The sequence below is a fragment of the Triticum aestivum genome, chromosome 2A (assembly GCF_018294505.1).
Source record: "Triticum aestivum cultivar Chinese Spring chromosome 2A, IWGSC CS RefSeq v2.1, whole genome shotgun sequence".
NCBI lineage: Eukaryota > Viridiplantae > Streptophyta > Magnoliopsida > Poales > Poaceae > Triticum > Triticum aestivum.
Window position 1 is genome coordinate 565860421 of NC_057797.1, and position 72089 is coordinate 565932509.

Consider the following 72089-nt stretch of genomic DNA (forward strand, 5'->3'; position numbering starts at 1 on the left):
ATTTTTAGACAACAAAAACCATAAAAACAAAAGATTATCTTTCAAACAATGTAAATCAAGAACCAAGAAAGATTTGGAGGCTTCTGATTTGAATACAATCAGTGAACCAAACCAAAAGGGTTAAGCTAGGATTCAAATACGATCATGTAGCCCCCGGTGGCTTTGGCGTTGCGCCGATCAAGAGGGTACCGATAGCTATGTTCTCTTTGGTTCAAATACGACCTATGTTTGAACAGGAAACCCCCAAATGACCTTGAGAGGTTTTTAATGACCCTGATTTGAATACAATCCAAGTCGGACCCAAAAGGGGTTAAGCTATGATTCGGATATGATCAAGAAGCCCCCTAGTGAGTTTGGCTTTGCGTCGATCAAGAGGGTAACGACAGCTATGTTCTCTTTGGTTCGAATACGACCTATGTTTGAAGAGGAAGCCCCCTAGTGATCATGAGGTTTAACGGCTAAATTCGAATACGATCATGAGCCGGACCAAGAGGGTTAAGCTGAATTCGAATACGACTAGCCCCCAATTGGTCGTTTTATCATTAGAATAACAAAGACATGTGATCATTAAGGATGAAAAGGACAAAGGTCCTGCTTTATTACTTTATCATAATATATACTATGTCAAAGTATGTACATTATGAGAGCCGGTGGCTCAAGTGTAGTAAGGCCGAAGATGAGCAATATTCCACGGCTGTCGGGTCTCCTCCTCCGACTTAGGTGAGTCTTTGTGCTCTCGAACATCGATAAGGTAGTATGACCCGTTATTCAAGTTCTTGCTGATCACAAAGGGTCCTTCCCAAGGTGGGGATAGCTTGTGCGCATCAGACTGATCATGGATGAGCCGGAGCACCAAATCACCTTCTTGAAAGGTTCTTGACTTAACCCGATGGCTGTGATAACGGCGCATGTCCTGTTGGTAAATCGCTGAGCGGGCTGCTGCCAAGTCACGTTCTTCATCTAATAGGTCAAGTGCATCCTGACGGGCTTGTTCGTTATCAGCTTCAACATAAGCCGCCACTCGGGGTGAGTCATGACGGATGTCACTGGGCAGGACTGCTTCTGCTCCATAAACCATGAAGAAAGGTGTATAAGCCATAGACCTGTTTAGGGGTAGTATTGATGCTCCATATCACAGAGGGCAACTCTTCCACCCAACAACCCGGCATCTATTGTAAAGGGATCATAAGCCGGGGTTTTAGACCTTTCAGGATTTCCTGATTCGCTCTTTCAGCTTGACCATTGGATTGGGGGTGAGCTACTGATGAAACATCAAGCCGGATATGTCCCCATTGACAGAATTCTTCCATAGCTCCTTGGGACAGGTTAGTGCCATTGTCAGTGATAATGTTGTGTGGAAAGCCAAAACGAAAGATCACTTTCTTCATGAATTGAACCGCCATGGCCACATCACACTTACTAACTGGCTCTGCCTCAACCCACTTTGTGAATTTGTCCACTGCCACCAAAAGGTGCGTCTTTTTATATTTGGATCTTTTGAAAGGTCCAACCATATCAAGCCCCCAGACTGCAAACGGCCAAGTAATTGGAATCATCTGCAATTCCTGAGCCGGCATGTGCGCCCGTCGTGCGAATTTTTGACACCCATCACACCTACTGACCAGATCCTCTGCATCGGCGTGAGCCGTTAGCCAGTAAAAACCATGACGGAAAGCTTTGGCCACGAGAGACTTTGAACCGGCATGATGGCCACAATCTCCTTCATGGATCTCACGAAGAATTTCTTGACCTTCTTCAGGAGAGACACAACGTTGAAATGCTCCGGTGACACTGCGATGATACAACTCACCATTGGAAATTGTCATTGACATAGACCACCGGGTTATCTGTCTAGCCAAGGTCTCATCCTCCGGCAACTCGTCCCGGGTCATATAAGCCAAGTACGACACTGTCTAATCTGGAATGACATGAAGAGCCGCCACCAATTGTGCTTCCGGGTCTGGAACAACCAACTCTTCCTCTGTAGGCAACTTGACAGAAGGGTTATGCAGAATATCTAAAAAAGTGTTAGGCGGCACCGGCTTACGCTGAGATCCCAACCGGCTTAAAGCATCAGCTGCTTCGTTCTTTCTGCGGTCAATGTGCTCCATTTGATAACCCTTGAAGTGTCCAGCAACAACGTCAACCTCACGGCGATAAGCCGCCATGAGAGGATCCTTGGAGTCCCACTTGCCTGATACTTGCTGAGCCACCAAATTTGAGTCGCCAAGGCACCTTACCCGGCTTAAACTCATTTCTTTAGCCATCCGAAGACCATGGAGTAAGGCCTCATACTCAGCTGCGTTGTTAGTACAAGGAAACATCAACCGCAACACATAACAAAATTTGTCACCTCGAGGGGAAGTTAAAACAACTCCAGCCCCCGAGCCTTCCAATTGACTGGACCCATCAAAATGAATCGTCCAATATGTGTTGTCTGGCTTCTCTTCAGGTATCTGCAACTCCGTCCAATCGTTAATCAAGTCCACCAATGCTTGAGATTTGATGCAGTACGTGGCACATACTTTAAACCATGAGACCCAAGTTCAATGGCCCACTTGGCGACTCGTCACGTGGCTTCTCTATTTTGAATAATATCTCCTAAAGGAGTAGAGCTAACCACAGTGATAGGATGACCCTGAAAGTAATGCTTAAGCTTCCGGCTCACCATGAACACCCCATAAACAAGTTTCTGCCAATGTGGATATCTTTGTTTGGACTCAATGAGCACCTCACTGACGTAGTAAACTGGCTGTTGAACCAGATATTCCTTGCCAGCCTCTTTGCACTCTACAACAATGGCCACACTAACATCACGTGTGTTAGCAGCCACATATAACAACAGTGGCTCCTTATCAACGGGAGCAGCAAGAACCGGCGGCTCAGCGAGCTGTCTTTTTAGATCTTCAAAGGCAGTGTTAGCAGCATCACTCCAAACAAAATCATCCGTCTTCTTCATCATTTGATATAACAGCATAGCCTTCTCACCTAACCGGCTTAAAGATGCAACACGACCCGCCAGCCACTGAACGTCATTGATGCACGCCGGCTTAGCCAAAGACGTAATCGCCTTGATTTTCTCCGGGTTAGCCTCAATGCCTCTGTTAGACACCAAAAAACCCAAATGCTTGCCCGCCAGTACTCCAAAAATGCACTTGGCCTGGTTAAGAATCATCTTGTAGACCTGGAGGTTATCAAATGTTTCCTTCAAATCATCTGTCAAGGTTTCCTTCTCTCTGGATTTCACCACTATATCGTCCACATAAGCATGAACATTACGCCCAATCTGATTGTGAAGACAGTTCTGAACACACCGCTGATAAGTCGCCTGGGCACTCTTAAACCCAAAAGGTATGGACACATAGCAAAAGGCTCCAAATGGAGTAATGAAAGTTGTCTTCTCCTGGTCCTTAACTGCCATGTTGATCTGATGGTAACCAGAATAAGCATCCAAAAAGCTCAAACGCTCACAACCTGCCGTAGCATCAATGATTTGATCAATACAAGGTAGAACAAAAGGATCAGCCGGACAAGATTTGTTTAAGTCCGTGTAGTCCACACACATACGCCAGGTGCCGTTCTTTTTAAGCACGAGCACTGGGTTAGCCAACCACTCTGGATGAAAGACTTCAATAATGAACACGGCTGCCAAAAGCCGGGCCACCTCTTCTCCAATAGCCTTGCGCCTTTCCTCGTTGAACCGCTGAAGAAACTGCCTGACCGACTTAAACTTTGGATCAATATTGAGAGTGTGCTCAGCGAGTTCTCTCGGTACACCCGGCATGTCAGAAGGCTTCCATGCAAAGATGTCCTAGTTCTCACAGATGAACTTGATGAGCGCGCCTTCCTATTTGGGATCCAAATTAGCACTGATAATAAATTGTTCGGATGAGTTGCTAGGCACAAAAACAATCATCTTGGTATCGTCAGCTGACTTAAACTTCAGCGCCGACTCATGTTCAGTAGTTGGCTTATTCAAAGATGTCATGTCTGTCGGGTCAACATTGTCTTTGTAGAACTTTAACTCCTCCGTCGCGCAAACAGATTCTGCGTAAGCACCATCACCTTCCTCACACTCTTAGGCTACCTTCCGACTTCCATGTACTATGATAGTACCTTTATAACCCGGCATCTTGAGCTGCAGATAAACATAACACGACCATGCCATGAATTTTGCATAAGCCGGTCATCCAAACAGGGCGTGATACGGGCTATTGATTTTGACCACCTCAAAGGTTAATTTCTCAGCCCTGCAATCATGCTCATCTCCAAAAGTTACCTCCAGCTCAATCTTACCCACTGGGTATGCCGACTTACCAGGCACCACTCCATGAAAAACAGTGTTGGACGTCTTAAGACTTTTGTCAGTCAACCCCATGCGACGGAACGTCTCATAATAGAGGATGTTGATGCTACTGCCTCCGTCCATGAGTACTTTAGTGAATTTATATCCACCAACCTGAGGCGCCACCACCAAAGCCAAATGACCCAGATTGTCAACCCGGGGAGGGTGATCCTCCCTATTCCACAGAATAGGCTGCTCAAACCATCTCAAATAATGAGGAACCGCCAGCTCAACAGCGTTGGCCGCTCTCTTATGGAGTTTCTGGTCCCTTTTGCATAAACTAGTGGTGAACACATGATACTGCCCACTACTTAGCTGCTTTGGGTTACTCTGAAACCCGGATTGCTGTTGTTGACCTCCTTGGCCAGATTGCTGATTGTAACCACCTTGATTACCTTGAGGGCCCTGTCCATGAAAACCGCCACCGCCTGAGCCGCCGCCAGGTCCATGATTACCGTCGAACATGTTAGAATTCTTGAAAGCCTTCATGATCGTACAGTCTTTCCATAGATGGGTGGCCGGCTTCTCCCGGGTGTCGTGTCTTGGACAAGGTTTATTTAGCAACTGCTCGAGGGTGGGACCTGACCCGCCTGACCGAGGAGGTGGTCTCCCCTTACGTCGTTGATTGTTGCCTTGCGCATTCACCACAAACTCCGAGCTGCTGTCAGCCTTATGTTTATTATTACCTCCTTGATTTGCCGGGTTATGCTGAAGACCCTTAGCATTGCCATTCTTCTTTCCCTTCCATGTCTTCTCTTTATCAGACGTAGGATTCTTGGTACTATCTGAATCGGCATATTTGACTAGAGCCGCAATCAGCTGGCCCATGTCATTGCAATCGCGCTTGAGCCGCCCTAGCTTCTGTTTCAGAGGTTCAAAACGGCAATTTTTCTCCAACATTAAGACTGCGGAGCCGGCATCCATTTTATCAGACAAATGTATTATTTCCTTCACCCGGCGCACCCAATGGGTCGTGGACTCACCTTCTTCTTGCTTGCAATTAGTCAAGTCCACAATCGACATGGGCTGCTTGCATGTATCTTTGAAGTTCTGAATAAACCAAGCCTTTAACTCGGCCCAGGAACCAATGGAATTAGGGGCAGTCCCTTTAACCAAGTGCGGGCCGTTCCATCCAGCATCATAGTGAAGTACTTAGCTATTGTTGCGTCACTGACCTCCAGCAATTCCATGTCCATCTCATAACTTTCAGTCCATGCCCCGGGCTGTAAGTCGGCTATGTAATTAGGCACCTTTCGAGGCCCCTTGAAATCCTTTGGCAAACGCTCATTACGCAGAGCCGACACCAAGCAAGGGACACCTCCTTTCCTTGTGGCCACACCTGCTTCAACAAAGGTCATCGGATAAACCAGAAAAGCTTGGTGAGCCGCCTGCTCAGTTGCCTGTTGAACCGCCAGCTCAGCCTCTTGGCGGATCCTATCCTGGTCAACCAAGTTAAGACCTCCATCACGCGCCGGGTCATGCCTGCGCGGCTGGTTACGGCGCTGGGCGTTGCTTGACACGGCTGCTGAATCCATATGCCTGCTATAGCTCGGGCTCCGGCTTGGGTGAGGGGTTGAATGAATCCTGTCTCGACTATAAGAGTATGCCTCCTGCTGTGCCAGAGCCGTCTGAAGAAGTTCTCTGACCCTTCGCATTTCGATCGCTGTCGGATAGTCGCCCTCCATCGGGAGAGCCGCCAAATGTGCCGATGCAGCGATCAAATTCTCCAAAGGGTTAGAAAAATGACCCGGTGGTGTCGGTGTATAATGAGGCGGAGCAGTATTCACGCGAGGGGGTTCCATAGTCCGTGGCTGAATCGGCACCCCAGCCCCGGGTGTTGCAATCCGGTTCACCTCCGGCGGGTTACTGGGACCTGCCCCGGGTGTGTGGAAGAGGTTCCTATGATCGTAAGTCAGAGGCAAACGTGACTGAGTCTTCTGATGCCTTCTCCTCATGACCTCGTTTGATGCGTTCAGGTCCATCGTGAGCGGAAAAGCCTCTGATTGAAGCTGCTGAGCTCTAGCATCCAGAGTCGCCCGCTCCGCAGCCATGCCGACGTCCTCCGCCACTAAGTTTTCCTTAGCTTGTGCTAACTCCTCACGTAATCGTGCCACCTCCGCATCGTGCTGAGCCTGATCTGCCGGATCAACCACGGCAGTCAACAGGGTCTTCATCCTGTCCATGAGATCCATCAGCACCTGAGTCGGCGGGCACGCGGGGCCTCCTATCCCGGCCGCTGCTGACCTGGTGGTTATCGCTGCCGCAACCGTAGAGTTTTGAGCAGGCTGTGTGCCAGTCATGAAGATCCCCGCTTTGTTCGGCGGCTCAAAGGGGTCCGGAAAGCCTGCCATCTTGTAGTTAATACAATGAATCCGTCTCACCTGTGGACGGCCCACTGTCAGAGTAGATGGCCGTCTCACCGCCATCCACAGATCCTTCAGAAAGCTCCCCTCCATGGATGCAACCCACGAAGGCACGCCTCACGGCGGGCTGAGTCTGGGCGGGTCTCACACGCTGAGCCGTCTCAATGAGGTCGGTGCAGATGTCCGGCTTAGGGCCCGGCTCGCCGATCCGGCTGATGAAAACGTGGATTCCGCCGAAGGGGACCCGGTACCCGTACTCAATTGAGCCGGCATCGGGGCCCCAGCCTGCATCATCGATGTAGAGCTTGTGACAACGACTCTTGGTCATCCGGCCCACATCGTATCCTTGTCATGGAATTGTCACGGCAAATGTCCTAGTGAAAGGACTTAGTCGTGGAGCCATCGCAACTAGGAAGCTTAAAGGGGTTAAATCGGGACAAAGGACACGAGAGGTTTATACTGGTTCGGCCCCTTGCGGTGAAGGTAAAGCCTAGTCCAGTTGATGTGGTATTGCTAGGTTTCGATGACCAAAGGACACGCTAGCTTGGCTCTCGATCTGTTGTTTTTTCCCTAAGCCGCCCCTGGGTCGTCCCCTTATATACACGGGTTGACGCCCTGCGGCCTACAGAGTCCCGGCCGGCTCATACAACGTGTCTGGCTCGGTAACATCTCTTACATGCCTTGCATTACAAGTCTATTCATACATGGCGGTTTATACTTACGGGCCTTAAGCCGCCTCTGGGCTTGGGCCTATTATAAGCCTTATTGTAAACCGTCACCTTGTATACTCTTCGGGCTTCATTTACGTAACCTGCCATTGTAGTTGACCCGGCCCCTCCTGGGCGGGTCATACCTGGTAGTCATATCCCCAACACCTACCTATTATGGCATTTCCATAGCCATTCCGAGATATATTGCCATGCAACTTTCCACCGTTCCATTTATTATGACACGCATCATCATTGTCATATTGCTTTGCATGATCATGTAGTTGACATCGTATTTGTGGAAAAGTCACCATGCTTAATTTTTCATACATGTCACTCTTGATTCATCGCAATCCCGGTACACCGCCGGAGGCATTCACATAGAGTCATATTTTGTTCTAAGTATCGAGTTGTAATTCTTGAGTTGTAAGTAAATAAAAGTGTGATGATCATCATTAGAGCATTGTCCCATGTGAGGAAAGGATGATGGAGACTATGATTCCCCCACAAGTCGGGATGAGACTCCGGATGAAAAAATAGGCCATAAAAAAAGAAGGCACAAACAAAAAAAAGAGAAAAAGGGAGAAGGGACAATGTTACTATCCTTTTTCCACACTTGTGCTTCAAAGTATATGAAAGTGACAATGTTACCATGATCTTCATGATAGAGAGTCTCTTATTTTGTCACTTTCATATACTAGTGGGAATTTTTCATTATAGAACTTGTCTTGTATATTCCAATGATGGGCTTCCTCAAATGCCCTAGGTCTTCGTGAGAAAGCAAGTTGGATGCACACCCACTTAGTTTCTTTGATGAGCTTTCATATATTTATAGCTCTAGTGCATCCGTTGCATGGCAATCCCTACTCCTTGCATTGACATCAATCGGTGGGCATCTCCATAGCCCATTGATTAGCCGCGTCAATGTGATACTTTCTCCCTTTTTTTCTTCTCACACAACCTCAATCATCATATTCTATTCCACCCATAGTGCTATGTCCATGGCTCGCGCTCATATATTGCGTAAAAGTTGAAAGAGTTTGAAAAGGCTAAGTATGAAACAATTGCTTGGCTTGTCATTGGGGTTGTGCATGATGGGAGCATTTTGTGTGACGAAAATGAAGCATGGCCAAACTATATGATTTTGTAGGGATAAGTTTTCTTTGGCTATTGTATTTTGATAAGACATAATTGCTTGATTAGTATACTTGGAGTATTACTATTTTTATGTCAACAATAAACTTTTATCTTGAATCTTTCGGATCTAAAAATTCATGCCACAATAGAGAAAAATACATTGAAGAACATGCTAGAAAGCATTCCACATCAAAAATTCTGTTTTTGTCATTTACCTACTCAAGGACGAGCATGAATTAAGCTTGGGGATGCTTGATACGTCTCCAACGTATCTATAATTTTTTATTGTTCCATGCTATTATATTATCTATTTTGGACGTTAATGGGTTTTATTTTACACTTTTATATTATTTTTGGGACTAACCTATTAACCCAATGCCTAGTGCAAATTGCTGTTTTTTTGCCAATTTCAGTGTTTCGCAGAAAAGGAATATCAAACGGAGTCCAAACGGAATGAAACCTTCGGGAGCGTGATTTTTGGAACAAACGTGATCTAGAGGACTTGGAGTGGACGTCAAGAAACGAACGAGGTGTCCATGAGGCAGGGGGCGCGCCGACCCCCCTAGGCGCGCCCTCCCCCCTCGTGGGCCCCTCATGGCTCAACTGACCTACTTCTTCCTCCGATATATGTTCACATACCCCGAAAACATCCAGGAGCACCACAAAACCCTATTTCCACCGCCGCAACCTTCTGTACCCAAGAGATCCCATCTTGGGGCCTTTTCCGGAGCTCCGCTGGAGGGGGCATTGATCATGGAGGGCCTCTACATCAACTCCATGGCCCCTCTGATGATGTGTGAGTAGTTTGCTTCAGACCTTCGGGTCCATAGTTATTAGCTAGATGGCTTCTTCTCTCTCTTTGGATCTCAATACAAAGTTCTCCTCGATCTTCTTGGAGATCTATTCGATGTAACTCTTTTTGCGGTGTGTTTGTCGAGATCCGATGAATTGTGGGTTTATGATCAAGTCTATCTATGAACAATATTTGATTCTTCTCTGAAATCTTTTATGCATGATTGGTTATCTTTGCAAGTCTTTTCGAATTATCAGTTTGGTTTGGCCTACTAGATTGATCTTTCTTGCAATGGGAAAAGTGCTTAGCTTTGGGTTCAATCTTGCGGTGCTCGATCCCAGTGATAGAAAGGGAAACGACACATATTGTATTGTTGCCATCGAGGATAAAAAGATGGGGTTTATATCATATTGCTTGAGTTTATCCCTCTACATCATGTCATCTTTCCTAAGGCGTTACTCTGTTCTTATGAACTTAATACTCTAGATGCATGCTGGATAGCGGTCGATGTGTGGAGTAATAGTAGTAGATGAAGGCAGGAGTCGGTCTACTTGTCATAGACGTGATGCCTATATACATGATCATGCCTAGATATTCTCATAATTATTCGCTTTTCTATCAATTGCTCGACAATAATTCGTTCACCCACCGTAATACTTATGCTATCTTGAGAGAAGCCACTAGTGAAACCTATGGCCCCCGGGTCTATTTTCCATCATATAAGTTTCCAATCTATTTTACTTTGCAATCTTTACTTTCAACCTATATCCTAAAAATACCAAAAATATTTATCTTATCATTATTATCTCTATCAGATCTCACTCTCGTAAGTGATCGTGAAGGGATTGACAACCCCTTTATCGTGTTGGTTGCGAGGTTCTTATTTGTTTGGGTAGGTACGAGGGACTTGCGTGTGGCCTCCTACTGGATTGATACCTTGGTTCTCAAAAACTGAGGGAAATACTTATGCTACTTTGCTGCATCACCCTTTCCTCTTCAAGGGGAAACCAACACAGTGCTCAAGAGGTAGCATGGCATGGGCTTCTTTTTTGGTAGCTACATTGCCTTTGTTCCGAGGTGAAACTGCCCTCAGGCCAACGTGGGCCCAGCTTCTCTTGTTGGGCAGCCCAGAGCGAATCGGCCCACCATTGACCCTTCGAGCGTCGTGGCCGTCATGGGTAAGGTTCATGTGTCCCTGATACGTCTCCGTCGTATCTACTTTTCCAAACACCTTTGCCCTTGTTTTGGACTCTAACTTGCATGATTTGAATGGAACTAACCAGGACTGATGTTGTTTTCAGCAGAATTGCCATGGTGTTATTTTTGTGCAGAAATAAAAGTTCTCGGAATGACCTAAAAATCAATGGAGCATTATTCTGGAACATATTATGAATATTGGAAGGAAGATCCACGTCAGGGGGTGTCCCACCTGTCCATGAGGGTGGGGGGCGCGCCCCCTGCCTCGTGGGCCCCCTGACGCTCCACCAACCTCAACCTAGACTCCATATATTCACTTTTGGGGAGAAAAAAACAGAGGAGAAGGATTCATAGTGTTTTACGATATGGAGCTGCCACCAAGCCCTAAACTCTCTCGGGAGGGGTGATCTGGAGTCCGTTCGAGGCTCCGAAGAGGGGAATCTGTCGCCATCGTCATCATCAACCATCCTCCATCACCAATTTCATGATGCTCACCGCCGTGCGTGAGTAATTCCATCGTAGGCTTGCTGGACGGTGATGGGTTGGATGAGATTTATCAAGTAATCGAGTTAGTTTTGTTAGGGTTTGATCCCTAGTATCCACTATGTTCTGAGATTGATGTTGCTATGACTTTGCTATGCTTAATGCTTGTCACTAGGGCCCGAGTGCCATGATTTCAGATCTGAACCTATTATGTTTTCATCAATATATGAGATTTCTTGATTCTATCTTGCAAGTCTATAGTCACCTATTATGTGTTATGATCCGTTAACCCCGAAGTGACAATAATCGGGATACTTAATGGTGATGACCGTAGTTTGAGGGGTTCATGTATTCACCATGTGTTAATGCTTTGGTCCGGTACTATATTAAAAGGAGGCCTTAATATCCCTTAGTTTCCAATAGGACCCCGCTGCCACGGGAGGGTAGGACAAAAGATGTCATGCAAGTTCTTTTCCATAAGCACGTATGACTATATTCAGAATGCATGCCTACATTACATTGATGAACTGGAGCTTGTTCTGTGTCACCCTAGGTTATGACTGTTGCATGATGAACCGCATTCGGCATAATTCTCCATCACCAATCCATTGCCTACGAGCTTTCCATATATTGTTCTTCGCTTATTTACTTTTCCGTTGCTATTGTTACCATCACTACAAAACACCAAAAAATATTACTTTTGCTACTGTTACCTTTGTTATCGTTACCACTACTATCATATTACTTTGCTACTAAACACTTTGCTGCAGATATTAAGTTTCCAGGTGTGGTTGAATTGACAACTCAGCTGCTAATACTTGAGAATATTCTTTGGCTCCCCTTGTGTTGAATCAATAAATTTGGGTTGAATACTCTACCCTCGAAAACTGTTGCGATCCCCTATACTTGTGGGTTATCAAGATTATTTTCTAGTGCCGTTGCCGGGGAGCATAGCTCTATTCTTTGAGTCACTTGGGATATATATCTACTTATCACTATGAAGAACTTGAAAGACGCTAAAACAAAAATTTATCCCTCAACTACGAGGGGAGGTAAGGAACTGCCATCTAGCTTTGCACTTGATTCACCTTCTATTTTGAGTAAGCTTGCGACACCTATACCTGCTTCTGCTATTAATTCTGATATGTCGCATGTTATTGATGATGCCACTTCTGCTATGCATGATACTTATGATGAAACTACTTCTATGCTTGATACTACTGTGCCACTTGGTGAATTTCTTGATGAACAACTTGCTAGGGCTAGAGAGAATGAAATTATTGAAATTGATAATATTGATGAAAGTGATGATGAAGACTCTCCCCCTAGATATGAATTACCTGTTGTGCCTGAGGGCTATGTTAGGAATTTAGAGCACAAGATCGAACTCATACCCTAGTTCGGCGGGAGTTCGCTACGGCGACAATGGCGGGGCAGAATCCCGTTACCGGCGATGGAAACCAGTGTCGGAGGTCGCTGGCGACGAGGAGGCGATCCGGAGACCCGAGGCGGCAGAGCAGGACACGCGCAGGCTGAGGAGGTTTGAAGAAATTTCCAAAATCTCACTCGTGGGTATATATATATATATATATATATATATATATATATATATCCTGACCCTGTCGGTGTGACCGAAAAGTTTGAATTGGTTGCACCAAGATTGAAAACCTAGATCAACTCAGTGAACTTGGTGTGACCGAAATGGATGGATCGATCAGATCGAAATGCACAGAGAGGTTTTGGAAGTTTAAGTCTATGACGAATTGGGGACTCCGAGTGCTCCTCACACAGAGTGGTTTGAATCTGACTTGATCAAACTTTGTGATGTAGCATGAATAGAGTTTGAGACAAGAAAAGCATATATAGCTAGAGGAGGTTCTTAGGCATTCTTGTCCATCCACTTGGCAAAAGAGAAAAAACCAAATAATCCAAACAACAAGTGGATGTCCTCGAATGAGTAAAATATGCAATCAACATGCTCAATAATATGGCAAATGAAATATGTGGCAAAGCATGCACAAACACTCTAGCATCTATCAAGCAATTGGCGATGACTAGGTCATCTATATATGAGTATATTGACTTAGGAGTCAAATGAGAACATTTGATAGGTCATACTCATTGTTTAAGCATAAGAGGGGTTACCACTTTTACATAAAGCATTGTTGTGTTCACACCATTATAGTTGCTTTAGCTCAATTGATTAGAGTAAAGCTCCCCCAAGATGTGATATCCCCCCCCCCCTCTAAGAGGGATGAACTAACCTTGGGTTTTCTCGATGATGACTTCATGTAGGTGTTGAAGATGTGGATGCTCAATATTGATGTAGATCATTTGGAGCAATCCATTGGAGTGAGTTGCACTTTCAATACCTACACGGGTTAGTCCCACAAGGAACAAACAAGGATATCCATAGAGATAGAGTGATGTTCACGCAAGATGATGTCCATGAAGGCAATAGGTTACCTTGTCCCTTGTCTTACCAACAAGAGGGCTTGTGACTCCTTGAACTAGTGCAAGATGTGGAAGTTGTTTGCACTTGTCCTCACCAAAATGATATGAGTGTAGTATGTTGGCGGAGTCACCCTGAAGAACTCTCTAGTTCTTTTTCTTCGGGATCCACATCATCTTGATGGGAATCCTTGGAGTTGTGGTCATACTTGATGAAGTAGAACTTGACGTAGTCTTGGGAACCCACTTGACCAAGGCCTTAGGAGCTTCTTCAAATGCATCAATCTCCTCATGAAGCTTGTCCTTGCCTTTTTTGCTTGTGGTCTTGTGGTGGAAGATCATCTTGAGCTTGTGTTCCTTGGAAAGAACTAGGATCATACTTCTCTTGTTGAGGAACAAACTTCGTCTTGGGGTATTGATCTTCTTCCCACTCAACTCCATTGGCATTGAACTTTCGTTCAAAACCAATACCTTGATTCTTCCGGTGCCTTCCTTGCTTGCATACAATTTCCTCAAATGGCTTACTCCCGGCAAGGCTCTTGTAAACACCTTTCTCTATAATTCCCTTCAATAAGATATTTTCTTGCTCAAGTGTAACTTGGCTAAGAGAATCATTAGTGGAATCAAGAGAACGACTAGAAGCAACAACATTGGATTTAACATGATTATTGTTACTACTAGAAGAAGAATCTTTCTTACTCTTATTGCTAGATTTAACTTGTGGCACGTAAGTAGACAAGAGTAAACGCTTGGCAATGTAAGAAGAACTTTTCTTGTGAAGATCATCATTGATTGCTTTTAAGAACCCATGCTCTTGCTCAAGGTTGAGCTTTTCAAAGAGTAACTTCTCATGAGTCTTTAAAAGCTCTCGATGATTTTCCAAGGTAGTTTCATCAGCTACCTTAAGAGTGTTTAGTTCTTTAGTTAGACACTCAATCTCCTTCTTATCATCATCATTCGTTTTATCTTGATTAGCATGATTAATAGCAATTTCATCATAGTTTTCATCACTAGAGTTGTCAACAAGTAAATCATAATCACCTAGCAAATCATCTTCATCACTATTGAAATCAACATACTCGGGGTGTGATACCTTTGGGCCTTTAGCCATGAAGCATCTTCCAATTCCTTTATTTGGTGAGTCAAATATGTCGTAGGAGTTGGTTGACACAAGTGCTAGACCGGCAACACCTTCATCTTGAGTATATTCGGAGTCGGAGTGATAACTTCTCTCAGAGTGATTGTCGGAGTCGGAACCGGATACCCATTCACCAACATGAGCTTGATGTCTTCATTTTGTGTAGCTCCTTGATGACACTGTCCTTCCTTTCCAAATCCTTGCTTCTCTGTGATGTTCTTTGTTCATAACGATCATCTCTACTCCTTCTCTCTCTTGGTGGTGATTATTCTCTTCTACTTCTCATCTTGGGTGAATCTTCTTTTCTTTTATAGGGGGCGTACACTCATTGGAGTAGTGTCCGGGTCTTCCACAATTGTAGCAATTTCGTTCACAACTCGAAGATCTTTTGTCATTGTAGGACCTTGATTTGGAAATTCTTTCCTTGATTCTACTCTTGTAGAACTTGTTGAAGTTCTTTACCATTAGGCTCAATTCTTCATTGAAGGCTTGTTTCTCACTTGATGATGTAGGAGCATCACATGAGGCTTTGTAAGCACCACTTGACTTGTTGTGAAGCTCTTCTTTATCCTTGAGTGACATCTCATGAGCAACAATTATTCCAATGACTTCCATTGGCTTGAGATCTTTGTAGTTGGGCATCATTTGGATCAATGTGCACACGGTAGCATATTTTCCATCCAAGGCTATTAGGATCTTCTTGATGATGAATCTATCGGTCATCACTTCACTTCCTAAGCCGGCAATCTCATTTGTGATGAGAGCAAGCCTAGAGTACATTTCTGCGACACCTTCACCATCCTTCATTTTGAACTTGTCAAGTTGACTTTGAAGCACATCCAATTTGGATTCCTTGACGGAGTCGGTACCCTCGTGCATATCAATCAAAGTATCCCAAATTTCCTTTGCATTCTCAAGATGGCTGATTTTGTTGAATTCTTCAGGGCACAATCCGCTGAAGAGGATATCGCAAGCTTGAGCATTATATTGCAGCATCTTCAACTCTTCCGCGCTAGCCTCATGGTTCGGTTCTCTGCATCAAAGAATTCACCTTGCAAGCCAATACACACAATACCCCAAACGGCGGGGTTATGTCCAAGAATATGCATTTTCATCTTATGCTTCCAACTAGCAAAATTAGTACCATCAAAGTAAGGACCTCTACGGTGGTAATTTCCCTCGCTAGATGCCATACTCTCCTAGGTTGTGAAACCAAGGCTATGATCACCAAAACTATGGAAATCAAGGCAAATGGAGACCAAAGCTCTGATACCACTTGTAGGATCGAAAGTATGTCTAGAGGGGGGGGTGATTAGACTACTTGACCAAATAAAAATCTAGCCTTTTCCCAATTTTAAGTCTTGGCAGATTTTAGCAACTTAGCACAAGTCAAGCAATCAACCTACACATGCAAGTCTAAGAGTATAGCAGCAGAATGTAAAACATTTGCATATGAAGATAAAGGGAGGAGTTTGGAGGGAGAAAATGCAATGTAGACACATAGATTTTTGGCGTGGTTCCGATAGGTGGTGCTATCGTACATCCACGTTGATGGAGACTTCAACCCACGAAGTGTAACGGTTGTGCGAGTCCACGAAGGGCTCCACCCATGAAGGGTCCACGAAGAAGCAACCTTGTCTATCCCACCATGGCCATCACCCACGAAGGAGTTGCCTCACTAGGGTAGATCTTCACGATGTAGGCGATCTCCTTGCCCGTACAAACTCCTTGGTTCAACTCCACAATCTTGTCGGAGGCTGCCAAGTGACACCTAACCAATCTAGGAGACACCACTCTCCAAAAGGTAATAGATGGTGTGTTGATGATGAACTCCTTGCTCTTGTGCTTCAAATGATAGTATCCCCAACACTCAACTCTCTCTCACAGATTTGGATTTGGTGGAAAGGTGATTTGAGTGGAAAGCAAGTTGGGGAAGGCTATAGATCAAGATTCATATGGTTGGAATATCTTGGTCTCAACACATGAGTAGGTGGTTCTCTCTTAGAGAATGAATGCTAAAGTGTAGGCACGTTCTGATGGCTCTCCTTACTAATGAAGGAAGGGTGGAGGGGTATATATAGCCTTATTAATCTCCCGTTAACAAGCTATTTCTTGCGCTGTTTTTATTTTGCTTTATTTACTTTGCATCTTTATCATAAAAATACCAAAAATATTATCTTATCAATCTATCAGATCTCACTTTCGTAAGTGACCGTGAAGGGATTGACAAGCCCTTTATTGCGTTGGTTGCGAGGATTTTTTTTGTGTAGGTGCGAGGGACTCGTGCCTGGCCTCCTACTGGATTGATACCTTGGTTCTCAAAAACGGAGGGAAATACTTACGCTACTTTGTTGCATCACCCTTTCCTCTTCAAGGGAAAACCAACGCAGTGCTCAAGAGGTAGCACATATCTAGGAAAGCTTGCCAGACTTTATATATGTCCATACGCTAATGCAACACCATTCAAATAGTACAAATATAGACTAATCCAGTGGCTAATGCAACAATAGAGTAGTTATTTTATTACAAGGTACAATACAATGGCTTTAGTGAACAGATTTCCATAAGCTCTAGCACTCGAAGATTTCTATAAGAATTAACAATACAAAATGTAAAGGTAACAAGTTTCAGCATTGGTATAGTAGCTATGCAAGAGCATTAAACCAAATAGTAAAGTCTGAAGGTAACTAGCATTATTAACTAATGACAATATAAAAAAGTGCAAACCATGTACCTTCAAGATAAATATTATTAACTAACTCGGGGTATGTAATCTATAAGCATTAACAGTGCAAAAATCTGAAGGTAGTAGCAAGATTCATCATTGGTATACTGGTTGTGCAACAACATGAGAAGGCCTTAGCTGAAAAATCTTTAATACATCCACAATCAACAGCTAACCTGAAATAATCCACTAACATTAAATGGCACTACTTAAACTTATCGGTGGCATTAGACTGAGTGCGGCATTAGTTAAATGTGGCATCACTTCAGTAGTAACATTGCTTGACTTGACCGCTGGCGTTATACTAACAGCAAAAAAGTGGCAATAATAGCATGGGAGGCCCATTCGGACAGTGGGCGCACCAGTACGATGTACCTCCACGGACACATAGAGTGGTGAGGGAGGTATGGTTGCCAAGAGCAACAAATATCCAGGCAGCATATGTGGATTACGTCCCATTTTTGTTCTCTTTAGCTACTGATTTTCCCCTTTTCAACCTAGATGCGGGTTCGATGCCTAGTCTCTTGGACAGTACAGTCTCCCTTCCTTTCCTTATTCAACCCAGACATGGATTAGTCTGCATGAAGTAGGGTTTCCTTTAATAGTGCAAGTTAAGGTTTTTGTCTGCGTGACCAGCAGAGCAGAGGATAGCAAATTGGGAAGATGGTGGAGTGGAAAAAGATCCACATGCAGTGACGTGGCAGATGGGGCAATAGAACAAGGGTATGGTTCGAAAAGAGGTAGCATACCTGAGGGTCAGCGGGAAGTGGCTTCGCTCGTGGTCATCGTCCTCCGCACACACTACGGCAGCGAGCTTGGGGAAGGAGGCCATCCCGCGCGGGTGCTAGGTCTGAGAGGACGGTCTTGTCGTCGGTGTGTGACCTCGCTCGCCGACGACGAGTGCGTCAACGCTGCACATCCTTTTCTTCCCCGGCGGATCTGTGACCACCAATGAGGAGGGAGAGAGAGGCCATCTTTTTTAGATCTGGAGAGAGGGTGATAGTGTGAGAAGCAAGTGGGCAGCCATTAGCAAGAAAGCACTGAAGCTCCAGCCTATATATCTTTTTTATACTACTAGTACTAGAGGTGGGGTAGTGGTAGAGTAGTTTATATTTTCTCTGCATACAATACCAGTTAGTCGTGCTTCAAAACTGAATGGCATGCCAATAAAAAAATAAAAGGTCGATAACTAATGCGGCACCTCGAGCCAACGTGGCCAGATCGCATTTTGCGCGAGAAATTACACACCATGTTTCGTTGACATGTGGTCCCATTCCCACATGTCAGTGAGAGGACGGCGAGTCCTTTTGTACAATTTCCGAACAGACGTCTATGTAGGCCGGGGTGCCTCTTCGTGTATCGTGGCAACCTTCCACCGACTCTTCACCTTTCCCTCTTGATTTGGAACTGTTGTCGCACGCTCTTTCTCCCTCCTCCATTTGCCTTCACCCTTCCTTCTGCCATTATTTGATCGTCTTCTCCATGGAGGGAACAGGACGGAAACGACCCCATTATTCTTGCCCTGATCTGAATGATGGCGCGGTGGAGGAACTCATTGATCAGTGCGACGTCATCACCTCGGCTAGCATGGCAGGTTCGTTCAAGACCATTATTGACTCAACTAATAACATCATTATAAGGAACCCAAGGGTCCATGAGTGGTTTGATCTCCCCTATCTTCTTCACCATGACCCTGCTCACTGGCACGGGGACGACGGAAGCCTTGCCTTGTGCAAGTTGATGTCGCTTGATAATGATATGTGTCATGTTAAGATGCCATCGCTTGAGGGCAAGGCTTGGGCAGGCACAAATGAAGATTGGGTTGTTTATATTGGGTGCAACTGCGAGTGGGAACTTGTGAATGTGTACACTCGTCACTGGGTTCCACTTCCAAAAATGTCAGACTGCCCAGAGGTTGAGCACACAGATGATCTACGTGAGTTCAAATATGATCATGGTAACTGTCGTCTACGGAAGATATTAATTTTTCAAGTTCCCAACCGCTCTTGGGATTACACGAACTATGAAGTTGTTGCTATCTTCGACAAGCTTGTTGCCTTCCTTACTTCCACGCCACGATGAATATTGCTGAAAAATCAATTTATGTACATGGATGAGTACTGTGATGCAATTCAATACGAGGGTCTTGTGTTTGCTGCCACCACTCGTGGCACTATTTTTGCATGGAATCATCATGCTATCGGTACGTTTGTCTTCCACCGTAATTATAATTGTTTCATCCACATGCATGCGGGTTAGCTAGTTTCCCTTTACTAATTAACCTTCTTGTCTTTCCAAGGTCCTGTGAACATTCCACCACCTACATTTCAAAAAAATTATAACCAAGGGGGAGATGACAATGATGATGATCACGAGCATGAGGACCCATATACTCAGTGGCGCCTGGCAACTTATTCTGATGGATCACCTCTTCTTGTGTGTATACAGGGCACTGCTGATGTTACTAAGGAAGCAGGTGTTGTCTCCCATGGTCACACTCTCCGGACCTATTCCAACATCCGGTGCAGGGTATTCGGGATGGATAATACTGTACTAGCGCCAATACCTTCTCCCTGGTTTAGTATTGATACTCTTGGAGGAAACTCGCTCTTCCTTGGACAAAACTATCCAATCATGGTGAAAAGCGATCCAATTGTGATTGACACAACGTTACTACCATTTATGAGAAGCAACTGTATCTATACCTCGGACATTGCTATGGTTCCCTATCGTGGCTATCACAATATGCGTCTTGACATAGGCCATTTCAGACTAGATGATCAGTCCTGCATTGGTCTCGAGATTGACAATAGCTGCCCCTTCCCAGAGAATCACTTCTGGTTCAAAGCAAGTGTTTCCAATGCTGAGGATTGGTTGAGCTGAAGTTCATTTCATTGCTTGTTATTTGTTGTGTGATGAAAACTTTAGTATTTACTATAATGTATCGTCATTGTCGTTGTGGGTTCATGACCCGTTGTATGTAATAAAATGATATGCCTGTGATAAACTTACTAAATTTATGAATGACTTTCGAGTCGCTTCTCTGAGTGGGTGTTGCGACGAGGCAAAAAAATATTTTCTGAATACATAATTGTACATGCATTGCAACAGGTTATCGGATGAGTCCAATCAACAATAGTACTACTACTATTTGTACTAGCTTCACATGCTTCGTGCGTCGGCGGGTGTTTTTACAGTAGCAGTGAATCCCATCATCCTTGGTCCTCGGATGAGTCCAGTAGAAATTGTGTTCTGATGTTTGGGTTCAAACTTTCAAAACTGCTGCACTATCTCTATGTCTACGTATACGTAATACAATAGTTTTTAAACTTGAGACCAGCCACCCACCCTCACAAAGAACACTTTTTAACCTAGCACAGACTCCAGGAAATTTGGCCACAGTGTGAGGTGGGCCATATGTTAATGTGTTCGTTGTACATAGCAGCACCTCGAATCCTCGATATATAGTAGGGTGGCATGGGCCAGATCAAGCATTCATGTCCAGGAGTACGGCAGACGCCACCAGCACGACTTCCATCTGACACCATATTTCTTGGAGTCCGTGCTACAACTATCTCTTTGACCTCGTCGTTTCTCTAACTCAGCCATCGCGCGGCGGGCGAGGTGGGGGCTTGCTGATACTAGTCTGTCTCCTCAACTGTGGTCCCACTTGTAAGGCCAACTCCAACGCACGACCCCTAACGGACCTCCGTTTTGCCCGGATTCTGTCCATTTGGGTAGGGCAATGGGGTCGTGTCCGGGCCATTTCTCGGATGCGGTGGCCGTGCGCCCAACGCGCGGACGCATCCCGGCCACGTACATTTTTCTTTGCAAACACATATTATTTTTCATCATTGATTTTTGGTACATGGAAATACATCACGAAAAGACTAGAAAAGCAAGACCAAAGAAAACAAGAACCACAATAATACATTTTAGAAGATATCCAACTTCCATAATGCTCCTGTAAGTTGGATTAGTGCCTTCTTGATGCATTCATTGTTGATCTGCGGAGGCCCGATCTTGCGTGCTTCTTTCTTCTTCGAGTGTAAAGAAGTAGATGTTGCTTCCTCGCATCTAGTCTCATGTCTAGCCTCTATTCTATCAACAAGTGCACTAGTCTCATCTCTAGCCTCTATGCTAGCTAAAAGTGCTACAACATCTAATAAATTGCGCTCTATCAATATATCGATGTACTCTCCTTCCCAATACCAAAACTTGCATCCATTCTACACAATAAAATTTAAGTTAGCACAACAAGTCTAATCTGAGAGCACAACCGAAGCTAAAGTAGCTCATAACCCATTGGTTGAGCACTTGATGAACACCCATCTGGGATGTTTCGGCGTTGTAGACACACGACACAATACCTTCTTTGCGCAGTCGTCGCACGTAATGAGTGGCAACGGTGCGCCGACGAGCTTTTGGGCCAGCACCGAGCCCGGCCAACCGCCATTCATGTATCTGCCGGTGGACCTCCGACGGTGTAGATCCAAGCGGCTAGAGGAGGAGTCAGTACCTGCATGCGGCCTTGCGGCCTTGCTGGGGCCTTTCGGCCTAGTGCCCGGCCATTCCATGGCGCGGCGCAGCCTCCCAGAACCAGGCGAGCTCAACCCGACTGGATCCACTCCAAATCCGGCCGCCGGGTGCACAAAACACGTAGTCGTGGTTGGGTAGCTCCGGGGCGTCGAGGGAAAGGGGGTTGAGCGAGCGCGCGTCCGAGCTGCACGCGCTGGAGTTGGCCTAGCGGCGTGGCGGACCAACCGTGTGGGGGTGCCAAGTGGCTTCGCTCTTGTGGGGGACGGAAGCCATCCCGCGCAGGTGCTAGGTCTGACAGGACGGCCTTGTCGTCAGTGTGTGACCTTTGTGGCAATCGTCCGCTCCCCGCTAGCCTCTTCGTTGACATGTGGTCCCGGTCCCACATGTTAGTGAGACGACCGCGAGTCCTTTTGTACAATTTCGGAACAGACGTCCATGTAGGCTGGGGCGTCTCTTTGTGTACCGTGGAAACCATCCACCGACTCTTCGCCTTTCCCTCTCGATTTGGAACAGATGTCACATGCTCTTCCTCCCTCCTCCATTTGCCTTCACCCTTCCTTCTGCCATTGTTCAACCGTCTTCTCCATGGAGGGAACAGACCGGAAACGACCCCATTATTCTTGCCCCGATCTGAATGATGGCGTGGGGAGGAACTCATTGACCGGTGCGATTTCATCACCTCGGCTAACATGGCAGGTTCGTTTAGGACCATTCTCGACTCAACTAATAACATCATTACAACGAACCCAAGGGTCCAGGAGCGGTTTGATCTCCCCTATCTTCTTCACCGCGACCCTGCTCACTGGAGCACGGACAACGAAGGCCTCGCCTTGTGCAAGTTGGTGCCGCTTGATAATGATACATGTGATGTTAAGATGACATCGCTTGAGGGTAAGGCTTGGGCAGGCACAAATGGATATTGGGTTGTTTATATTGGGTCCAACTGCGAGTGGGAACTTGTGAGTGTGTACACTCATCACCGGGTTCCACTTCCAAAAATCTCAGACTGCCCAGAGGTTGAGCACACAGGTTATGACCGCACTTTCAACTACGGTCATGGTGACTGTCGTCTACAGAAGATAGCAATTTGTCAAGTTCCCGACCGCTCTTGGGTTTTAATGGAATATGTAGTTGTTGCTATCTTCGACAAGCTTGTTGCCTTCCTTCATAGTTCGACTGGATGGATATTGCTCAACAATCAGTTTCTATACAAGGATGAGTACTATGATGCAATTCAATACAAGGGTCTTGTGTTTGCTACCACCACTCGTGGCACTGTTTTTGCATGGAATCCTTATGCTTTCGGTACATTTTTCTTCCACTGTAATTATAATTGTTTCATCCACATGCATGCGGGTTAGCTAGTTTCCCTTTACTAATTAACCTTCTTGTGTTTCCAAGGTCCTGTGAACATTCCACCACCTATACTTGAAAAAAATTATAACCAAGGGGTAGATGATGATGATGATGATCACGAGCATGAGGACACATATAGGAGTACTCAGTGGAACCTGGCAACTTATTCCGATGGATCACCTCTTCTTGTCTGTATACAGGGCACCGCTGATGTGACTAAGGAAGCAGGTGTTGTCTCCCATGGTCGCACTCTCCGGACCTATTCCAACATCCATTGCAGGGTATCGGGATGGATACTACTGTGCTAGCGCCAACACCTTCTCCGTGGTTTAGTATTGATACTCTTAGAGGAAACTCGTTCTTCCTTGGACAAAACTATCCAATCATGGTGAAAGGCGATCCAGCTGCTGTTGACACAACATTACTACCATTTATGAGAAGCAATTATATCTATACCTCGGACATTGCTATGCTTCCCTACCATGGCTATCACAATATGGGTCATGAAATAGGCCGCTTTCAGCCTGGATGATCAGTCTTGCGTTGGTATCAAAATTGACAGTAGCTGGCCCTTCCGAGACAAACTCTTCTGGTTCAAAGCAAGCGTTTCCAACGCCAAGGAGTGGTTGAGCTGAAGTTCATTTCATTGCTTGTTATTTGTTGTGTGATGAAAACTTTAGTATTTACTAGAATGTTTTGTTGGAACTAATCTATAGTCCAACATGTATCCTCGTTGTCGTTGTGTGTTTATGACTTGTTGTATGTAATGAATGGTACATTTGCATAAGCATGTCATAAACTCAATTTATAAATGGTTTTCGACTCACTTCTTGGAGTGTTACTGTTGTAGTAGTATAGCCAGCATCCGTAGTAGTATGAAGTTGCCACATCACATAGAGCCAACCAATAGTTAGTTCTAGTTAGATCAACTAGAGCTGGGTGTCGCACGGAGGCCGAGAAATATGGTGATAGCGTGACTGCATGAGGTGGGCTTGTACGTAGTAGTATGATGTAGGCACATGGTTTGCCGTGTTTCCTACTCCTCCGGTCTAAATGTGGAGAAGATTTGGTCAAGTTCTTGCTCCTTTTGCCGACACGTGGGACACCCAGCATCCAGGTCGTGTCATGCAAGAAAATGGAGTGGTAGTTGAAGCCACGTGATGTGCATCTTGGGTTAAACTATAAATAGAATCTTGCTACTCTTGATTAACTCCAAAAGCGGCCACCGAAGATCTTTATTGGATTTGGTTTTCATCACTAGCACGTTGAGGTGAAAGATGTGCAGGTTCAGTGGGTCCTCTTGTGTTTTCACTGACATGTGGGACCGCATGTGAGCAAACAGACGATGGGCTCCATGCGTCTGCTGGCTGAGAAGAGAGATAGAGGAGGGCTGAGCACGAACTCCAGGAAATTTGTTCTACGTAACCAGCACATCGATATAGGCTCGATATAGTGGGGTGGCATGGTCCATAACTAGCATTCACGTCTAGCAGTACGGCACGCCACCCACATGAGTCCCATCTGACACCAATTTTCTTGGAGTCCATGCTACAACCATCTCTTCTCCCTCCTGTTTTCTCAGCCATCGCGCGGTGGGAGGGGTGGGGGTTTGCCGATAGTCGGTTTGCTCAACTGCGGTCCCACTTGTAAGTGAAAATGCAACACAACATGCATTCCCCCTTGAGCGGCGTGCCGGACCAACCGTGTGGGGGTGCGACATACGCGAACACGGCAGGCTTTTCCTTTTGAACTTGTAACTTGTAAAATTTGGTTCTGCTCCATGGCGCGACCGATAGGTAGAAATAATGATTTTCCCTAGAGTAATGAGAAGTTTGGTTCTGGCGCGGTTCATGCATGGAGTACGTACGAAAATTATGAAGTGATGCGAAAGGTAAGATAATTACTAGTAGTACCGTATACTACTACATGGATTTGACGGAAAGATAAAGATACATACGGAACCATCAATGACATCCTCACGCCCTAGTGTGCCGGGTCACCAACCGACGTGTGAGGAGCAGCGGCATTGGTGGCGAGCTCAACGTGCTTCTGAACAATGTCGTCCAAGGTTGCCCTGCGGGTCAAGAAGGCCAGCGACCTATCATCCTCCTCTGGCACATAGTAGTCCTTGTGGACGATTTGCATGTAGACATGGGTGATTATGTCGACGGTGTCTTGCTGCACCAGGCGCTGCGCGGAGAGCGCGACCTTGAGGTGGACATTCTCCGGCGCGACGGCGGGCAGCCGCAGGGCCACTAGTGCGTCGAAGAGATTGTCACCATAGATGCCGTTGAGGGTGGCGGGCATCACAGAGCCTGGGCGTGTGGGCTGCAGGAGTACGTCAAGGTCGTCCGCAAGCTTCTTGACAACGGTGAACTTGTCCAGGAAGCCGACGAGGACCTTGTTGAACAAGAAGATGAAGCTGTCGTCCAAGCGGCCTCTCGCCCTGGCAGCCTCAAGCACGACCTAGAGACGTTCCTCGGTGTCGGGCCGCAGGCCGGCGTTGTGGACCATCTGGCACAGCCGGCTGATGCTCACGCTCATCGCCTCCATGGGTCTAGCTTCTAGTCAACTGATCTTGCGATTGGAGTGATCACTCTTGCCCTTGGTTAGGGTGCGTAGGTGCATAGGATTTCGTAGATTGGACTGGCAGGGAGAAGTGCAGACTGCGTTGCATTCACGTGTGTGTTGGCCATCTACTCCTTGGCCCTCTACTGCACCTGCCTTTGGCTGTATGACAGGTGGGCCAGTCACCTGTTGGGCCCACGAGTCATTCACCCAAACGCAGGTGCAGTAAGTCAGTGAAGTTGCATCCCCCTCCGTCCCAAAACACTTAGGCATGGTACATTAATTCCCTCCTCATTTCTTATTTCGTGACATATCAACGAATGAGAGATGTGGGTCGTGCATGCTTTCAATGACTTGAGACTACGAAACATGACATGCCGTGGTTAGTTCATTGCATGTAATCCTATTAATTAGCAAAAAGACATTAAGTTCTCTCGCTTCCCCCTTCGCCTTGGTCACGGTGCACAACCTAAGAGCATGGTTAATACTTAATAGTATAGCCAGCTGCTGGCTATATGATGTTGACGTGTCATAGTAGAGCCATCACTTGTAGACACTCATACAATAAGGTTAGCTATAAGGCTGGCTATAAGAGTACTACGTTTTGTCATCTTATCTCTCTCTTTCTCAATATTTATTGTATATCGTCCTAGGAACCCGCATATAGCTAGGCTCTTGCATGAGATCCCACTCCTCTTTTTCACTTGCTCTAAGATGACTTAGACTAGCCACAGTGGGAGTAACTGCAGCAGTAACATCAAGTCCAACTCAACAAATTTGGTTATGTGGCAATGAGTTAATGAGGAGAGAGGTAGTTTGAGTAACTTAGCTAGTTATTACTGTAACATCACATGTCCCAATGCAATATGAGTCTGTAACCTAATAAATGAGGCTTTGCATGTTACCATACTTATGTTACTACCACTACTCCCTCCTTTTCGGTTTATAGGGCTTATCTCAAAATTTTAGATTTCTCATTTTATAAGTCTCAATTTGATGGTTCCCTACCACATGTTTAGATTTCAAGGTGCATTAAATCATTGCATGCAAGTATTAAGAGAAAATTAACCAATGTGTGGACTTCATGCATGCATGCATGCATTGCAATTAATGCATTGGTAAACATAATTTTTTGTGGAAAATGAGTGCATTAGTTGAGTGTTTTTTAAAATTACAAAAAATTATTCCACCACTCACCATCTACCTTGGTTGATGAGATTTTTGAATCGAGCCCTATAAACCAGAAAGGAGGTAGTATAAGGCTAGTCATAGTGGGAGTAACTTGGATAGTAACATAGCGCACTTCGAGAAAACTTTGCTTATGTGGCAAGTAGTTAATGAGAGGTGGTAACATAATATGTTACTGTAACATAGCGCTTCCCAAGAGAAAATGAGTCTACAAGCTATTAAACGAAACCACCTATGACACTACTACTATGTTACTTTGCACTATGAAGGTAGTAACTTAGACTAGTGTCATATGCATGACACTAGTATAAGTTACTCCCCACTATGACCAGCCTGAAAGGTAGTACTAGTGTATGTTACTCTTCATTGTGGCTAGTCATACACCTAGACGGAGGGAGTAGTCTCAAGTCATTGGATGCATACACACCCCACGTCTCGTATTTGTATTGGGTGATTTCTTTTTTCCTAGCAAGAAACAGGGAATGAGGTGGGTAGTTAATGCACCACGCCTAAAAGTTTGGGGATTACTATTTAGTTTTCGTAATGTGACTAATGCACCAGTACGGAGGGAGTACAATGGTAGTCTTTGATTGCAATTTTTTGTTGGTAGCTTACAAAGCTGAGCGCTCGATGAGTACAATAGTAGTCTGATTGATGAGACTTCAGATTTGAGCCATCCAACAGAAGTAATAAAACAATACACCATGTATTTATTTACAGAGGGAGTAGTACATTTTTTGTGACATGCATTACTAGATATTGCTAGTCAAATACTAAATCCAGATGGACGTGGTAGTACTACTAAATACAGATGGTGGTGCTAGTGTACTAGTAGTGGTACTACCAATGTAGTAGCACTGTACTACCCGTTTGTCAAATTATTACGTGCTGCTCGTCGCAATGAAGTGACAAGACCCTGCGCCAGAGATGACACCTGAGTATAGGCGCCGTGTTCGGCATAACACACAAGTCAGCCTCACCGTCTATAGTCACTATCATCATGGCTATAGAGCTAGCCTGCTTACAAGTAGCCGTGTTCGACATAATTTCCCGTGTGTATATGCCCGTGCATTGCACGGAACACCAAGATTGGGGGTGGACGACGCCGGCAGTGGCCATCACGCTAGATTTTTCCATGGTCTTCTAGATGTGGTGGGAGGATATAAGGATGATTGTGAGAGACAAGGAGTTGTTTGTAAATAGGGAACAAGTGCGGGCATCTTTTTGCAAAACTAGAGAAGTTTGGTTTGTATGCGTCAGATCTAGATCCGACGGCTATTGGTGAAAGATGGCAGGCACAACATCATCACCAACTCAGGACCTCTTTGATTCGCAGGATTTTGAAAACGCAGGAATAGGACACGACAATATTATAAGTTTCAAACTGATATTACAAATGCTAGGAGTAATGCTGCACCTACGAAGAGGGAATCTAGGAAGTTTACGTAAGAACTTTCATTACTTTAGGTGGATGCAGCATTATCTTACAAACTAAAATCCACCGCCCTGACAAGTCACTAATGGGCAAATAAATTTTCGAGTCTCTGGCCGTATATGAGCCCATGAGAGATAGCAGAGAGAGAAAGAGCTACTCCCTCCGTTCGATAATGTAGTGCCAACATTTTTTTTAAAGTCAAACTTTTGAAACTTTGACCAAGTTTATAAAGAAATTACTTATATCTACAATACCAAAGATAAATGATAGTATGAAGTAAGTGCATGTTGTGATGAATCTAATGATCGTTCTAGATGTAAATGTTTTTCTCCACATATACCTGGTCAAACTTTTATGAGGTTTGACTTTTCAAAACATCCATATGCTTATGGACGTGAGAGAGTCCCTAACTAGAGAGAGAGAGAGAGTGAAATAGAAAGAGTGAGTGAAAAAAGTGTGTGTGTGTGTGAAAGAGACATGGACAACACACGATAAAAGTAGAGAAAAGGCGCGTGTGTCTTATGCAAACATATCACACATGCATCTTCTATAACAGAAGCAAGGTGAGGAAATAGCGTGTGGTTGTGTGCAACCGAGAGAGAAAGACCCCTAGCACGTGGCCAAGAGGGGTCTAACAAACAAGGGAGAGAGGTCGAGAGAGACGTACGGAGAAAATACAGACATGGGGAGGAGAGAGTGTATGTTTGTCATAAAGAGATCCTTGGAGATCGTGATGGGACTACATGGGTGGGAGATCGAGTGACAAGGTGTGTGCGCGATAGAAGATACCCCAAGAGATATCGAGATAGACGTATGGATGGAAGGAGACAATACGTGTGTTCTAGATGGCTAGTGAGAGATAATCATACTTAGGAGGGAGTGCATGCGCCTATGATGGAGTGACGGATTATGGTACTTAGGGGGGGTGCGTGTCACATAGAGAGAGAACAAGGGCGGAGAGTGTTGGATGGGTCTATATGTAGCGCGAGCGAGACATATGTATGTGTGAACCAGGGAGATATAAAGTTTAAGAGAGATAGAGGAGTCCCGATAAGGCTGAGTGGTGCGTCAGATAGTTGAGAGGGGGAAAGAGATATTCCATCCACTCGATAATGCAGTGCATGTAAAAATTTTAGAAGTTGAACTTTGGAAACTTTGATCAGGTTTACGCAAATGTTATTTATATCTACAATATCAAAGATACATCATACGCAATTACATCTCATGATGAATCTAATGGTATATGTTTGCCGTTCTAGATGTAAATATTTTTCTCCACATACATGGTCCAACTTTGTGATGTTTGACTTTTCAATAAATCTATATACTATGGACCAAAGTGTATTAAGTTCATGGAGAAATGGAGTAATGCAATAAGAATGATGACATGATGTAGACAAGATCTATTCATGTAGGAATAGACCCTATCTTTTTATCCTTAATAGCAACAATACATGTGTGCCTCGCTGCCCCTTCTGTTACTGGGTGAGGCAACCGCAAGATCGAACCCATCACGAAGCACATCTTCTGATTGCAAGAAAAATCAATCTAGTTGGCCAAACCAAATCAAAGTTTCGGGGAAGAAATACGAGGCTATAATAATCATGCATATAAGAGATCAAAGAAGACTCAAATAATATTCATGGATAGAACTGATCATAAACTCACAATTCATCGGATCCCAACAAACACACCGCAAAAAGTCATTACATCAAATAGATCTCCAAGAACATCAAGAAGAACATTGTATTGAGAATCAAAAAGAAAGAATAATCCATCTAGCTACTGCCTACGGACCCGTAGATCTATGGTGAACTACTCACGCATCATCGAAGGAGCACCAATGAGGATGATGAACCCCTCTGTGCTCGTGTTCCCCTCCGGCAAGGTGCCGGAATAGGGCTCTATATTGGATCTCGTGGTTCTGGAACTTACGGCGGCTGGAATTGTGTTTCATCGACTCCCCTAGGGTTTTTGAAATATTTGGGTATTTATAGAGCTGAGAGGCAGTGGAAAGGACTCCCGTGGGCCCCACCACCCACCTGAGCGCGCCAGGGGCCTCTGGCGCGCCCTGGTGGGATGTGGGCCCCACGGGCCTCCCCTCAGCCACTTCCTTGGCTCTCAAGTTGTTTTCTGGTCCAAAAAAATCTTTAAAAAGTTTCGTGGTATTTGAACTTCGTTTGGTACTGATATTCTGCGAAGTGAAAAAACAAGCAAAAAATAACAAGTGGCACTGGGCACTATGTCAATAGGTTAGTCCCAAAAAATGATGTAAAGTTGCTATAAAATGAATGTAAAACATCCAAGAATGATAATATAATAGTATGAAACAATCAAAAATTATAGATACGTTGAAGACGTATCAGTACGCGGAGAAGAGGAAGTAAGAAAAGTTGAAGATCGAGGAAAGGAAGCTAAGAAAAAAGAGGGTGATGTGGGATGTTATGCAAGCAAGTACAAAGCACGAGGAAGAGATGGAGGCACGTAGGCTTAAACTTGACGAAGACCGGTTAATGCAAAGCAAGATAGCGAGGAAGAAACTGTTGATATTGGAGTCCAATACCATGGATCTAATGTCAATATCATTTTGGGAGTTCACGCGAGCGGCGATCATGCGTCCTAGGATGACATGGAGCGTTGAGCATACCGGAGGGGCAAATTTGACAAATTTGACCTGTGGACGAAATCAAATTATAAAATGAACTGCCCGTGAAACTATTTCACACGGCTGACCTTTTTGTGTGACGCCCGACACGAAGGCGTCACACTACACTGTGCAACGCCTCACAGATAGGCGCTATACGCCTAGCCAGCGTTGCACCCCAGACTGCCTAAAAATTGCCAAGTCATTGTGCAGAGCCTAAGAGCTAGGCGTTGTACTGTATAGTGTGGCGCCTAGCTCTCAGGCGCTGCACTAGTGATTGCACTACAAAATAAAGCAACCACTAGTGGAACGCCTAGAAGCTAGGCGCTACACTGTATAGTGTGGCACCTATCTCTCAGGCGCTGCACACTGACTTAATAATTTTCGGATCACAAGGATGCGACGCTGCCCAGGTGTGTAGCGCATATCTGTGAGGCGTTGCACAGTGTAGTGTGACGTCTTTATGTCGGGCGTCACATAAAAAGGTCAGCAGCGTGAAATAGTTTCATGGGTAGTTTATTTTGTGATTTGATTTCGTCCATAGGTCAAATTTGTCAATTTTGCCAAACCGGAGGAGGTGACTATGAACATACCGGAGGAAAAGACGGTGCAAACAATGGAGGAGTCGTCGGCGACATGTGATTTGTACATGCTGGTTGAATGTGCATAATGTTTTGTATTTTATTCATGCAATTTTGTTTGAAAAATGTGTGCATGATGCTTTTGAAATGATATGAAACGTTTAATCCAAATGTGTGAACGAAAAGGAGAGAAAAAACATTTTGAAGGCCAAGACATTGTGACTCTGATTTTGTACATCGTCTCGCACACTCCCAAATTTGATAGAGCACGCTTCATATGTGTTTTAAAGAGTGCACATACGGCAACTCTGCTAGAGTTTTTGTAAGCTCCCTAGAAAGGGAGCAACACTCCTGCTCCTCAAATATACTAAGCTAGAAATCCTTGCAAAAGTCAAAAAACAACAACAATGAAGTGCCAGGCTAAAAAACTCTAAAATTTGAATGCACCAATGAAGAATTGTTTGGTTACACAATAGCGGGCTAATATAATATACTCCCTCCGACCCATATTAATTGTTGTTGATTTAGCACAAGCAATTATCTATATAAACCAAATCTACTATGGGCCAAAAGGCAGTCTTCACGCCGTGCTGGCTAAATCAGTCAATACCAAATCATGAACGGTATAGAAAACAAATGGGCGCACATCGCCATTTTATTCCAACATCTTAAAGCATATATTTCAGTACTACAACAGTAGATGATCAACATATCATGAACATTCTTTACATGCCTCAAAGGCTCAATCACAACTAAAGAGTAGCTTCTATTTCCAATCAAGCATGTCTAAGAGCCACAAGATCTCAGGCTCGGACCTTGCCGCATCACAAAAATCTAGTTCAATACCAAATACCTCTATAGAGTTTGTTCCTTTATACAGGAAAAGCAAGGACATCCAGGCCCGGATGTCTGATATGAAAGGGTGTCTGGGCGAAAACCTGAGATATTCATATGCCAACGCCCGTGCTGCATTGCTGTCAATGTAATCAAAACTCGACGTGTTGATTATGCAAGTCATCTTGTTGGTGTCCTTGCGGTGGGCAAGAACAGACACGGTGATGGCTGGCCCCATAGGGACTGTCAGCTTGGGTTTGACTTCCATCATCAAAATGCAGTCTGCGGCATTCAGATGTGCAACAAGTACATCTGGTATGCCGCCAGGTGTGTTCTGTAAACCTGCTCGAAGAATGCAGCCTGAAACTGCTTGAGAGAAGATTAGTGATCCCTCAAGCCACATGTCAATGTAAAACACCAGATCCTCAAAAGTGAGCTTAGGTACAGGAAGGTGCACTGTCTTCCGTGGCTTGGAGAACGTTAAATAGAGCTTTTGGAAGTTTGTGTCAGAAGGAGGCTGTTTGCAGATGGAAGGCCATTTCCGTGAGCAGATGCATTTCCAGAAGTAATCATCCTTTGCAATTTCGCACCATTGGCGGCATACAAGCATGCAAAAGACTAAGTCTTTACCATCCAGTAGAGGGAAAACAGCCTTCAGAACTTCACCAGGAAATCCATTTTCCATTCTCAATCACTGAACTGAAGGAAATGGAATGCCTCTACCCTCTAGGATCGAGGCTTCAGCTACAAACCAAAAAGTGAACCGGAAGTGCCTATTAATAAGAGATGGTTAAACAAATACTGATCAATTCATGCCCAGTCAAAAACTGAAGTAGCAAGACTACTGCTATCTTTTAATTCACTATAATCTGAATCTGCATGGATGATAAACGTAGAAGAGTATACCTAGACTAAGCAGAACATGGACCAATGGCTATTGCTAGAACATACTCCCTCCGTCCCACAATATAAGATCGTTTTGCAAGCTAAAACAGCTTGCAAAACGATCTTACATTATGGGACGGAAGGGGTAGTCCATAAAGAAAATAGCTTCCATCTTCCAGATCAGTAATAATTTGGAAATGTGATGTCTGTTGGAGTTGGGTGTGTGAACTACACAAGAATGATAGAAGAAATAAATGATCAATTTGATTAACAAGCTTTCAAATAATACCGGCAGTAATGGAAACTATATTTGTTTCTGAGTCACAAACAAATGATCCAACCGATTACCACGAGTAGTTGCTATGATCAAACTGATTTGACACAATACCACGATAAGCATTCACCATGGTGTCTAAATAGCTAGCCCCCACTAACTATTTCTCTCAACATGCAAGCATGCCACATCATCACACAACATGCATGAGAAAAGGTCCACCCCCACTACCATATGTCTTTTAACATGCAAGCATGCCACTTGATCGTGAAATATGCATGAAAAAAGACACATCTCAACATGCAAACGGACATGAGAATTTTCATTCTATTATGCTATTTATACATTTTACATTTATATAGTAATCAAACATAATAAATTATATGTATTTTTAGTTTTAGCCTTTTATATTATTGCTTCAAATATTCATGTTTCATACAATGAATCACACTGAAATGTGTTGCATAATATTCCCGCAACAACGTGCGGGGTATCATCTAGTTTACTCAAAAGCACAAACCGAACCATGACACCCCAACTCTTTGTTGATAATGCATCATGTACATGTTGTTGATCTCCAACGCATTCATTTACCGTTAACCACTCCAATCTTTCTTGAGTGAAAGCCAATGGAAAGTATTGTAACTAGTACTGTACGTACTATATATACTAGCTGTACAAGTTTATGCTAAACTGATATATGATCCCAAAACATGAAAAATGAAACCTACAATTGATTGCCCCCAACAACCAGGGAGGTAATGAAACACCTAGCGTTCGGAAGGAGAAAAGATACTACCAACTTCTCAAATATACAACAGAAAAATCGAACGTTCAACGGAATTTTACTTGTGCCTACTAGCCACGGGGTCAGCGGTTGTCCGGATTCGGGGGTGATGCTGTGAACAAAAAATAAGGGGGTGTAGAGAAAGGGAAGTAAAGGAACCCACCGTGGCTAGGAAGAACCGTCGGTAAGGCGGCCCGCCGGCGTAGATCTGCAGAGACCGGTGAGGATGAAGGGGCGGTCGTCGATCTTGTAGCGATGGACGACGGGGTGGCAACGTCGGAAGATGGACGCGCAGGGGAAGAGAGGTCGCCGTCGCCGGAGAGATTCGCCCATAGACAAACAAGGAAGGAGCAGGATCGGTGTCTGGGAATGGGAGAGGAATGGGGACCCGGAGGTGCTCGGTGTCGGTCGGAGAAACCTGGGGTATCCCGAAGCCAGGCTGTCACATGTGGGTTGGGCCGTATGCGCCGATGGGTCAGATTTGTGTATCTAACGCGCCCGCCGCCCACACGTATCTGAAGCCCAAAAATCGAGTCGAGTCCTCCATTTGGAAGTTGGCATTGTCTAAAAAAAATGAAGTTGGCAGGCGCGTCATAACCGGCACAAGAATGGCATTGTCATTCCTTGCTCTCGGCTGCACCCAACAAGGCCCCCTTATCCTAAAAAAATGCTATTACTCCTGATTTTCTCCTCTATTTTTCCTCTTCGACGAATTAAAAATATACTCCCTCTGTAAACTAATACTCACTCCGTTCCAAAATAAGTGTCTCAATCTTAGTACAACTTTGTACTAGAGTTAGTATAAAGTTGAGACACTTATTTTAGGACGGAGGGAGTATAAGAGCGTTTAGATCTAGTGATCTAAACGCTCTTATATTAGTTTATGGAGGGAGTATTATTGAAGATAAATAACAGATTTTAAACCTATATTATTGATAAAAAATGTCCAGAGATTCAAAAAATGTTCTTGAGTTTTAAAAGTTCATGAAATTTAAAAAATGTTCAGGAATTTATTAAAAATTGGGATATTTTAAAATGTCTGAATTTCAAAAAAAATGTTCACAAATTTAGAAATAAACACGAATTTTAAAATATTCATGGATTTATAAACAGGTAAAAGAAAGGAACCAAAATTAAAAAGTAAACAAACAAACGGAAAAAAAACCCTCCAAAAATCAGTAGAAGAGAAAAAAGCCCCGACAAACAAAAAAAAGGCTGCTGATGCGCTGGCTCAGATGCAAGAGATGGTGGAAGAAGAACAATTAGTTTCTAAGTAAACATGGAATAGTGAGTTGTGGGGCATACATCTTCACATTTGACGGTGCTTTGACATTAACAGTTGGAGCATCATAACAGTTCTTGTGATCATGGCAAAAGATCTCATGACTGATCATGATCCAGCGGCATGGGCTCAGTGCTATGATGCAAACGTATCAGTATTCAGTAAGCATGCCATCCACCTTGGCTGAACCATGAAGAATTGCCTCTTATATTACATATGGATGAGACAATAAATCAATGAGGGGCATTTTCCCCAAGAAGTGTTTACTTCCTTTACGGGCATAGCCTTTAGGATCGAACCATTATAAAATGTGAAGAAACTTACATGCATCATTCCCAAACCTGAATCAGGCTCTATGTAAATGAGCAATTGATGTCACTAATGAGCGAGTTCTGATCCAGCTAGACCACTATACACTCCGTTTTACAAAACCAATGCTGTCTCTTTAGACGCAGGTTAACTCCAGTCAATTTGTTGTATTTATGGGCCGTGTGGGGACAATAGCATATAAACTGGGCGTTCCAGCACGGGTTCATATTCACAATCTTTTTCATGCGAGTCTTCTGAAGTGCTTCCATGTTGATCCACCAGATGCGCCACCAGCATTAACGTTGATTTATCACGTTCAAATAATCCTGAGGCAAATGAAGTCTTGGGGCACGGTAGCAAGTGGTGTTCAGAAAATTTTGGTACAATAGGAAGAAAAGATCCAGGATTTTCAGCTCAAACACGAGCTGCTTGAGGAGGCGGGGAGTAATGTCGTATGCACAAAAATAGTTCCAGATGTACATATTTGCAATCAAACTCCAAAAGTGGAATAGGTTCCAATTGAGTTACCTGCTATCTTCTTCCAGTGGTTCTGAACATTTTTCATGCACTTTTGCTCATCCAAATGGCCTATATGAAATTCGCTGGACAATTTTCTTCTGCAGAAGTGTGAACCATCATGTCATGTATTAGAAAATAGCATGGTGTCCAAAACAGCCAGGAGGATCTAGATACATGGAGAGGTGAATGAGAAGTTGCAGTGCGAACTTGAGCGACATTCACAAAACAGACAAACATGGCCCACTCAACATCTGTTTTAAATTCAGCAAGAATTTATCACAGCACTATGCGATTAGCTAATGCTCCGTCCGTATAAGATCTTATTCCATCCAACATACTCACATATTGGATGTAATAAAATCTTATATTATGGGACGGAGGGGGTACTAATTATGCATAAATGTATAATCAACATTGCTTTTCAATAACTCAAAGAATCATGAACTATAAGTTTAAATGGAACTAAATGGTTAGGAGCATAATGCGGCATCCAAGGGAGGGAGATACCTCTGCCGATATTAGCAACATCATCTTGGATAATAAGAGGACTTTTGCCGCCACGTTCTAATGAGACAGACTATTGAAGAAGATAAATGCCCAATGGATGCATAATTCACAGACTTCTTGGCTCTTGCAACAGACCTTAACCATTTGCACCGGTAGCAGTCAGCCGGTCATTATATCTCTAAAGCTGATCCAGAGTTTATGTAAATGAGCAAATGCGGTCAATTAGTTATTTACCCTTCTACAGTCTCGGCTGTAGTTATGCCATAACTGTTAACTCACACGCAAATATCAACCGCACTCCAGCCCACACCTTTTTCCACTCCATGATTCTTCATCGTGTCTCTCAGTTTCTCTATCTCTTCCCATTTTTCAGCACTACCATATGAATTGGACATTAAAACATAGTACCCATCATTTCCTGGGTCAGAAGCAAAAGCCTTCTTTGCAACTCTTAACCCCATCTCGAAATTGTCATGCATTTTGCAGGCACTAAGCAAAGTTCCCCATACCCCACCATCAGGTTGTATTGGCATAGCCAAAATCATATCTTCTGCTTCTTGAAGATGCCCAGATTTCCCTAGGAGATCCACCATACATGCGTAATGCTTCAGGTTAGGTTCAAGGCGGTATTTCCCCATTCTGATGAACAGCTTCCTGCCCTCATCAACATACCCTGCATGGCAGCAAGCAGACAGAATGGCAAGAAAAGTGACACTGTTAGGCTTAATACTTCCTCTCTCCATCTCACTAAATAACTGCAGTGCTTGCTTCACATCACCATGCATCCCATAGCCTGCTATCATCACATTCCATGTAACAACATCCCGTACGAGCATAGAATCAAAAATTCCTCTTGCAATCCCCAGCTGCCCACATTTAGTATACATGTCAACAAGTGATGTACTAATAGATACATCAGATTCCAACCCCATATCTTTCACATAAGAATGTATCAGTTCACCATGTTCCAGTGCAGCCAAATTTGCACAAGCTGAAATGACAGTAATCAAGGTTGCAGAGTTTGGTTGGACACCTTCAGTGAGCATCTGATCATATAGTGACAAGGCATCATTTGAATGTCCTAGATGTGAATAGCTGGATAGGAGTGCATTCCAGGTGACAACATCCCTCCTCACTTTGGCCACACCAAATATTTTGTATGCAAGGTCAAATTTCCCACACCTTCCATACATGCCAATTAATGCATTGGCAACTGAAATTTCATCAAGCAAGCACTTGATCGAAAAGCAATGAGCTGATTGACCTAACCGCAGTTGTCCTAGCCGTGAACAAGAAGAGATTGTGGAAACCAAGCTGTTGATATCACATAAAAATTCATCATGATCTCTGCAATGCATTTCTCGGTACAACTCCAAGCATTTGACATCAAGTCCAGCTTTGCAGTATAATACAACCATCAAACTCCATGATTCTGCATCTCGTTGATGCAAAATTCCAAAAACTTTGCCTGCAGCATCTACCAACTCAAGTTTCCCGTACATTGAAATCAAAGCATTGGCAACCAAGAAACTGTCTCCAAAGTTTCTCTTAGTTATAGCTGCATGAAATGCCTTCCCCCTACGCACATTTCCACTGTTCCCTAACCCTGAAAGTACACAGCTAACAAGAACTTCATCTGGCTGCAGACCAGACACCACCATCTCCTGGAACAACTCCACGGCCTCCCTATCAAGTCCTCTCCTACAATAGGCTCCAATCAAGCTAGTCCAGGTAACCACATCTTTTTCTGGCAACTCCAGGAATAAAACACATGCATCCTCAGTCCTATCGCACTTTGAGTACATTGAGAAAAGTGCGGAAACCACCAACGCACAATCTCCAATCCCTTCCTTCACCGTGTACCCGTGCAAGCATCTCCCAGCAGACAGCTCACCTAGCAGTCCGCAAGCCTCCAACCCACTCTCCATTGTCCGTGAATTTGGCCTCGCGCCGCCATCACCCGCTAGCCTAACCATCTGCACCAAGTATCTCATTCCCTTCTCACCCTGGTCATTCCTAACGCACCCAGAGACCACCGCGGTCCACGTGATGACGTCCCTCTCACCCATTTCGTCGAACAGCTTCGTAGCGTCGTCAATGCGGCCGCACCTGGCATACATGTACACGAGCGACGACGAGACCGCGAGGGAACCATCGCCTACCAGAAGGCCGAGCTTGACGGAGTAGGCGTGCACGGAGGAGCCGACCGGGAGCGCCGCGAGCTCGGCGGCCGCGGAGGCGGCGATGGGCGCGGTGAACCGGGAGGGCCGCGCGCCAGAGGCGCACATGCGGCGGTGGGCGGAGAGCGCGGAGGCAAAGTCGGAGGCGCAATGGTGGGAGCGGAGGAGGGAGTTCCAGAGGAAGGTGTCCGGGCAGGGGGAGGCGGAGAAGGCGAGGGCGGCGAGGCCGGGGCGGCCGGAGGAGGAGTAGGCGGAGACGAGCTTGGCGGCGAAGTCGGGGCGGGAACAGAGGCCTGAGGTGGCAGCGAGAGCGTGCAGGCGGAGGAGCACGGGCAGCGGCGGAGGCGCCGAGGAGGACGAGGCTAGGAAGCGGTGGAGAAGGCCCAGACTCGTCGGGGTGAGAGGAGGGCGAGAAGGCGGCATCGGTTTGCCGTTTGCTTGTTCAAACACGTTGATCAGTTGAAGTATGGGCAGTCGCCTGAAAATTTGTTCAAACTCAATCGATTTGGCTGAACCGTTGGATTGAGCTCATCTGTTTCTTCAACCTCCACTCACCAGAGCTCTCTTCCTTAGGGCAAAGCAACAAGCCCACTTTGAGATCAGCTTGTAGAGAACATTGCACAGGCTGAAGGAAATTCTTCCTGAGATTGAAGGAAATTCTTCCTGAGATTATATCTCCGACCAAGTCCGCCTTTGTTCCTGAGAGGTTGATTACCGATAATGTGTTGTTGGCATATGAAATAAACCATCGGATGCATAAACGTAAGGGGGGACGAGATGATCTTGTTGCTCTTGTTGCGGTCAAACTTGATATGAATAAAGCCTATGACAGTGTTGAATGGGAATTTCTGAAATGCATGATGCGAAAGATGGGGTTCGTGGAGGTTTGGATCAACACCATTACGAAATGCATGAGGACAATAAAGTACAGAGTGAAAGTGAATAGAAATCTCTCACAGATCATTGTGCCGGAGAGAGGCCTTCGTCAAGGGGACCTCTATCCCCATATATGTTCATCATGTGCGTTGAGGGCTTCTCGGCGCTTTTGCAGCAACCGGAGGTTGAAGGCACAATTCAGGGAGTCCAAATCTGCAATGGGGCGCCAAAAATAAACCATCTGTTCTTCGCAGACGACTCGCTCATCGTGATGAAGGCAAATGCTCAAGGTGCAGCCAGGTTGCAAGCCATTTTGGCTTTGTATGAGGAACAATCAGGTCAAATGATAAATAAGAACAAGTCCTCGGCAACCTTCAGTAAAGGCACATCTACAACAGTTAAAAATGAGGTTCTGCAAGTTCTCACTATCCCACATGAGTCTCGCTGCAAACGGTATCTGGGGCTACCAGTTCATGTTGGTATCGTGCCGAGTAGGGAATTTATCAAACAATGTATTTGGCAGAGAATGCAAGGGTGGATTGAAAAGTTGTTGTCCAAACCGGGTAAAGAAACCTTGGTGAAATCTGTTGCCCAGGTGATCCCAACCTTTGCAATGTCATGCTTTGATCTGACCAAGAAGTTATGTGAGGAGATTTGATACATTAATTAACCGCTTTTGGTGGAGCCAGCAAGATAAAATGGACAAATGACATTGGATAGGATGGACAAGCTTACCAAATCAACAAAGGAAGGAGGTTTGGGCTTCCGAGACCAACACATTTTTAACCTCGCGATGTTAGCCCGACAAGGGTGGCGCCTCCTGCAGGAACCGGATACGCTTTGTGCGCAAGTGTTGAAGGCACGCTACTTTCCAGATTGTTCGGTGCTGGAGGCAGAGGCGAAAGGGGATATGTCCTATACATGGCGGAGCATACTGAAGGGGATCGAGCTGTTAAAAGAAGGTACTGTATGGAGGATTGGCTCGGGAGAAAATGTGAAAATATGGGAGGGCCCATGGATTCCGCGGGGGGACACGAGAAGGCCATGTACTCGTCATGGCAGCGTGCTAATTGGTAGAGCCAGCGACCTGATGAATCCTATAACTGAAACTTGGGATGAGGAGTTGGTCTCTCAGTTGTTCTGTGAGGAGGACGCAAAGGAGATTCTTGCTATCCCTGTGCGGCAAGGCATGGAGGATCAGGTGGCATGGCACTTTGATCCGAAAGGCATGTTCTCAATTAAATCAGCCTATCATTTGGGTGTCCATCTTCGAGAGGCGTGGAAGAATAGAGATGAGAGCTCATCGCTCCAGGCGCCATTTGTATCACATAAGTGGAATAAATTCTGAAGCCTGAACCTTCCTCCCAAGGTCTGTATGTTTCTGTGAAGATTAGCATATAATAGTCTGTCTTTACGGATGAATATAAAGAGGAAACATGTTGAGCTGGACACTAGGTGCCTAATTTGCCTGAGATTCGATGAGGACGATGGTCATCTATTTCTCAAATGCAAACAAGTGAAGCAAGTGTGGAGGACTTTGTTGATTGAGGATATCAGGCTTGCCCTTATAAAATGTACAGATCCTATGACCATGTTTGACTTTCTGTGGGCCCTAGACAGCGAGCGGCGTGATCTAATCTTGATCATGCTCTGGGAGTGGGGAATGTCTGGAATAAAGCCAATGTAGGAGAAACGATTCGACCATGTGAGGAGGTCTGCTTCATCATCAGAAGGCATGTTGTTGATTTTGCCGTGGATGAGAAGTGTGTAGAGGTACCTGAAACAACACCCACTACTACAACATGGCTCAGGCCAAGGGAAGGGGTTGTCAAAGCCCGGTCGGACCAAGGGTGGTTCATTGTTGCGTGTGCAGGGAAGCTCGATCATCTAGCATCACCACTCCAGGCTGAAGCCACTGCATGCATTAAGGCGATTGAAGCTGCGAGCGAGATGGGTGTGCACAAGGTAAATTTTGAATCAGACTCGCTTCAGCTGGTGAAGGCACTCAACACTAGCGACTACGACAAGTCCTCCATCGGCGTTCTGTTGAGAGAAGCTCGGAGCCTCTGCTTTGCATCCTTTGATGCATTTGAGTTCAGTTTTTGTAAGCGAAACTGTAATACTGTTGTTCACAATTTAGTTGCTTTTGGTTATAGGGCTGGCGTGCTTAGCACCTGGTGGAGGGAGCAAGCTCCCGAATTTGTTGTTGACTGTGTTGCCAGCAACATCGCTGTGCAGGGTTTAAGTACCGGAACATGTGTTCCCAGTTCAAAAAAAAAAAAAGCAACGAGCCCACATGTCTGGTCCACCCCGTCCGTTTGCGTTTGCGCTGACAAAAACATGACCCAACGTGTCGGCACAACATAGCCTATAACCATTGAAAAAGTTTATATCTACATGAATACTGAATTTGGAAAAACATATTGAAAAAAATAAAAAAAATCTAAAATTTCCGGGTATGAAACTTAGTCGACCATTCTACTCACATTTGAAGTTTTTTCATGTTTTGACACTCATGGCAATCTTAGTGAAGAAAATATAATTGGGACCATACCAATCAACAAACCATGTTTTTTAATATAGCTTCGATTTTGGCATTTTTATCCAGATTACCATGGATGTGATTTCTTCATGAAACTTCATACGTGAGTATACCGGTTGACTATGTATATTAAAAACAATCATATTTTTTCTAGTATATTTTTCGAATTTACTATTTATAAGAGGTGCGCAGGGAACCATGTTCATTAAATCCACGTCCATGAATCAAGTGACTTCTCTTTCCCTATATAAATTTAGATACATGTCATCTAATTTTCTCTGACTTTTCTATTCTCATGAATCAGAGGAGCCTAAACTCTAATTCCACCTAGCGCCCTGTCATTGCCTCTTCTCGCTCGATCCAGGGTCATCTCCACCATACCCACAACATCCATGTGTTGTCACCGCCTCTACCTCCACTTGAGTTCACCTCTGTCGTTGCAGCCATGTTGCCTCCGCTCGATGAGTTTGATAATGACGAATCCGACAATTAAACAACCGACTATAGCTTGGACAAACACTTTCGACAATTTGAATAATACCAAGGGAGGGGGGGAGGGAGGATTATTTTCGTGATAATATTTTGTATTAGTTTTATTTATGGCCGCACAGCGGAGATATCCCAAAAAAATTAACCATAGAAAAATAACACGAGTGATAGAAACAACAAATATTGTGAACTATACTGAAATTTGGTATCGACGTGCAGCATAGTTAAACGGAAAATAGTAACTGGTGAACGTTCACCAAGGGAGAAACTGCCAGTGAACGCCCTAGCTGCCACACGATCTTAATCTTACGGTGTAGTTTGGATGACCTTTTTACACCCAAAATTAAACAAATGACATGTCAGTTTTGCAAAAGAAAAAGGCCACCCAGGTTCTCCAAATGCACTAAAAACTGATTCGTAAATGCCATGTCCTGTGGCAAACGTTCGCCAGATATGCCCATCCTATTTAAAGGAGTAAACCTGCAGTTTATATAGACTTCATATCTTTCATCATAGTAAAAAAATTATATCATCATTTTTCACAAACGTTGTAGCCCTCATTCTCTTTTTTTATGGGACCTCGTGAGAGGGCGGAGAGTTCCCACGACTGCGTTAAAAGAAGAGTTGATCCAGTTAACGAGGGAAACCAGATCCAAAAACCATACTACACATCTTGGTTAATTAAGGAAAACAAAGAAAAAATCAAATACACCACAAAAGAAACAAGAACTAGAGGTAGATGAAGCGGTTTAAACATCATCCTGACACAAGAGCGCGAAGGCCCAAAACCACCAGACAGCATATGTCCAGCCAAAGCGACCACCATACTTGCAAGATATCTCAAACACCCCGAGACTCTCGACCCCCATGTATCGAAGCAACATGAACTAACATTTATCAGTGACCCCCTTTGGTTTACCGTTGATGGTCGCCAAAGCTCGGAAGCCCTCATTCTCACGTTGTAGGTCCAAGAGTTTATATAGGTATCAAAATTTCCCACCCGTGGTTTATGCGATAGCCTCAGAAATGCACCACATGAACTCTCACCAAAAGAACATAAACAGATATAACCAAGCGGACATCTTGGTAAGCTACCAACAACAAATTGCAATCAAAGAGCATAAACAGATATAACGAAAGCAGAAGAACGTAATGCCGTTTTTTACTTTAGCAAGTTTTTGACCAACCGCATCTGTCACAGGCTCGATGACACACTATCATAACCAAGTTCGCCACATAATGGCTTATTGCGAAAGCACTGTACAGAAGTCCCAGCCAGGATAGAACTCGCCTTTTCAATGAACGAGGCTCCATTCTCATGACATGAATGCCTCATCTCAAGTCATCTACAGCTTGGATGGGCGCTGGTACCATCCGTATAGCTCATCTTTGCAGTACCTGGTGACTTGCTTCACGCTCAAGTAGTTCTCGAGGCCCCTGAAAGCAAAACAGCAAAGACAGTTCAGAGGATACTTCCAGGGGCAGTGCAGTTTGCAAACCATAGCGCTCGTGAAGTAACTCACCATTCTCCTAGCTCCCGGCCAAAACCGCTCCGCTTGTTCCCTCCCCACGGAGCTTGAACCAGGGTCGGTTGCGAGCAGTTTATCCAAACAATGCCTGAGTGAATAACCTGCAGGTGTGGGATTGTACGTTTACCTATCAGCTCACTGAATATTTCGAATACTTCAATTGCATCACACGCTACAAATTTACGGGCGTGCTTGAATCTACCTTTGCAATGCGCTCACACCTCTGTAGATCATCAGAGATCACACCACCAGCCAAGCCATAGCTGAAAACAAAATGGTAGAGAAGTCAAGGGAACGATATAAGCACGGGCTTTTTTTTCAGGCTTGCGCAAATCAGGTAACTCACTGGGTATCATTTGCAAGCTCTACAGCTTCACTCTCTGTCTTGAATACTTTGACACAGATGACTGGTCCAAAGACTTCCTCTCTCCAAATTTGCATTGATGTGCTAACGTCTGTTATAATTGTAGGTTCAATAAAGAACCCTTTTCCGAGATGCTGCCATTTCACAAACGTAGCTTGGATGAATAACCGAGAGGCAAGAGCATGTAATGTAATGACCAATTCTTACCTTTGGTCGGTCACCACCATGCAAAATTGTAGCACCTTCACTTCTTGCTGTCGAGATGAACTTCTTAATCTTTTCATACTGAAATAAGAAAAAAAAATGGCTCTCTATTGTAAGGGAACTCTAAGGTGGTTGCCAAAGCATAACTGGATATACAAGCTGAATACTCCCTCCGTCCCAAAATAAGTGACTCAACTTTGTACTAAAGTTAATACAAAGTTGAGTCGCTTATTTTGGGACGGAGGGAGTAGTTTGCAAAAGAGAAAGTCAACAGTTAACAATTTATTGCATTGCAGGTCATCCCCGTTATCTCGAAGAGGGATTATCGGTTTTAAGTTCAATTTCACACCAAAGTGTGAACAGGTTTACCAAAATGTACATATTTGCGTCCCAGCTACAAAAGTGCAATACGCTCCATTTGAGTTACCTGCCCTTTACTGATGACTGAACCCAGCCTGCAACCTTCTTCCAGTGGGTCTGAGATTTTTATGTTCTTTGCCCATTCAACTAGTCTATCTAAAAATCGCTCTGCAATTTTCTCCTGTGAAAGAGTGGATCTTCATGTCATCTATTAGAAAATGGCGATTTTCCAAATAAAATAAAATCCAGGAGAGCATACATACATGGAGAAGTAGACGAGAAGTTGCACTGCAAACTTGACCACTATTGAAAAAACAACCAAACACGGCCCATTCAACAGCTGTTTCAAATTCAGCAAGACTTCAGCACACCAATCCACAAATTAGCTAAGACTACGTATCAATGGAATATGTAAAATTGGCAATTGTTCTTCCATAACCCAGAGATTATGGACTGAGTTAAAGTGGAAAAAATGGATTAGGAGCATAGTGCAACATCCATGAGAGGAAGATACCTTTGTCAATGTCAGCAACATCATCAAAGATAACAAGAGGACTTTTGCCACCAAGCTCTAATGAAACAGGCTGTTGAAGAAGATAATACACAACAGTATCAGAATAAAGGAAACATAGATGCCTAATTCACAGATTACTTGCATCGGCTCTTTAGCCGAAGCACAGAACATCACAAGTTATAGCAACTGAAATATATAGAGAACACACCTTAACCATTTGGGCAGCAGCGGTCATTATCGTCTTACCAGTTGCGGTACTTCCTGTAAAAGCAATCTACAGAAAGGATCGAAAGATAATTTTAGAAGCTTGAAGACTGAGGGTGATCATATAAGATTACAACTTGGTATATCCATGAGCATATGACAATTTATATTCAAAGAATAGGTCTGACCTTATCCACATGGGGATGTGAAGCTATTGGAGCACCAGCATCAGGGCCCAGACCAGTAATTATGTTCAGAACTCCTGAAGGCAGTCCTATCTCTTCACATATTGCGCCGAGCTCTAAGCAAGTTCTGTTTTTGAAAAAAAAATAGTCATGGATACAATAATAATTCGAAGGACTGGACTTAACTAAAAGGCATCGGGCCTTACAGAGAAGCCAGCTCAGATGGTTTTAACACAGCTGTACACCCAGCAGCCAGGGCAGGTGCAACCTTCCAAGTAGCCATCAACAGAGGATAGTTCCTTCATTTGCACAAGAGAAAGCAAAGTAATTAGAAGTTTAGAACTATTAACTTCAAAGACACCGAGTTATCAAATTCAGCAGGCAACCAATGCAAAATTATCTTAATTCAATTGTTAATTAATGACCTGTTGTTTCCATTAAAAAAGTAAAACAAATGACCAGTGGTTTAGCCTGTACTCGTATAAGATTTAATATTCAATACCATGGACGAAGAAAAGATCTGCCATGAACTATAAGACCTTGGAATCTCAAGGATAACAGCTTAAGAAGTTTTAAGAAGAAAAAATGACAAGTGAACCTATAAAAAAATGCTATGATATCCGCATATAGTGTGGATCAAAATCCAAGAGAAATGGTTGCAATATATACCAGGGAGTGATGAGTCCAACAACCCCGATGGGTTCTTTAAGAACATAGGTCTTGAATTCTTCCATGGGCAGAGAGATTGGCGCATGTTGTTTACCATCTAAGGCTTCAGCCAGACCAGCATAGAACTCAAAGCATGCAGCGACATCGTCCTAAGATAGGACGGAAAATCATCAAACAAAACATGGAGCGTCTTTAGGCACACTAAACATTATATAACGTGAATAATTGAAAATACCATGTCCGCAACTGCTTCATCCTTGGGCTTTCCAGAATCAACTGTCTCCAGCCATGCCAGATACGATATCTTTTCTTTAATCTGCACCAGCATCCAATATTTCAAGAAAATTACTGGCAGTAACAAACATACTAATTAACAGACAAACATCCATTATTCAAAGCAGTGACAATAGGAAACTCTCTTGTGCTAACAAAAATTCCAGCTCTCTGTCTTCCATTTCAATGCAGCAAGACAGCACAAATTTGGTAAACCTTACGCATGCTACATGTATATATGAAATTGATGCCAAATGCAAAGATCTATATGTAGAGTGCCTTCACCTTTGAAATTGGTGCAGTCCAACAGTTTCAAAATTGGTTTCATTATAACAGAAACACCATGTTCTGAATGAACAAACCTATCATCTTGCCAGCTTCCACTCCTTAGAGCTAAAGCTTTTGTATCGGAGTATGACACACTAACATGCCAAAATTAAGAACAATTTTCTGTTGCATATGATGCTGTGAGACTATCTCCTACCATACTTGCAACATATGTAAAAAAAACAGTCATGTAGTAGTTTGCAATAAAAAGAGTAACAAATCTGATAATTTTCAACAACTAGGCAAATGTCCAGCGTGATTGTGCAAAGTGTAGTAATGTATAGTGTGTGGAGTTTAAATCTCAGCAGGGTTTGCTGTTTCCCAAGAGAAGGAGGGTGCGATCCCTCAGTATCATGATTGGATGCTGAATTTGGATTCCTACATTGAAAACAAACTGAAGTTGGTACATTTAATTCATCATAATGGAACATCTTCGCAAACCACATGATACAGAGGATTAGTGGAGCCATCAACCAGGTTTGCACCCTCCACCTCTGAATTACGAACAATGGTATTGTACTTTCTTTTCGGAACTTTTTTTCTTTCCGGCGAACTTCTTTTCGGAACATACTTGTAAGTTGAAAGTTATTGCTAACCAACTGTACCAAACCTAATACTAAGACTTTTACGAAAGGATCAATCGACCCAAGGATCTGATGTTTTTTCTAGCTAGCGACCGTTTCTAGAAGTTAAAGAGCTCATATGACGCAATAAAGATGTACTCCGTACAATCCGACTAGATCAAAATTTTGTACTGTACAAGAGATGTGCAGCACTAGGGGCATCCTGTTCTTCAGCCCCCAAAACCAGCTTCACTCACACGGCGATGAGATAATGGTGCCTCGGCAACTCCGTGCATGCGTCTAACTTTTCTGTGAACATGTATACATCTAACTTCAGGCCTCAGATTCAGAGAAACACAAGAGATTGGCACCTTAGCGGCGATCGCGTTCAGATACTTGGCCCGCGTCGCCCCGGAAGCGCGCGCCCAGCGGCTCCCGCCGTCGAGCAGGAACGCGGACCGCGCCGCCGCGACGGCGAGCTCGACGTCCTCCGCGGTGGCTGCCGGGATGTCGCCTTCACCGATCACCAAACCACACAGCAAGCCAACAAGCTGAAGTCAGTACGGTACTGACACAACATAGTACTAGTAGCGCCACGATGTGGCGGAAGGGCGGAGGTGGGGACGGGACGGCGAAACGAACCGATGGTGTCCTCGGTGGCCGGGTTGATGACGGGGATGCGGCGGCCCAGGGTGGGCTCGCGCCACCCGCCGCCGATGAAGAGGCCGCGGCGCGGGATCGCTGGGGGCGCGGCCATGGCTACTCTGCTTCGGCGAGGCGGATGGCCGTGCTGGGCGGTGGTGCCGTAGTAGGAGGTGAGTAGGAGTGTGGGGGCGGAGCGAGGTCTAGTGCTGTGCTGCGGTGGCTCCTGCTGCTTTCGCCTTTAGGTGGGGGCGAGCGAGCACGTTTTCTCGTGATCCCGGCGATCTCAGCCGGCCCCGCAACCCGGAAGTGTTGGCCGCGTTGCTATCCTCCACGCCTCTCGCCACTGAATTAATCAATTAACTAGTGCCCGATCATCCGGGATGGGTCTCTTTTCCTCTCCGTGACCCACCGGGGCGTGACCAAGCTGTCGCGCTCGCGCGTCGTGTACTTGCGCGTGGCACGGAAGACACACACGTACGTACATATGCTTTGCTCCTGTTGGGTGGGCGTCCCACTCCGTCGGTGCCGTCGCTACCAGCGCCACCTAACATTCAGGATCAGTCGCCTTTTACAACGCGGCTGCCTGATCAGACATCAGAGGACAAACCACATGCGATCGTCGTTCCAGATCAGATCAAGCCACTGCTGCAAAAGATTCTCGTATTGATTTTGATGTTTAGGCCTTCTTTAATTTATAGGATAGGAATTTTATAGGAATAGGAAAATTATAGGAAGTGAGATGACATGCATGCCAATTTTTATAAAGAAAGAGATGTTATTTGGTGCATAGGATAGAATTTTTTTCATTGAGTCTAGACTAATGTTTTTTTCCTTCAAAACGTGAAGGATTGATTCCTATCCTACATAGAAATAGAAATCCATTCCTACAAAGCAAAGGGCTTCAAAGAAAATTTTTTTTTTTTGCAAATCCTATCCTATAAAATTACTACAAAAATCCTACAAACCAAAGGAGGCCTTAAAAGTATTTTGCGTACCCCGAAAAATTCGAGTTCAAGCGCGGGCATGCACGCACGGGAGCTGCTCGTCTTGTTGTTAGTTCAAAGTTCTAAATAAACTCGTTCACGTGCAGCAGGGTTTGAGATTTTGTTCTCTTCTCCGTGTCACGCAGCGCCAGATGTTCGATGCCATGGGAATGATCGAGTCCCACTTCCCCGGGGAGGGGAGGGTAACATGGCGAGAGGAGACCGATGCAAAGTGTGCGTTCAACGTCATCGGATCACTTTTTCCTGAGCAAATCGTGTGGGTAGATTACTTTTCTTCTTGATAGGAACGCCAGGTTCTTTTCAAGTTATTTATATTTAAGAAAAACTCAGCGACTGATTTTCATTTCAAATTGGTCGCTATTCTTAGGGATTCTTTGATTCACATAATTCTAAGAACACGAAAATGGAAAAGACGTTGGATTGAAATGTCATTCTCATCTCAGGGTGTATTGGGTTTGAAGAAAATCACCATGGATGCCACTTGTGTGTTGCCGCACCACTTTTCTACCATCTCAGTAGCTAAATGCGATGTGCAGTCGCTGCCGCTGCACAACCATCATCCCTCCGTGTCAAGTCGTCTACAATTTACAACTTCCCACAAGAGTAAACCACTGGATCTAACGAGAGGACCCTCACGAAGACCTTTTGGTGACCACCGCAGTTTGTAGAGAGTCCGCCGCCATAGACCAAAGTGGCGTAGATGGTGGAGCCGCTCCAAGGCCATGTCGGTGCCGCCATCATGTGGGAGTCTCACTGGAGCAGCACCCCGACATCCCAGACGTCTCCTATCACCGCGGATACGGCGACGATGGCCCCGTCCGGCACCAGCTCCGATGTGACGGGCAGATCAAGCAAACCGCAAAAATGGATCAAGATCCAACCACTCTACACGCAACTCCGACACTGCCTTCATAATCCCCAAGTGCAGGGAATCATCGTAGCAATTCCCAAAGGTGGAAGTGATAAGTATGTAGTGTCGAACCCACAAGGAGCTAAAGGTAAGATTAATATTCTCTCAAGCCCTATCTGCCACTGATACGACTCTACGTACACCAAACGTTTGCTTCCAACTAGAAACGAGAAATAAAACTACGTTGTGGGTATGAAGAGGTTAACTTGCATGGTATCGGAGAGATAAAATATAAAAGTAGGTGTTGTTATCATAAAGTTAGAATATATTACTAAATATTATAAATAGCGAGTGTGAAATAATGATGGATCGGTGTGCGGAATTGTCTTAGCAATTGTTAACAAGACCGGTAGTCGTCATTGCAATTTCATATAAGGGAGAGGCATAAACTAACATACTTCCTCTTCTTGGATCATATGCACTTATGATTGGAACTCTAGCAAGCATCCGTAACTACTAAAGATCATTAAGATAAAACCCAACCATAGGATTAAAGCATCAAGTCCTCTTTATCCCATACGCAACAACCCCCTTACTCGGATTTATGCTTCTGTCACTCAAGCAACCCATTATAAGAGAATCATGAACGTATTACAACAACCTATAGCGGGAATCCCTCACGCTTGCGCGACACGGAGGGCATAATAGGACATCACCAAAATAAAGCATACAACTCATATTAATCTAGATCATCAATCAACTCAAAGACAAAGGATATCTACTCAAAACATCATAGGATGGCAACACTGAAGGAAATATGCCCTAGAGGCCATAATAAAGTTATTATTTATTTCCTTATATCATGATAAATGTTTATTATTCATGCTAGAATGTATTAACCAGAAACATGATACATGTGTGAATACATAGACAAACAGAGTGTCACTAGTATGCCTCTACTTGACTAGCTCGTTGATCAAAGATGGTTATGTTTCCTAACCATAGACATGAGTTGTCATTTGATAAACGGGATCACATCATTAGGAGAATGATGTGATTGACTTGACCCATTCCTTTAGCTTAGCACTTGATCGTTTTAGTTTACTGTTATTGCTTTCTTCATGACTTATACATGTTCCTATGACTATGACATTATGCAACTCCCGATTACCGAAGGAACACTTTGTGTGCTACCAAACGTCACAACGTAACTGGGTGATTATAAATGTGCTCTCCAGGTGTCTCCGAAGGTACTTGTTGAGTTGGCATGTATCGAGATTAGGATTTGTCACTCAATTGTCGGAGAGGTATCTCTGGGCCCACTCGGTAATGCACATCACTATAAGCCTTGCAAGCATTGTAACTAATGAGTTAGTTGCGGGATGATTTATTATGGAATGAGTAAAGAGACTTGCCGGTAACGAGATTGAACTAGGTATTGAGATACCGACGATCGAATCTCGGGCAAGTAACATACCGATGACAAAGGGAACAACGTATGTTGTTATGCGGTTTAACCGATAAAGATCTTCGTAGAATATGTGGGAGCCAATATGAGCATCCAGGTTCCGCTATTGGTTATTGACCGGAGACGTGTCTCGGTCATGTCTACATAGTTCTCGAACCCGTAGGGTCCGCACGCTTAAAGTTCAGTGACGATCGATATTATGAGTTTTTGTGTTTTGATGTACCAAAGGTAGTTCGGAGTCCCAGATATGATCACGGACATGACGAGGAGTCTCGAAATGGTCGAGACATAAAGATCGATATATTGGACGACTATGTTCGGACACCGGAAAGGTTCCGGAAGGTTTCGGACATATACCGGAGTACCATGGGGTTACCGGAACCCCCCGGGGAGTTAATTGGGCCTCATGGGCCCTAGTGGGAGAAGAGGATGGGCGGCCAAGGGCAGCCGCGCGCCCCCTCCCCCTCTAGTCCGAATTGGACAAGGAGGGGGGGCGGCGCCCCCCTTTCCTTCTCTTCCTCTCCCCCTTCCTTCTCCCCTCCTACTCCAACCGGGATAGGACTCCACCCTTGGCGCGCCCTCCTCCTGGCCGGCCGCCTCCCCCCTAGCTCCTTTATATACGGGGGCAGGGGGGCACCCCATAGACACAGAAGTTGATCATTGAACCCTTAGCCGTGTGTGGTGCCCCCCTCCACCATAATCCACCTCGATCATATCGTAGCGGTGATTAGACGAAGCCCTGCGTCGGTAGCAACATCATCACTGTCATCACGCCGTCGTGTTGACGGAACTATCCCGTGAAGCTCTGTTGGATCAGAGTTCGTGGAACGTCATCGAGCTGAACATGTGCTGAACTCGGAGGTGCCGCGCGTTCGGTACTTGGATCGGTCGGATTGTGAAGACGTTCGACTACATCAACCGCGTTCTCATAATGCTTCCGCTTACGGTCTATGAGGGTACATGGACGATACTCTTCCCTCTCGTTGCTATGCATCACCATGATCTTGCGTGTGCGTAGGAAAATTTTGAAATTACTATGTTCCCCAACAGTGGCATCAAGGTGTCGTGCCGGTAACGATGGTTGATACGTCTCCGTCGTATCTATAATTTTTGATTGTTCAATGCCAATATTCTACAACTTTCATATACTTTTGACAACTTTTTATACTATTTTTGGGACTAACATATTGATCCAGTGCCCAGTGCTAGTTCCTGTTTGTTGCATGTTTTTTGTTTCGCAGTAAATCCATATCAAACGGAGTCCAAACGGGATAAAAACTGACGGAGATTTTTTTGGAATATATGTGATTTTTGGGAAGAAAAATCAACGCGAGACGATGCCCGAGGGGGGCACGAGGCAGGGGGCGCGCTCCAGGGGGGCAGGCGCGCCCTGGGCCCTCGTGGCCTCCCCGTAAGGCGATTGATGCCCTTCTTTCACCGCAAGAAAGCTAATATCCGGATAGAGATCGTGTTAAAATTTCAGCCCAATCAGAGTTACGGATCTCCGAAAATATAAGAAACAGTGAAAGGGCAGAATCTGAGAACGCGAAAACAGAGAGAGACAGAGAGAGAGATCCAATCTCGGAGGGTCTCTCGCCCCTCCCATGCCATGGTGGCCATGGACCATAAGGGAAACCCTTCTCCCATATAGGGAGAAGGTCAAGTAAGAAGAAGAAGGAGGGGGGCGCCGGAGTGCCACCGGGGGCCATCATCATCACCGCAATCTACACCAACACCTCCGCCATCTTCACCAACATCTCCATCACCTTCCCCCCTCTATCTACAACGGTCCACTCTCCCGCAACCTGCTGTACCCTCTACTTGAACATGGTGCTTTATGCTTCATATTATTATATAATGATGTGTTGCCATCCTATGATGTCTGAGTAGATTTTCATTGTCCTATCGGTGATTGGTGAATTACTATGATTGATTTAATTTGCTTGTGGTTATGTTGCTGTCCTTTCGTTCCCATCATATGAGCGCGCGCGTGGATCACACCATAGGGTTAGTTGTATGTTGATAGGACTATGTATTGGAGGGCAAGAGTGACAGAAGCTTCAACCTAGCATAGAAATTGATGCATACGGGATTGAAGGGGGACCAATATATCTTAATGCTATGGTTGGGTTTTACCTTAATGAACGTTAGTAGTTGCGGATGCTTGCTAATAGTTCCAATCATAAGTGCATAGAATTCCAAGTCAGGGATGACATGCTAGCAGTGGCCTCTCCCACATAAAACTTGTTGTCGGTCTAGTAAAGTAGTCAATTGCTTAGGGACAATTTCGCAACTCCTACCACCACTTTTCCACACTCGCTATACTAACTTTATTGCTTCTTTATCTAAACAGCCCCTACTTTTTATTTACGCGCTCTTTATTATCTTGCAAACCTATCCAAAAACACCTACAAAGTACTTCTAGTTTCATACTAGTTCTAGGTAAAGCGAACATTAAGCGTGCGTAGAGTTGTATCGGTGGTCGATAGAACTTGAGGGAATATTTGTTCTACCTTTAGCTCCTCGTTGGGTTCGACACTCTTACTTATCGAAAGAGGCTACAATTGATCCCCCGCACTTGTGGGTTATCAAGACCTTTTTCTGGAGCCGTTGCCGGGGAGTCATAGCGTGGGGTGAATATTCTCGTGTGTGCTTGTTTGCTTTATCACTAAGTAATTTTTATTTGTTGTTCTAAGTTGTTCTCTATCTTTAGTTATGGATATGGAACTGATATGTCTCCAACGTATCTATAATTTTTGATTGTTCCATGCTATTATATTATCAACCTTGGATGTTTTATATGCATTTATATGCTATTTTATATGATTTTTGGGACTAACCTATTAACCTAGAGCCCAGTGCCAGTTTCTGTTTTTTCCTTGTTTTAGAGTATCGCAGAAAAGGGAAATCAAACGGAGTCCAATTGACCTGAAACTTCACGGAACTTATTTTTGGACCAGAAGAAGCCCATGGAGTATCAGAGATGGACCAGAAGAGTCCCGGGCTACCAACAAGGGTGGGGGCGTGCCCACCCCCCTGGGCGCGCCCCCTGCCTCGTGGACAGCCCGGAGATCCATCGACGTACTTCTTCCTCCTATATATACCCATATACCCTAAAAACTTAGAGGAGGGGAATATATTGGGAGTTCCGCTGCCAAAAGCCTCCATAGCCACCGAAGACCAATCTAGACCCGTTCTGGCACCCTGCCGGAGGGGGAATCCCTCTTCGGTGGCCATATTCATCATCTCAGTGCTCTCCATGATGAGGAGGGAGTAGTTCTCCCTCGGGGCTGAGGGTATGTACCAGTAGCTATGTGTTTGATCTCTCTCTCTCTCTCGTGTTCTTGAGGTGGTACGATCTTGATGTATTGCGAGCTTTGCTATTATAGTTGGATCTTATGATGTTTCTCCCCCTCTACTCTCTTGTAATGGATTGAGTTTTCTCTTTGAAGTTATCTTATCGGATTGAGTCTTTAAGGATTTGAGAACACTTGATGTATGTATTGCGTGGGATACCCGTGGTGACAATGGGGTATTCTGTTGATCCACTTGATGTATGTTTTTGTGATCAACTTGCGGGTTCCGCCCATGAACCTATGTATAGGGGTTGGCGCATGTTTTTGTCTTGAATCTCCAGTAGAAACTTTGGGGCACTCTTTGAAGTACTTTTGTGTTGGTTGAATAGATGAATCTGAGATTGTGTGATGCATATCGTATAATCATACCCATGGATACTTGAGGTGACATTGGAGTATCTAGGTGACATTAGGGTTTTGGTTGATTTGTGTCTTAAGGTGTTATTCTAGTACAAACTCTATGATAGATTGAACGGAAAGAATAGCTTCGTGTTATTTTACTACGGACTCTTGAATAGATCGATCAGAAAGGATAACTTTGAGGTGGTTTCGTACCCTACAATAATCTCTTCGTTTGTTCTCCACTATTAGTGACTTTGGAGTGACTCTTTGTTGCATGTTGATGGATAGTTATATGATCCAATTATGTTATTATTGTTGAGGGGACTTGCACTAGTGAAAGTATGAACCGTAGGCCTTGTTTCAACGCATTGCAATACCGTTTGTGCTCACTTTTATCATTAGTTACCTTGCTGTTTTTATATTTTCAGATTACAAAAACCTTTATCTACCATCCATATTGCACTTGTATCATCATCTCTTCGCCAAACTAGTGCACCTATACAATTTATCATTGTATTGGGTGTGTTGGGGACACAAGAGACTCTTTGTTATTTGGTTGCAGGGTTGTTGAGAGAGACCATCTTCATCCTACGCCTCCCACGGATTGATAAACCTTAGGTCATCCACTTGAGGGAAATTTGCTACTGTCCTACAAACCTCTGCACTTGGAGGCCCAACAATGTCTACAAGAAGAAGGTTGTGTATTAGACATCAAGCTCTTTTCTGGCGCTGTTGCCGAAGAGGTTAGCGCTTGAAGGTATATCTTTAGATCTTGCAATCGAATCTTTTTGTTTCTTGTTTTAGCACTAGTTTAGTTTATAAAAGAAAACTACAAAAAATATGGAATTGAGTTTGCCTCATACGCTTCATCTTTTTAATATCTTTCGTGAGTATAATGGAAAGGAAAACTGTGCCAAAGTGTTAGAAGAAGAATGCATTAAAATGTTTGGCACTAAATCTTTGAATGATGAGCATGATTGAAATGTTATTAGTATGAACTCTTTGAATATCCATAGTACTAATGATGATTTCACTAGTCATGATGAGAATGTCTCTTATAAGCATGTCGATTTTTGTGGAGTGCATAGAGTTTGCAAGTACACATCAATTAGGGAAGATAGATTTTGCAAGAGGCATAAGTACTTAGAAACTAAATGGTTGCAAGAAAGGCTAGATGTTTGTGCTAAAAATTTAAATTTTCTTAGCCGTACTTGTGAACTTTGCAATGAACATGGTCATTTAACCATCCGATGCAAATTGTTTCATGATCTAATCGTTTCCAAAAATTGTGATGACTTGATTTCCCTTGCACATCATAATGAACTTAGTTTGCTTATGGGTTATGAAAAAATGAAATGTATAACTAACTATCTTCCAGTATTTGCCCGTGATAAACTTCTTGATTTTGATCTAGAGGAAATTTATATGTATTGTGCGGTGAATTGTATTGAAAATCCTTATATTGCCAATTACATAAAGAAAAGAAAACAAATAGAAGATGAAGATAATACTAATGAAAGGGAAGAGACTTCCCAATATCCTCCTATTATTTCTTATGATGAATCAGGTAACAAGGAGGAGCCTTCTATTCAACCAATCTCATTAATAAGGAGCTCCAAAAAGAGGGTTGAACCCACACATGATGTGAAGAAGAAAAAGAAAAGACGGAGAAGCAAAGGTAGAAAGGTATCTCTCGCAAATAATGTTGCTCCTATTACTCATTGTGATGATGATAATTGCTATACTATTGGTGCTATCCATACTGTTAATGATGAGAGTGATTATGCTTATGATATGAAAAGGCCCAAGCTTGGGGATGCTATGTTTGATGAGAATGACATGTTTGAGAATATATTTGCTGAAATTAATGTTTGTCCCAAGCTTGGGGATTCTATGTTTAATGAAGATGATATTTGTAGTCTCTCAAGTTTTGATATGCAAACTTATTATGATGATAGCATGCCTCCTACTTATGATGATTATATTGATGAAAGTGGGGTTGGAAGAGTGTCAACTTTAGGAAGTAGTAATCCCACTATTTTGGAGGATATTGAATCTCATTGTGATAATTATGAAAGTGGATTTGGAGAGATCATGACTTTATTTAGTAATGATTCCATTATCTTGGAAGAGGTTTCAATTGATTATGATGAGAACGAAGTTGCTACTTATGATGATTATTGTGATGACACTTATGCTATAAAAAGTAGTGATGATTATATTTATAAAACTTGTCATGATTATGATTACCCTTTTTCTGAACATTACTCTTTTAATGTGGAAACAATTTATAGTATTTGAGTCTCTTATGATACTCCCATTATTCCGAATGAGAAGAATTTTGCTTATGTGGAGAGTAATAAAATTTCTATGCTTGTAGATCATGAAAAGAATGCTTTATGTGATGGTTATATTGTTGAATTCATTCATGATGCTAATGAAAATTATTATGAGGGAGGAATATATGCTTGTAGGAATTGCAATAATTGTTGGGGAACGTAGTAATTTCAAAAAAAATCCTACGCACACGCAAGATCATGGTGATGCATAGCAACGAGAGGGGAGAGTGTTGTCTACGTACCCTCATAGACCGACAACGGAAGCATTGACACAACATAGAGGAAGTAGTCGTACGTCTTCCCGATTCGACCAATCCAAGTACCGAACGTACGGCACCTCCGAGTTCTGCACACGTTCAACTCGGTGACATCCCTCGAGCTCCGATCCAGCCGAGTGTTGAGGGAGAGTTTCGTCAGCATGACGGCGTGATGACGGTGATGATGTTCTACCGACACAGGGCTTCGCCTAAGCACTGCTACGATATGACCGAGGTGGAATATGGTGGAAGGGGGCACCGCACACGGCTAAGGAACGATCACGAAGATCAACTTGTGTGTCATGGGGTGCCCCCTTGCCCCCGTATATAAAGGAGGGAGGGGGGAGGTGCGGCCGGCCCCTAGGGGTGCGCCTGGAGGAGTCCTACTCCCATCGGGAGTAGGACTCCCCCCTCTTGCCTTGTTGGAGAAGGAAAGGGGAAGGGGGAAAGAGGAAAGGGGGGTGCCACCCCCCTTCCTTGTCCTATTCGGACTAGGGCGGGAGGGGGCGCGCGGCCTGCCCTGGCTGGCCCTCCTCTTCTCCCTTAGGGCCCATGTAGGCCCATTAACCTCCGGGCGGGTTCCGGTAACCCCCCGGTACTCCGGTAAAATCCCGATTTCACCCGAAACGATTCCGATATCCAAATATAGGCTTCCAATATATCAATATTTATGTCTCGACCATTTTGAGACTCCTCGTCATGTCCGTGATCGCATCCGGGACTACGAACAACCTTCGGTACATCGAAACACAAAAACCCTAATTACGATCGTCACCGAACTTTAAGCGTGCGGACCCTACGGGTTCGAGAACTATGTAGACATGACCGAGACACGTCTCCGGTCAATAACCAATAGCGGAACCTGGATGCTCATATTGGTTCCTACATATTCTACGAAGATCTTTATCGGTCAAACCGCATAACAACATATGTTGTTCCCTTTGTCATCGGTATGTTACTTGCCTAAGATTTGATCGTCGGTATCTCAATACCTAGTTCAATCTCGTTACCGGCAAGTCTCTTTAATCGTTCCGTAATACATCATCCCGCAACTAACTTATTAGTTGCAATGCTTGCAAGGCTTGAGTGATGTGTATTACCGAGAGGGCCCAGAGATACCTCTCCGACAATCGGAGTGACAAATCCTAATCTCGAAATACGCCAACCCAACAAGTACCTTCGGAGACACCTGTAGAGCACCTTTATAATCACCCAGTTACGTTGTGATGTTTGGTAGCACACAAAGTGTTCCTCCGGTAAACGGGAGTTGCATAATCTCATAGTCATAGGAACATGTATAAGTTATGAAGAAAGCAATAGCAACAAACTAAACGATCAAGTGCTAAGCTAACGGAATGGGTCAAGTCAATCACATCATTCTCCTAATGATGTGATCCCATTAATCAAATGACAACTCATGTCTATGGCTAGGAAACATAACCATCTTTGATCAACGAGCTAGTCAAGTAGAGGCATACTAGTGACACTCTGTTTGTCTATGTATTCACACATGTATTATGTTTCCGGTTAATACAATTCTAGCATGAATAATAAACATTTATCATGATATAAGTAAATAAATAATAACTTTATTATTGCCTCTAGGGCATATTTCCTTCAATAATATCAAGTTTCCTCTGTGTGTGTTGAAAATCTTGAAGTTATGCTTGTTTTGCCTTCCTATGCTAGTTGATTATTGTTACCACAGGTTGTTTGCTCACAAAATCCCTATGCATAGGAAGTGGGTTAGACTTAAATGTGCTAGTCTTATTCTTCATGATGCTCTCTTTATGTTTCAATTCTTATTTTTTATGTGAGCGTCATTGAAATCATCATGCCTAGCTAGGGGCGTTAAACGACAGCGCTTGTTGGGAGGCAAACCAACTTTATTTTTGTTCCTTGATTTTTGCTGATGTTTAGCAATAAATAATTTATCTAGCCTCTTTTATGATTGAGTTTTTATGTTTTAATTAGTGTTTGTGCCAAGTAGAACCGTTGGGAAGACTTGGGGAAAGTCTTGTTGATCTTGCTGTAAAAAACAGAAACTTTAGCGCTCACGAGAATTGCTGCCATTTTTTATTGGAGAGTTATATTTAGTTAATTATTTTTGTAGACTATTAATAGATAAATTCCTCACGTTCAGCAATTTATTTTAGAATTTTTGGGTTTCCAGAAGTTTGCGTTAGTTACAGATTACTACAGACTGTTCTGTTTTTGACAGATTCTGTTTTTCATGTGTTGCTTACTTATTTTGATGAATCTATGGCTAGTAAAAGAGTTTATAAACCATAGATAAGTTATAATACAGTAGGAAGAGCGGATTGATCACCCGTGCCCACCTTCTAATGAGGGTAACTCTTCAACTCATACATTGTTTAATTTCCCTTCGTGCTTACCGAAGGATGATTGCTATGATGACTGTTATGATCCCGTTGATTCTCTTGAAATATCCCTTTTTGATGATGCTTGCTATGCTTGTGGCCAAGATGCCAATATGAATTATGCTTATGGAGATGAACTTGCTATAGTTCCTTATGTTAAACATGAAATTGTTGCTATTGCACCCATGCATAATAGTCCTATTATCTTTTTGAATTCTCCCGACTACACTATATCGGAGAAGTTTGCACTTATTAAGGATTATATTGATGGGTTGCCTTTTACCGTTACACATGACGATTCTTATAGATATAATATGCATGTGCTTTCTGCTCCTACTTGCAATTATTATGAGAGAGGAACTACATCTCTGCCTCTTTATGTTTCCAATACAAAAAAATTGCAAGAAACTGTTTATACTATGCATTGGCCTTTACTTTGTGTGCATGAATTGTTATTTTATGACATGCCGATGCATAGGAAGAGAGTAAGACTTCGTTGTTACTTGATATATGTTACTTTGTGCTCACTACTAAATTACAAATCATTGTTAATTAAAATTGGCTTTGATATACCTTGGGATCCGGGTGGATCCATTACTTGAGCACTATATGCCTAGCTTAATGGATTTAAAGAAAGCGCTACCAGGGAGACAACCCGGAAGTTTTAGAGAGTCATTTTTTTATGTTGAGTGCTTTCATATAAGTTCAAAAAAAGAAGAAGAGAGGAACCCAAAACTTTTCAAAAAGGAAAGTGAAAGTGAGAGAGACAAGCATGGTTGAAGTGGGGGAGCTCCTTGAACTTTGTTCATGCTCACGGAAACTTTGTGAATATTGATTACAGAAACTTTTCAACAAAAATAATTATCCCCTTGTACAATTCCATTGTATTATAAAAATAATATGCCAAGGTTTGCCTCTAGGATGTTTTAGATGCTTGTTGGTTTGTACGGTGGAGGACATAAACTTTCGCTGTAGCGCGCGATTTTACATTTTTTTCTGGAATGTCAAATGGTTCTGAAACTTTTTGCACTGTCTTTCTATACAAATTGATTAATTTTCCTAATTTTGGTAGAATTTTTGGAGTACCAGAGGTATGGTGAATGTTCATATTATTACAGATTGTTCTGTTTTAGACAGATTCTGTTTTTGATGCATAGTTTGCTTGTTTTGATGAAACTATCGATTTATATCAGTGGATTAAGCCATGGAAAAGTTATATTATAGTGGCTACAATGCAAAAACAAAATATGAATTGGTTTGCAACAGTACTTAGAGTAGTGATTTGCTTTATTATACCAACGGATCATACCGGGCTTTTTGTTGAGTTTTGTGTGGATGAAGTGTTCGAAGATCGAGGAGGTCTTGATGTGAGAAGAAGGAAGAGAGGCAAGAGATAAAGCTTGGGGATGCCCGAGGCACCGCAAGTAAATATTCAAGGAGACTCAAGCGTCTAAGCTTGGGGATGCTAAGGGAGTCCTGGATTAGGGGGTCCTCGGACAGCCGGACTATATACTTTGGCCGGACTATTGGACTATGAAGATACAAGATTGAAGACTTCGTCCCATGTCCGGGTGGGACTCTCCTTTGCGTGGAAGTCAAGCTTGGCAATTCGGATATGTAGATCTCCTCCCTTGTAACCGACTCTATGTAACCCTAGCCCCCTCCGGTGTCTATATAAACCGGAGGGTTTAGTCCGTAGGACAACAACAATCATAATCATAGGCTAGCTTCTAGGGTTTAGCCTCTACGATCTCGTGGTAGATCAACTCTTGTAATACTCATACCATCAAGATCAATCAATAGGAAGTAGGGTATTACCTCCATCGAGAGGGCCCGAACCTGGGTAAACATTGTGTCCCCCGCCTCCTATTACCATCAGCCTTAGACGCACAGTTCGGGACCCCCTACCCGAGATCCGTCGGTTTTGACACCGACATTGGTGCTTTCATTGAGAGTTCCACTGTGCCGTCGCGATAAAGGCTTGATGGCTCCTTCGATCATCGACAACGATGCGATCCAGGGTGAAGTTTTTCTCCCCGAACAGATCTTCGTATTCGGCGGCTTCGTACTGCGGGCCAACTCGCTTGGCCATCTGTAGCAGATCGAGAGCTACGCCCCTGGCCATCAGGTCAGGTTCGGAAGCTTGAACTATACTGCCGACATCCGCGGAGACTTGATCTTCGAGGGATTCGAGCCCATGTCAGGTGCGCCGCACAGTCATGACGAGCATGACTTAGCTCTACCGTCAGAGGGTGTTCGGGAGATCGCACTTGTGGCTACTCCGGCCCTCAATCCGGAGCAGATCGTGCCGTCTGATGACGGGTGGATAGACCCCGCCATGGAGGCCGCACACTCAGCGGCGATAGAGCCGAATACCAACTTCACCTCCTATGAGACCTGTGTTACCGGACCCATGGATTCGTCCCCGGCCATAGGCTCCGAACCGCTTGCGTCTGTGCCTATCGAATCTGACTAGGCACCGATCATGGAGTTTACCTCCACGGATATCTTTCAGCACTCGCCCTTGGGCGACGTGCTAAATTCATTGAGGCCTCTCTCCTTATCAGGAGACCCTTGGCCGAACTATGTCCGGCTTGAGTGGGAAGCGGACGACGAAATTCATTCCCCACCCACCACCCACCTAATAGCCACTTTCGACGACTTAACCGACATGCTTGACTTTGGCTCCGAAGACATCGACGGTATGATGACGATGCAGGAGAAGAATAGGAACCACCGCCCACAGGACACTGGACAACCACCTCATCATATGATATATACATGGTGGACAACCCCAAAGAAAGCAATGGCAATAAGGCAACGGAGGATAACCCCCTCGAGAAGCAATCTAAGCACCGACGTCATCGACGCGGCTCTAAGCCTTCCATAGCAAAAGCAGTGATACCAGCACAAGAGACAATAACGTTGCGGACAGTGCTGAAGACGAAGACAGTCCCCTCCAGCCAGGCTTCGAGCAGGAGGATGGGAAAGCGAGCCCTAAGGAACAGGCAACACACGGAGAACTAGGGGATGACAATTATATGCCCCTCTCCAAAGACGAGGTGAGTCGCGACGAAGAATTCATCGTGCCTGAGGATCCCGTCGAGCAGGAGTGCTTCAAGCGCCGGCTTATAGCCACAACAAAAAGCCTGAAGAAAAGGCAGCAACAACTTCAAGTTGATCAAGATCTGCTAGCGGATAGATGGACCGAGGTCCTGGCAGCCGAGGAATACGAACCCGAGGGCCAACCAAAAGTTACCCAAAGCGCAGGTTGCTACCCCAACTCGAGGAGGAAGCATTAAAACCTACACTACCAGCGTATGATGTGGCTGACCGGCCACCTCGTGGCCAAGACAAAGCGGCATATCAGCCCGAAGTCCAGCCCACACCCCGTCACCAGTCAAACAAAAACACCAAGGCACGGGGCTACACGCAGGACCTGTGAGACATATTGGAAAACAAAGCAAGACATATAAGATCGATCTACGGATCACGGGGCGCGCCCCAACGAATGATGACGACCGTCATGCCGGATATACTAAAAACAAATCCGGCCGGGCCGAATACAACAGACAAGACTCGCATGAACTGCGTCGTGATATAGCCCGACACAGAGGCACCACACCCCCCTATGCTTCACTGACGAAGTAATGGATCATGAATTCCCAGAAGGGTTTAAAACCGTGAACATTGAATCATATGATGGTACTACAGACCCCGCGGTATGGATAGAGGATTTCTTCCTCCACATTCACATGGCCTGCGGGGATGATCTACACGCCATCAAGTATCTCCCACTAAAACTCAAAGGGCCGGCTCGGCATTGGCTGAGTAGCTTGCCAGCAAACTCCATCGAAAGTTGGGGAACCTGGCAGACACATTCCTGGACAACTTCCAGGGCACTTATGTGCGACCACCGGATGCTGATGATTTAAGTCACATAACACAACAGCCCGGAGAGTCGGCCAGGAAATTCTAGACTCGGTTTCTAACTGAAAAGAACCAAATTGTCGACTGTCCGGATGCCGAAGCCCTAGCGGCCTTTAAACATAACATCCGTGATGAGTGGCTCGCCCGACATCTCGGCCAAGAGAAGCCAAAATCCATGGCAGCCCTCACGACACTCATGACCTGCTTTTGCGCGAGCGAGGATAGCTGGTTGGCCCATAGCAACAACACAATAAGCAATCCTGGCACATCAGAGGCCAGAGATAGCAACGGAAAACCCCGATGCAACAAACACAAGCATCGCAAAAATGGTGGAAACGCCAAAGATACGGCAGTCAATGCCGGATTTAGTGGCTCTAAGTCCGGTCAGCAGAAAAGGCCATTCAAAAATGACAATTTAGGCCCGTCCAGTCTGGACCGCATACTCGACCGTCCATGCCAAATTCATGGCACCCTAGGAACACCAGCCAATCATACCAACATAGAATGCTGGGTCTTCAAACAAGTCGGCAGGTCAGGTGCCGAAAACAAAGAGAAGGGGTCTCAAAGCGATGATAGCAACGAGGAGCCCAGATCACTGACTACAGGAGGGTAAAAGAAATTCCCCCCGCAGATCCAAATGGTGAACGTGGTAAACACCACCCACACTCCCAACCCGGACCAGATGCGCACCCTTAGGGGTGCCGACTTAACGGAACCAGTCGTCCCAGAATATAAACTAGGGCCAATCACCTTTAACCGCACGGATCGTCCGGTTAATACCAATCAGGGCAACTCAGCCGCATTAGTCCTCGGCCCAATAATTGACGGGTTCCACCTCACAGGAGTCCTTATGGACGGAGGTAGCAGTCTAAACCTACTTTACCAGGACACAGTGTGCAAGATGGGCATCGATCATTCGGTGATCAAGCCCACTGAAGCCACCTTTAGAGGTATTATACCAGGTGTGGAGGCCATCTGTACAGGCTTCATCGCCCTTGAGGTAGTCTTCAGATCACCGGACAATTACCGTGCCGAAGAGTTAATCTTCAACATCGTCCCCTTTCGCAGTGATTATCAGGCACTACTCGGACGAACCGCGTTCGCTCGATTCAACGCGGTGCCACATTATGCCTACCATAGGCTCAAGATGACCGGTCCGCGCGGTGTCATCACGGTTAATGGCAAGGCCGAACTCCCCCTTGGTACCAAAGAGTATACCGCTGCTTTAACAACAGAAGCAACGAGCAACACCTTTCAATCGAACCTCGAGTCAACGGCCAAGCTCCCGGACACCACCAAAGGACTCCGAACTACTTCGCGGCAGGATAGCCCGGCTCGTCCAGAGCTCAATTAAACACTTCGGCGAAAGCCAGGACATGCCACATGCTGCGGCTCAACCGCTCTGCAGCACACAAACACATCTTGCATTTGCCGTATAGGTTCATTTTTGCCCAGGCAAGGACCGGCGGCATGGAAACAACTCAAACGCGCAAGGGAACTCTTAGATATTCCCCTCGATGACCATCCGACTGCACTCCGGATCCACACACGGCTTCTTCCCACCTGGTCTCAGTATGTTCCGCAGTCACTTTCTCCTTTTATTACTTTATATGCACTCATACGCATCGACGTATTATTTAAATACGACATGTGGATTTATATGACACTTATCTGCTGTTATCTCTTATTAAAATTCTTTTGTCAAATGGCATCCGTACACCGCGATATGCCTTAAATATGCCAGAGGCTTCATTTTACCCATAATACGGCAATAAAGTCCGAACACCTTCATGGTAGTTCGGCACCCTGAGCTTATAGCGTTATATGCATTAGCTCCGAATCATGTCTTGGGTCAAATGTTGGGTTTGCCCGGCTCCCATGTTTTTCTACCTTATGTTCCGCTATATCGGCTAAGGCGGCATAGGGAGAACTACTGCTTTTGTGTCCCGGTTCTTCCGGACGAGCACCTCAGTAGAGAAAGCCGAAAATTGACTGTCATGATACGGCGAGAGCTGGTCAGCTGTTCGAGAGGTTATTAAATCTTTAAGGATTTATCCCGCATAATGCCATAACCAATACAACATGCGATGGATCAGCTTTTCGTCCGATCAGGTGCTTATAGAGCCCCTCGTGCGGCCTTTCGAACACCAGGGGCTGCGCCTACCTTCCTTTTCTAAAGCTTCTATGGCTAAGTGAGAGTAATAAAGCCCTATAGTCCGATTGCCTGGTTCGTTGTGCTGAACACCTCCTTCGAAGGACCCAAAACTGAGATAAAGAGTGATCAGATTTATCCCGAACACCCCCGTACTTCCTACGTGGGGGCAGAAGCCAACAACTGGCCAACTCTCAGCATTAATATATAAAACGGCCGCGCAGGAGGATAAACTTTCATATCACAGGCAATAAATAATGGAAATGACCTTGTTCAACATTACAAAGGACAACATGATTGAATTCATGGAAATATAATGTCCTTGGTGCATTGCTCCGCTGCAAGGCAGGATCCTTTCAGGACACATTTATAATATCCCTCAGGCTTGCGGTGCTCCTTTCCCTCCGGCAGCCCCTCGGTCACCAGCTTTTCAGCATCCATCTTCCCCCAGTGCACCTTTGCGCGGGCGAAGGCCATTCGCGCACCCTCTATATAGACCAGCCGCTTAATGACGTCCAGTCGAGGGAAGGCACTCGCAAGCCGTTTCACGAGCCTGAAGTAGCTGCCTGGAATTGGCTCAGCGGGCCATAGCCGGATAATCAAATCCTTCATGGCTAGCTCGGCCGCCTTCTACAGTTCGATCAACTGTTTCAGTTGGTCGGCAAAAGGCACCAGATAATTCGGCGCCAGATACTATGATCAGAAGAGCTTATCCGCAGTGTTCCTTTCTTCGGCTCGGTAGAATTATGCGGCATCAGATATGCTGCGTGGCAGCTCCGCAAACACCCCTGGAGAAATCCGAACTCAAGATTAGAAACATGATTTTTCTCCCCAAATACTTGCCTTACGTGGAACAAGCCTTACCCGCCGCGATCTTCCTCGCCTCTTGAATCTCCTGCAAGGCACCCTGGGTTTCCCCCTGGGCGTCGCATGCAGCCTGATGAGCCTTGGTAAGTTCGGATTATTTCTCCGTTAGACTCTGCTCTAAGGCCTCGCATCTTCTCATGACCTCTTGAAGCTCTTGCTCAGCTTCAATAACCCTGGCCTCATGCTTCTCACAAAGAGCCCGCTCCGCGGCTGCCTTTCCCTCGGCCTCGGCAACAGCCTTCTTCAGAGCCTCGACTTCGATCATCGCCCCTGGCGCAAATCACAAAACATATTTTAAAATTCGTTCGCACTGAACGTGAGCAAGGTTTGCGCATACCTTGTTTATCCTGCAACTGCCTTTTCAACTGGCCCAATTCTTCTGTGGCCCGCTCCAGACTTTGATTTAGTCCGGAGACCTCCGCAGTACGAGAGGTGGCAGTCGCTATAGACGCCTGTTTATACCAAAAAAGAGGTAAATATCATCAAGTGAGTCTCCTGCGAACATAGATTTGATCCTCTGTCTGGTTCTTTCTCTCACCGAACAGTGTATCAGGGGCTACTATCTATACTGTGACACTCTTCGAAACTTCATAAAACATACCTCAAAGCCTCTTATAAGGCTAATATAGGCTTCATTCAGCCCACTCTCCGCATATTGAATCTTCTCAATCACCGCACCCACAAGGGCACGATGTTCATCGATGACGGAGGCGCTTTTCAGCGCCGCCAATAAAGTATCCAGCACCTCTGGTTGGACAGAGGTTGCCGGTGGAACAGGTACATGCTACCTCTTGAGCACTATGTTGGATTTCCCCGAAGAGGAAGGGATGATGCAGCAAAGTAGCGTAAGTATTTCCCTCAGTTTTTGAGAACCAAGGTATCAATCCAGTAGGAGGCTACGCTTGAGTTCCTCGTACCTACACAAAAACAATAGCTCAACGCAACCAACGTGCTTAGGGGTTGTCAATCCCTTCATGGTCACTTACGAAAGTGAGATCGGATAGAGATGATAAATAATATTTTTGGTATTTTTGGTATAGAGATGCAAAGTAAATAAAGTAAAAGCAAAGCAATAATAAAGTTATGGAGATTGATATGATGAGAAAGAGACCCGGGGGCCATAGGTTTCACTAGTGGCTTCTCTCAAGAGCATAAGTATTCTACGGTGGGTGAACAAATTACTGTTGAGCAATTGATAGAATTTAGCATAGTTATGAGAATATCTAGGTATGATCATGTATATAGGCATCACGTTCGAGACAAGTAGACCGAAACGATTCTGCATCTACTACTATTACTCCACTCATCGACCGCTATCCAGCATGCATCTAGAGTATTAAGTTAAAAACAGAGTAATGCCTTAAGCAAGATGACATGATGTAGAGGGATAGTTTCATGAAATATGATAAAAAAACCATCTTGTTATCCTCGATGGCAACGATACAATACGTGCCTTGCTTCCCCTTCTGTCACTCGGAAAGGACACCACAAGATCGAACCGAAAGCTAAGCACTTCTCCCATGGCAAGAACAACCAATCTAGTAGGGCAAACCAAACTAATAATTCGAAGAGACTTGCAAAGATAACCAATCATACATAAAAGAATTCAGAGAAGATTCAAATATTATTCATAGATAGACTTGATCATAAACCCACAATTCATCGGTCTCAACAAACACACCGCAAAAAGAAGATTACATCGAATAGATCTCCACGAGAGAGGGGGAGAACATTGTATTGAGATCCAAAAAGAGAGAAGAAGCCATCTAGCTACTAGCTATGGACCCGTAGGTTTGAAGTAAACTACTCACACTTCATCGGAGGGGCTTGGATGATGATGTAGAAACCCTCCGTGATTGATGCCCCCTCCGACGGAGCTCTGGAACAGGCCCCAAGATGGGATCTCGTGGATATAGAAAGTTGCGGCAGTGGAATTAGGTTTTTAGCTCCGTCCCCGATCGTTTGGGGGTACGTGGATATATATAGGAGGAAGAAGTACGTCGGTGGAGCTTCGAGGGGCCCATGAGGCAGGGGGCACCCTAGGGGGGGGGCGCCCCGTACCCTCGTGACCACCTCGTGGCTTTCTTGACGGAGGGTCCAAGTCTCATGGATCTTATCTGATGAGAAAATCACGTTTCTGAAGGTTTCATTCCGTTTGGACTCCGTTTGATATTCCTTTTCTTCAAAACCCTAAAACAGGCAAAAAATAGCAATTCTGGGCTGGGCCTCCGGTTAATAGGTTAGTCCCAAAAGTAATATAAAAGTGGATAATAAAGCCCAATAATGTCTAAAACAATAGATAATATAGCATGGAGCAATCAAAAATTATAGATACGTTGGAGACGTATCAAGCATCCCCAAGCTTAATTCCTGCTCGTCCTCGAGTAGGTGAATGATAAAAACAGAATTTTTGATGCGGAGTGCTACTTGGCATAATTTCAATGTAAATCTTCTTAATTGTGGTATGAATATTCAGATTCGGAAGATTCAAGACAAAAGTTCATATTGATATAAAAATAATAATACTTCAAGCATACTAACAAAGCAATTATGTCTTCTCAAAATATCATGGCCAAAGAAAGCTATCCCTACAAAATCATATAGTCTGGCTATGCTCTATCTTCACCACACAAAGTATTTAAATCATGCACAACCCCGATGACAAGCCAAGCAATTGTTTCATACTTTTGACATTTTCAAAACTTTTTCGATCTTCACGCAATACATGAGCGTGAGCCATGGATATAGCACTATGGGTGGAATAGAATGGTGGTTGTGGAGAAGACAAAAAGGGAGAAGATAGTCTCACATCAATTAGGCGTATTAACGGGCTATGGAAATGCCCATCAATAGATATCAATGTGAGTGAGTAGGGATTGCCATGCAACGGATGCACTAGAGCTATAAGTATATGAAAGCTCAAAAGAAACTAAGTGGGTGTGCATCCAACTCGCTTGCTCACGAAGACCTAGGGCATTTGAGGAAGCCCATCATTGGAATATACAAGCCAAGTTCTATAATGAAAAATTCCCACTAGTATATGAAAGTGACATAATGAGAGACTCTCTATCATGAAGATCATGGTGCTACTTTGAAGCACAAGTGTGGTAAAAGGATAGTAACATTGTCCCTTCTCTCTTTTTGTCTCATTTTTTATTTGGGCCTTTCTCCTTTTTTATGGCCTCCTTTTTATTATTATTTTCATCTGGAGTCTCATCCCGACTTGTGGGGGAATCATAGTCTCCATCATCCTTTCCTCACTGGGACAATGCTCTAATAATGATGATCATCACACTTTTATTTACTTACAACTCATGAATTACAACTCAATTCTTAGAACAAAATATGACTCTATATGAATGCCTCCGGCGGTGTACCGGGATGTGCAATGAATCAAGAGTGACATGTATGAAAGAATTATGAATGGTGGCTTTGCCACAAATACGATGTCAACTACATGATCATGCTAGCAATATGACAATGATGGAGCGTGTCATAATGAATGGAATGGTGGAAAGTTTCATGGCCATATATCTCGGAATGGCTATGGAAATGCCATGATAGGTAGGTATGGTGGCTGTTTTGAGGAATGTATTTGGTGGGTGTATGATACCGGCGAAAAGTGCGCGGTATTAGAGAGGCTAGCAATGGTGGAAGGAAGGAAAGTGCGTATAATCCATGGACTCAACATTAGTCATAAAGAACTCATATACTTATTGCAAAAATCTAGAAGTTATCAAAGCAAAGTATTACGTGCATGCTCCTTGGGGGATAGATTGGTAGGAAAAGACCATCGCTCGTCCCCGACCGCCACTCATAAGGAAGACAATCAATAAATAAATCATGCTCCGACTTCATCACATAACGGTTCACCATACGTGCATGCTACGGAAATCACAAACTTTAACACAAGCATTTCTCAAATTCACAACTACTCAACTAGCATGACTCTAATATCACCATCCTCATATCTCAAAACAATTATCAAGCATCAATTTCTTCTTAGTATTCAACACACTCATACGAAAGTTTTATTATTAATCTTGCATACCAAGCATATTAGGATTTTAAGCAAATTACCATGCTATTAAGACTATCAAAATAATCTAAGTGAAGCATGAGAGATCAATAGTTTCTATAAAACAAATCAACCACCATGCTCTAAAAGGTAT

The 72089-nt window shown here is 44.4% G+C and overlaps 3 protein-coding genes across 4 annotated transcripts; all 3 read right to left on the minus strand.

Moving 5' to 3' along the window:
* Nucleotides 1–32287: 32287 nt before the first annotated feature.
* Nucleotides 32288–34849, minus strand: LOC123189458 (F-box protein At5g39250). 2 transcript variants are annotated; one of them, XM_044601877.1, is made up of 2 exons: nucleotides 34594–34849; nucleotides 32288–33257 (listed from the first exon to the last, which is right to left on the minus strand). In XM_044601877.1, the coding sequence occupies exon 2, from the start codon at nucleotides 33167–33169 to the stop codon at nucleotides 32417–32419; it is 753 nt and encodes a 250-aa protein (XP_044457812.1). In that variant the 5' UTR covers nucleotides 33170–33257; nucleotides 34594–34849; the 3' UTR covers nucleotides 32288–32416. The 2 variants fall into 2 exon arrangements, with proteins under 2 accessions (XP_044457812.1, XP_044457814.1); XM_044601879.1 differs by having other exon boundaries at nucleotides 32288–33228; nucleotides 34594–34843.
* A 781-nt stretch (nucleotides 34850–35630) lies between these two features.
* LOC123189459 (pentatricopeptide repeat-containing protein At4g39952, mitochondrial) lies at nucleotides 35631–39937 on the minus strand. The gene is made up of 2 exons (XM_044601880.1): nucleotides 37048–39937; nucleotides 35631–36638 (listed from the first exon to the last, which is right to left on the minus strand). Exon 1 carries the CDS (start codon nucleotides 39648–39650, stop codon nucleotides 37323–37325), a length of 2328 nt encoding a protein of 775 aa, XP_044457815.1. The 5' UTR covers nucleotides 39651–39937; the 3' UTR covers nucleotides 35631–36638; nucleotides 37048–37322.
* A 4302-nt stretch (nucleotides 39938–44239) lies between these two features.
* Nucleotides 44240–49286, minus strand: LOC123189460 (betaine aldehyde dehydrogenase). The gene is made up of 15 exons (XM_044601881.1): nucleotides 48969–49286; nucleotides 48698–48840; nucleotides 47399–47479; nucleotides 47164–47312; nucleotides 46701–46793; nucleotides 46498–46621; nucleotides 46314–46379; nucleotides 46106–46175; nucleotides 45855–45931; nucleotides 45659–45772; nucleotides 45235–45312; nucleotides 45010–45161; nucleotides 44866–44926; nucleotides 44658–44764; nucleotides 44240–44571 (listed from the first exon to the last, which is right to left on the minus strand). Exons 1-15 carry the CDS (start codon nucleotides 49081–49083, stop codon nucleotides 44481–44483), a joined length of 1521 nt encoding a protein of 506 aa, XP_044457816.1. The 5' UTR covers nucleotides 49084–49286; the 3' UTR covers nucleotides 44240–44480.
* Between the last annotated feature and the right edge of the window lie 22803 nt (nucleotides 49287–72089).

What these genes read in the sequence shown, in the direction of transcription:
- LOC123189460 (XM_044601881.1), bottom strand. Translation starts at nt 49,083, where the DNA reads ATGGCCGCGCCCCCAGCGATCCCGCGCCGCGGCCTCTTCATCGGCGGC. An exon ending in CACATCCCCATGTGGATAAG is followed by an intron (nt 46,380 to 46,497) that starts GTCAGACCTATT and finishes TCCTTTCTGTAG; the next exon opens with ATTGCTTTTACAGGAAGTAC. An exon ending in GGCCGGGAGCTAGGAGAATG is followed by an intron (nt 44,572 to 44,657) that starts GTGAGTTACTTC and finishes TTTTGCTTTCAG; the next exon opens with GGGCCTCGAGAACTACTTGA.
- LOC123189459 (XM_044601880.1), bottom strand. Translation starts at nt 39,650, where the DNA reads ATGCCGCCTTCTCGCCCTCCTCTCACCCCGACGAGTCTGGGCCTTCTC.
- LOC123189458 (XM_044601877.1), bottom strand. Translation starts at nt 33,169, where the DNA reads ATGGAAAATGGATTTCCTGGTGAAGTTCTGAAGGCTGTTTTCCCTCTA.